General features: G+C 42.0%; 1 protein-coding gene and 2 long non-coding RNA genes across 4 annotated transcripts; 1 reads left to right on the top strand and 2 right to left on the bottom strand.

Moving 5' to 3' along the window:
- The first annotated feature begins 29,381 nt into the window (after nt 1-29,381).
- Nucleotides 29,382-31,198, top strand: LOC137065060 (submandibular gland secretory Glx-rich protein CB-like). Its single transcript, XM_067436623.1, has 2 exons — nt 29,382-29,814; nt 31,086-31,198. Exons 1-2 carry the CDS (start codon nt 29,382-29,384, stop codon nt 31,196-31,198), a joined length of 546 nt encoding a protein of 181 aa, XP_067292724.1.
- Nucleotides 31,199-51,463: 20,265 nt separating this feature from the next.
- LOC137065501 (uncharacterized) lies at nt 51,464-52,644 on the bottom strand. Of its 2 annotated transcripts, XR_010901656.1 has the most exons (4): nt 52,491-52,644; nt 52,289-52,376; nt 52,060-52,174; nt 51,464-51,773 (listed from the first exon to the last, which is right to left on the bottom strand). It is a non-coding gene; the product is annotated as an uncharacterized lncRNA (long non-coding RNA). The 2 variants fall into 2 exon arrangements; XR_010901655.1 differs by having other exon boundaries at nt 52,289-52,644.
- Nucleotides 52,645-55,047: 2,403 nt separating this feature from the next.
- Nucleotides 55,048-57,657, bottom strand: LOC137065383 (uncharacterized). The gene is made up of 4 exons (XR_010901636.1): nt 57,496-57,657; nt 56,073-56,126; nt 55,841-55,981; nt 55,048-55,509 (listed from the first exon to the last, which is right to left on the bottom strand). It is a non-coding gene; the product is annotated as an uncharacterized lncRNA (long non-coding RNA).
- Nucleotides 57,658-72,089: the final 14,432 nt, after the last annotated feature.

Raw genomic sequence — 72,089 nt, forward strand, 5'->3', positions numbered from 1 at the left:
AGAAAGGGCAGAGCCCATTTTAAACTCATACACCAGGTCCATCTGACAAATTTAAGTCAACCTGCCACCTCAGCGGACGCGGGACCGAACCACTGGGCACACACACCTGGCTCCCTTCCCTAAAGAAGAGAGCGAGACATGAGAGGAGCTTCCTCAAAGTTAATTTTCTCATGATGGGGGCAATTGCCTCCTTCGAGAGATGATCTAGCATGCTCAACTTGCAAACATATCACACACAGATCATGTTATTCATCCTTTGTAAGAAAGCGAGGGCATGGCGGAACACTGTTTATACTGCTTGTCTCATGCCCTATTTTCACTTCGTTGTCTGACAATGAACATAGAACAAACAGTATGCAAACCTAGATAGACCCCAATATACTTTCTACACACATGAAAAAAACAAAAACCTGCCTGAAGACAAGGATGCTGATGATGCATTCTTTGAATATCTATTCATGGTCTTTGTGACAACTTGCATTGCGTCACCTGACCACTCTCAGACAATGTGATTGTTCCACACATGCATCAGACAGCGGCTCAATCAGAAATGTTCCCATAGCATCAATGTCAAAGCACAGTGCTGAGTTCCACTCGAAAGGGAGCTACCGCTCTACACTATAGCATCTATTATAATTATTTAGATTTTGTAAATGAGAATAGCATGGAAAAATACCTACTAACTGCAACAGAAGCATCTGTTATCTATGGTAACCTCTTTAAGCTGGTGTTCTTTTGATATTTATTTTATTTAGTTCAAAAACAACAAGCAATTGAAGCAGATGCTCAGCGAAGAAAAACTAGACTAGACAAACCTAAAAGTCCTCAGAATAACAGGAGCAGATACTCACATCAGCACTCGGATCATGTCAGTATTAAAATGGAAAATTATCCCGACCCTACGGTTAGCAATGAGCAAGAACCGCCGGCTCCTGATTCTGACACCAAAAATGACGCAGAATCACAAACTGAAGCACAATATAAAGAAATGAAGCCAACTGATGCTGACCAGTCAGATGTTTCCTCTAGCACAGCAGAAGCCAAGAACCAGTCAGGAACATCTGATCTTAACTCAGAGAGTAAAACACCTGACACCAAAAACAAAGCAGATGAAGAAATGAAGCCAACTGATCAGTCAACCCCAGAGGTTTCCTCTAGCACAGCAGAAGCCAAGAACCAGTTAGGAACATCTGATCTTAACTCAGAGAGTAAAACACCTGACACCAAAAACAAAGAAGATATAGAAATGAAGCCAACTGATCAGTCAACCCCAGAGGTTTCCTCTAGCACAGCAGAAGCCAAGAACCAGTCAGGAACATCTGATCTTAACTCAGAGAGCAAAACACCTGACACCAAAAACAAAGCAGATGAAGAAATAAAGCCAACTGATCAGTCAATACCAGACGTTTCCTCTAGCACAGCAGAAGCAACCCAGCAGGCACACAACGTCATAAGACATTGATATTTAGCTATATTTTGGTAGTGACGTCAGTGACCAAAATTCTACGTCAGCTCAATGTCTAATGCCAACGTTAATTTGACGTCCAGTACCAACGTCAGCTGACGTTGATATTCAGTTGTTTTTAGGTTGTGTTGTGAGTAACCAAAATCCAACGTCAAGCCAACGTCATAATGGTAACGTCCACACAACTTCAAATTCTAACATCATTAGACGTTGATATTTTTTTAGTTTTAGATTGTGTTGTAAGTAACCAAAATCCAACGTCCACACAACGTCATAATGGTAACGTCCACACAATGTCAAATTCTAACATCATTAGACGTTGATATTTTGTTAGTTTTAGGTGGTGTTGTAAAGTAACCAAAACAAAACGTCCACACAACATCACAATGGTAACGTTCACACAACGTCAAATTCTAACATAATTAGACGTTGATATTTTGTGGGTTTTAGGTTGTGATATTTACTAACCAAAATCCAACGATGAGCCAACATCTCAAGCCAACATCATATTGATGTCAAATTCTGACATTTAGTCATGAGGTATGATGACCGAAACACAACATCCACACAACATCATGATGGTAACGTTTATACAACGTCAAATTCTAACATCATTAGACGTTGATCTTTTGTGAGTTTTAGGTTGTGTTGTAGCAACCAAAATACAACGTTGAGCCAATGTCACAAGCCAATGTCATAATGACGTCAAATACTGACATTTAGTGACTCATGAGGTATGATGACCAAAACACAACGTCCACACAACTTCACAATGGTAACGTTCACATTACGTTAAATTCTAATATTATTAGACATTGATATTTTGTTACTTTTAGGTTGTGGTATTTACTAACCAAAATCCAACGATGAGCCAACATCTCAAGCCAACATCATATTGATATCAAATACTGACATTTAGTCATGAGGTATGATGACCGAAACACAACGTCCACACAACATCATGATGGTAATGTCCACACAACATCAAATTCTAACATCATTAGACGTTGATATTTTGTTAGGTTTAGGTTGTGTTGTAAAGTAACCAAAACACAACGTCCACACAACGTCAAATTCTAACATTATTAGACGTTGATCTTTTGTGGGTTTTGGGTTGTGTTGTAAAGTAAGGAAGATTTAACATTTTTCACAAGTCAACATCTGCAACACATTCTAACAACCTACACATGGATTTTTTTGTTTTGTTTTGAGTTGTGTAAAGTAACCAATACACCACTGTGTAAACGTCTCAAGCTAATGTCACATTGATGTAAAATATTAAAATGTGTTGTTGGGTCAAAATCTCACTTCTAAATTAATTGGGGTTTGCCTTGATAACGAGCCTCCACTAGCTTCTGGTTGCCAGAAGCAAAGAGCCTAAATCCCCCAAAGAGAGCCTTTCTAGTTAAAAGGATATACTTTTTTTCCCGGTGATTACTTAATCTGTGCAATCTGGCAACCCTGCGCACGCGCGGCGCCCTCTAAACACGGAAGGAATGCCGAGCTGAAAACAAACACATGCGCTGGAGTTTAGCGATCTCTACTGGGAAATCATGCTTCAATGAAAGTGTCACAGCCAGTTTTTGTTTCTTCACAAGACACTTGAGCTATTTTTGTGACTAAATCTGCCATTATCAAACCTTCAGCGACAAATTTCAACAAATGCACGTACGGATCTCCTCCTTACTGTTTGGAGAATAAACGCACCTTTGCAGCCGATGTGGCAATTCAATCGGGAAAAGAACCCAATTTAGAATTATTGGAAATAATATTACGAGTTTCGCCGTTTATCTTTTAAATTTCCTAAAGGTTATAGCAGTTTTCATGTGAATCAGGTGAATATATTGCCACTGGTAAGTTCTAAAATGCTTAACATGAAAATGGGAAAAAGCTAAACGTGGTTTAATTAACTTAGTGTTATAAACTAACCACACATTAAAAACTAATAAAGCATAGGCTACTACTACTACACACACACACACACACACACACACACACACACACAAAAAACAATTGTGCAGAATTGGATCTTTTAATATCACTAGTAGGCTACATTGTGACGTTAAGCTTTTTCTTTATAACTCTTGGGAGGACAACACAACGTGTAATTAAATGCGTTGTGTTCATATTCTGGGCTCAACTGTTCTGCTGTACAGTAGCCCATGGTTTAAAGAAGTCCTCGCTGCTGCAGCCTGTAGCACGATGACCCACTGGATCAGATCCTACACGTATTGGACACGCATGCACGGTGGTTTCATTCACTATTCGATGACGTCATGTACGCATGCGCAGTAGAGTTTTGGGGACACCCTTGTGAAAAAGAAGTGTGCTTAATTGTATTGAAAGTGTATTTTTTGTGCACTTAATATATTTAAAGTATATTTTTTAAAAACTGCACTTGTAGATAATATGATATAATTAAAATTAAGTGCCACTTAAGTGTACTTAAAGAGAATACACTTTAATGACAATATTTCTAAACACACTTAAGTACACTTTTTTAAAATTCACTTTGTAATAATATCGAATTAATTTGTATTTTTAAAAAGTACACTTTCATGACAATATTTATAAACACACTTTAGTGTACTTATAATAAGTGTACTTTGTAATAATGTATCATTAATTTGCACTTTAACAAAGTACACTTTCATGACGATATTTATAAACACACTTTAGTACACTTATAATAAGTGTACTTTGTAATAATATCTAATTAATTTGTACTTTAACAAAGTACACTTTCATGACGATATTTATAAACACACTTTAGTACACTTTTAATAAGTGCACTTTGAAATAATATCTAATTAATTTGTACTTTAACAAAGTACAATTTCATGACAATATTTATAAACACACTTTAGTACACTTTTAATAAGTGCACTTTAAAATAATATCTAATTAATTTGTACTTTAAAAAGTACACTTTCATGACAATATTTACAAACACACTTTAGTGCACTTTTAATAAGTGCACTTTGTAATAATATCTAGTTAATTTTCACTTAAAGAAAGTACACTTGTATGACAATATTTATAAACACACTTAAGTGCACTTTTTAAAAATGCACCTTGTAATAATGTCTACACCTAAATTTACTTAAAACATTTTAATTATGAGTTTGTTTCATAAAGTGCACTTATTTTACTAATGACAAAGCACATGGAAAATAAATGATTTTTAAAAAAAAATGAGTTGTCCAAATTTACATTGGTTAATTTATTTTTCTTCAAAATTTCACTCGCTTACACTCCAGTACAACATACTGTTGAAATGTTATAACTAGCTCCTATGAACTCAACTACAAGTGTCAGTTTTCTACATAATTCGACATTGTCAATCTTTATGAGAGGAGTTGCCCAATGTACTGTAGGCTACTTTACATCTGTGTACAGAATAACCTACTTTCAATATTATGTTGTTGTATGGCGATTAAACACACATTTAATTGCATTAATTGCAAGAAAAAGTTGAACAAATCTAAACCAAATTAATTTGCATTAAAATTCAGTTAAAATAGGCTACATTTCATTTTAATCAGACTGTAAACATGATTGACTTTTAGTTAGGTGAATGAGTCAAGTTGTCTGAAATACAGTCCAACTACACAGTGTGTTAGAACAACCTGAACAGAAATGGATAATTAATACGTCATTTATAATCAACATTTAATGCACGAAATATCTTATTTTATATTTATACTTAATATTTCAATGCGCATGCGCCAAAAATACTACGTCATGATTTTGAAAAATGCGCGGTCTGTCATGTTTGCGTCATCGCGATGCGTAATGAAGATGAAGGACAACAGACAACAGAGGAGCAAACCGTTTGGATCATTACAGATGAGACGTTATATGCTACAAATAACGAGTCAAGTAAGTATATCTTGATATAGGCTTGCTTAATAAATTATAGTTCAAAGCTGGTTAATTAAATTTATAGTCATTGTTCATGCAAGTTAAAAATGCATTAAATAATTAACATATACACCTTTTGATTTTAAGATTGCATTAATAATAGAGGTGTAACAGTACACAAAGCTGACAGTTCGGGGAGAGAACACTAAATATAAAAATGCTTTTTTTTAATTTTTTTATTGGTTTACTGAACAAATTGTAATTGTCCTAAACTAAAGGTTTCTTAAAGAATTAAAAATATAATATAAAAAATATCTACTAATTATTATTATTATTACCTTTATTTAACCAGGAGAAAAACTCACTGAGATTAAAATGTCCTGTCCTGGCCAAGATAGGCAGCTGTGTTTGCATGTACAGTTATACATAAAAAGTCACATAAAAAACATAAAACATACAACCAGTCAAAAACAATTACACACCATTCATTTACTCTCAAAATGATGAAGTAAAATTTTAAAATGACTAAATGCCACCAGATCTTTTAGCTTCAACTCAGTCTGGAGCAAATTCCAATCTGAGGCTGCGACATATTTGAGGGACGTTTTACCAAGCTTAACTCTAACAAAGGGCACACAAAGATTATAATTTGATTCAGAATGTAATATATAATTGCCTTGTTGTTTCTTGTTTAATCAAACGACAAAGAATGCTGTAGGGAGGCCTTACTTGCACTTGCATTGTATGCAAACGTGTAAACTTCTCATGCATTAACTTATAAATCTAATTAGGGGCCAAGCACCGAAGGTGCGGAGGCACCTATTGAAATCGTTAGTGTTCCTATTATTATTATTCTGCTTCTTCTTCTTCTTCTTCTTCTTCTTCCGCCATAGGAGTCTCTGGCAGCCCATAGAACCGTATGGTAAAAAGTTGTGAAATTTGGCACACTCATAGAGGCCAGTCTGAGCTGTCACTATAGCAAATTTGGTGCCTCTAACTCAATCCCTCTAGCGCCACCACCTGTCCAAAGTTTCACTCATATTTATGCTTATAACTTTTGACCCCTAAGGGCTAGAAACAAAATTCTTTTTTCATCGGATTCCTTGGCTCAAGCCGATTCGATTTCACCCTATGATGTCATTTTCCGGTATGCAAATTTTCCCGCCATTTTGAATTTTCTGAAAAACCTACTTTTTCGAACTCCTCCTAGGCCGTTGCTCCGATTTTCACGAAAATTGAAACAGATCATCTTCAGAGCATGTTGACAAAAAGTTATGGAATTCAAGTTGATTCGTCCAATCGTTTTCAATAAACGCACAAACAAATTTTACGTGGAGGTTGCAAAAACACACTAAAGGCTATATCTCCGCAACGCTTTATCGTATTCAAACCAACCTTGGTACATGTCATCACAAGCATGACTTGAAGCAACATGCAGCGTTTCGGCGCAGCGCCACCTACCTGTCCGGAGATACGAAAAATGCCTATTTTGGCTTATAACTTCTGAACCGTTTATTCAAAAATCATAAAATTGGTCTCATTAGATTCAGGGCGTCATGCCGAGTCGACTGATATCCAATTTTACCATGTCGGCCATTTTGGATGTCGGCCATTTTGAATTATGTGCAAAAATGCTGTATTTTATGAACGCATGAACAGATTGTTATGAAACTTGGTATGGGTCATCACCACGATGCCCTGAAGTAGCCTGAGAAGTTTCGAAACAGCGCCACCTAGTGGAGAATTTTTTTTTTCAAACGCTTATAACTTTAGGTGTGGTTGACATATTTTGATGGGAGTGTGTTTTTTGGTCTCCTGAATCCTTGCCGACTCCAACGATACCAGACTTGCCAGGTTTCGGCATATGGTTTGCGCAGAGTTGTAATTTAGTGCTTAAAAAACATTTGCTGATATCTTCGAAACCGCTAGTCCGATCGAGACGAAACCAGCCTCAGAAGTTCGGAAACATAGGTCGATAGCTATACGCTAATGCCCAAATCTCAAAATATTGATAGTAAGGGGTAGTAAAATCCAATCAAAGTCAGGTGTCAGTCCTTTTTTACGTGTTTTTTCATATAAATGTCTATAACTCCAAAACAAAATGAGATATTTTCACCAAACTTGACACACATATGTATGGGCTCACTATGAGGACACATAAAAAAATTGGTGGGATTGTGCCTCTTGGTGGCGCTATAATAAAACAAAACATGAAATTCCCATTGACTTCAATGCAGTATTATGGTTTAAAATGCTAATGCTATAATTTAAGAATGCATTAGCGTATCGTTACAAAACTCGGTATGTGTCTTCCGCTCCATGTCCTGAAGATACTCAAAAAGTTTCGGGGTAGCGCCACCTTGTGGTCAAAAGTTGTAATAAAATGTACAGAAATGCGAATAACTTTTGATTAAATTAACCCATTGTAATGAAACTGGTCATAATACAGTCAATGGCTCATGCCGAGAACATGGATACCAATTGTGCCATATTTTGCAAACCTATCTGTCCTCCGTCTTGTTATTTGTTAAAAACCTACTTTTTCAAACTCATCCTAGACCGTTTGTCCGATTTTCACCAAAATTGATCCGTATCGTCTTCAGACCATGCTGACAAATAGTTATGGATTTCGGATTGATAGACAAAACAGTTTTCATATACCACTGCAACAGAGTTGAGCCATGATGCAAAAATGACTCTTGAGGCTGTATCTCTGCAATGCTTTGACATATTGACACCAAACTTTGCATGTGTCATTGTCATCTCAATCTGACTAAACCACATCAGTTTCGTAACAGTGACACCTATTGGTCGAAAGTGATAAACCATTAAACCATTATTATTGACTGTATTTAAAATTTGACTGCTATTTTGCCTAAAATCAACTTAATAGGTCCTTAATGGCTCATTGTTGCAGTTGGCTTGAGACTTCCAGCCATGCTGGCATGTCTTGTCTTCTTCTTTGCGCTTGGCCCCGATAATGGCTGCTTGCAGCTATATTTATAGGTTAGATTTTTTTTCAGGTTTTCAGGTTAAGTAGAATATGATGAATATATAGGCTAATATAATGCATACATTTAGTGAAAGAGTTCATCTCTCTCGTGTTTTATCGACATCTTTCTGCTGTTGAAACACTGAACGATTACACAATGTGATACATTTTAGTAAGTTGTAATGTATCCTTAACATACCTTCTGATGTTAATTCATGTTAATTCTTTGACTATGACAAGGTGATCACATTCACTCGTGCCGCAGTGCTGCTTGAACTGATGTCTTTACAGTGATCTGTCATGTCACATTAAAGAGCATCAATATGGCATCACTTGAATTTAATGATAAAATTGACAGAATACATATGTTCTTGTGTTTGTGTAAAAAGTTTTTTGGGTTTTTCTTGGGCATCAAAAAAAAGTTTTTTTTGTATATTTGTTTTACAGATTGTTTTGTCAATAAATGTAGAGGATTTAAATTTGGATGTGTTTATTATACGAAATTGCAGCTGTATTATTTGAAAAATGTAATTATGAATGTATTTCATTATATTAGAGTGTACATGTAAATTACGTTAAGGTATATTTTAGTTCATATTAATTGCTTGTTTTTAAGAAAGTAGAATGGATGTCAGTACATTGAGCAGTGCACTTTAATTACAATTTTAATACACTAGAAGCGATTATGAAAGTACATATAAAGTTGTATTTAAGTACCACTTAAGTTGTTCCAAAAAATCACTCTTAATTGCAACTTATTGTATTTTATTTCAACTTAATATGTGATAAATTTGAAATCAATTACATATAATGTTTGTTAAGTACACCGAAAACATTGCATTTAATTGCACACTTAAGTGTATTTAGTATAAGTATATTATCTGTGTAATAAGTACACTTTATAAAAGTACACTAAAGTGCACTTTTTTTTCACAAGGGCATGAATGCACAGGAGAGTTTTGCTGGATAGATAAATACTTAAACCGCTCGCGCAAAAATAATGATTAATAACATGCTCACGCCATCAGGACACACGTTTAGCATTTTCCCATGAATGTGTAGGCTACTGCTATTTTAAGTTCTTTACAGATCGTGTTGCATTGTACCTTGAGGATTACAGAGACAATTACTTGACTCATTTTTTCCTTCCACTCAACAGCAAGTATGATCAGAATATAAAATTTTAACTGTTTTCCATGCATGTACAGCGAAACTAGGTAATTTAGGCATCACATTTATGAAAAGATGATTTATTCATCAATAATTACTTAATACTATTTATCAGTACTACAACTACACAGTTTAGAACATCATCTATATTCAATATTGATCATACATGTCACATAAGACTAACGCATACGCATTATAAGTGAACCCAGAGATCGGTATGAATGACGGCGCCATAACAATCCACCATCCTGTACGTATTGGATCTGATCCAGCTACTCAATCGATTTGGCACATTTCTCCAAATTAATGTAGTTGCTCTCAAAACTATTAACACAGCAAACTAAGCACACTCTTATGTTGGCAAAACAGGTCCGTATTCACTGGCTGCATATGAAGCACTGCAGTTTATTCTATTAACTAACATTAAAACAACAAGTGTTCTCTGTTGATTTAATAAAAAATAATCAGCTGTAGATACACAAATACATGAATGAAAATACAAATTTTTCATTTTCTTTAATTGTGTTCTTCAAAGTTCTTTAATTACGAGTTTAGTTGTATACACTGTAAAAAAAAAAAAAAAAAAATCAGGTCTCCAATTTAAAATTTTCAAGTGATTGATCACATATAAATTTTTCCGTTGGCCAAATTGAATTTCTGTGGATTAAATTGCATCAATTCACAGTTTTGTTTGTTGTGTTTTGAAAATAGTACAAAAATGCTTGTGATCTTTGTGAAGACCAATGAAAAAGCTGCAAATATTTGTCCTGATATATTAAAGATTTGTTTGGCTGTATGAACTGCTGTGATTACATTAGGGAATTTTGTGCACAGTGTTTTGAGAAAATTATGCTTTTGATTTGTAATTTGTATGAAATTAAGGAGAATTTACTATCTGTTAAGGACAATTACAAAGTGGACAGATCACTGTGTTAAATGTTTTGAGAGCAGTTACCTGAGTTTGGAGAAATGTACCAAATCGATTGAGAAACTGTAATATCGCTGTCAGTGCATTTTTCACGTTAAGCATTTTAGAATGTCCCTGGCCAAAGAAATTTTCTTCATTGTTCTTTGCTTTAAGAACTTTGCTGGGCAATCTGAATCTGTGGTTTGTCTCATTTGTAAATGAATTATGTTGCTTTAAAAATCTAATGTTAATACAGATTATAAAGTGTTCACCAAAACCATGTGTTTTGTATTGATTTACCATCTAACGGAGTTATCATAGTTGGTTAAATGAAGTCGGTGTGCCACCTACAGGCCTTTTGGGTGAAGTGTAGATTGGTAAACAACATTACCCTTTTTGACAAAATAATCGTGATCAATAATCGTGATTATGATTTTTATCATTTTTACCATTATCGTGCAGCCCTAGTCTAGATTATCCATACAATGGTATTTACTGCTCCAGTGTAATTGATCAAGTTGACCAAGTGTGTTCCCTGTCACAAGAACAAGCACTTCACCAGGAGTGTGCTGATCTAAAATGAACGAAGTACTCCCTACAAGCACAAATCTGAAAGACTGTTGTAAAGGATGAGCAAAACAACACACATTGGTTTGGTATTTATTATCAACAATTTTATAATGAATCCTAAACCACCTTGGTTTTGCATATATAAAAAAAAAACATCAGCTGGGTTGCTGCTCAAAACGATGTTTGCAGGTGTATGCCCCAGTTCCCTTTCGGGGAACTCGAGCTGCGTCGAAACGCTGTGAGAACGCCTCTGCGTTAATGCGTCGTGAAGCGCCTGTAGAACCATTCCATCGGAAAAAAGATTGATCGTCGGCGTGATGACGTCATCGACCGGAAGCTATAAAACGTCCGTGAAAACAAACAGGAACTAGCTTCTGAGCCTTCAGCAAGCGATCTGTGTGAACCTTGTAACAAGTACAATTCGGTGCTGCTCCTTTAAGGCTGAAGGCACCTCTTTTTTTGACTCGCTCGCTGAGTGGGCAGTCCTTCTGATGGAGTGCGAGCTGTTAGCTGCATGTATGTTTTCTGATGCTCTTTATCGTTTATTTTCTTCTATTAAGTAACGCTGTCGTTTGTGCAAATTAACGTTACCCCATGTGTGCACGGGAACGGAGCTAATAATAAACTCCATGTGAAACGCCAGATGGCCGGCCTACGTGAGTTTGCTTGCTCTTAACTGCCTCCACTCGCTCCAGCTATCCGGTCTCTCTCTCTCTCTCCCGAAGCGTTACAAGTGGCGCCCGAACATTTTGCCTCTGGCCTCGGATCGGCCCGTTGGACGTGCAGCTCGAGGATATTGTCGTCCGATTTGGATGTATGGACTTTTTTTTTTTTTTTTTGTTCTATTTTTTTTTTTTTTTTTTTTGTGCACTCTCTGAAGCTGAGAAGCAAACGGACAATTTGTGCGCGGAACGTGAGATTCATTCTAGCACGTGTGACTCGTTTTGGAACGTGAGATTCATTCTGGTACGTGTGATTTGTTTCGGATCGTGAGAGGACTCATTGGTTCACCAACGATTAAACAAAGCCAGCCAATAGTTTCAACTGAAAGGATTCATTCACATTTGGACACAGACTGCAAAATACTGTGAATATCTTGGTTGGCGGTCCACGTAGTGACTGATTCATCTGAATCTGAGCAGGGATTCGAACTGGAATTACATACAGCGTCATCAGAACTATAACGCAGGTTTGCCATGAAAGTCCACATATTTACGTGTGGTTTTTGAGATCTGTTTGTAAAAAAAAAAAAAAAAAAAAAAAAAAAAAAAAATATTGTCATGGTGGAATTTTGTTTCTAAAAAAAAAAAAAAAAAAAAAAATTGAGGGATGCTCTGAGGTTAAAGAGTAATAGTTGTTGACTTTTGTTGAAAACTGAATTATTTACTGTTTTACCACATTTACTACATACCACACAGATTATATATTGCCTATATTGTATACAATGGATAAATACGTGCATGGTTTGACAGATATGACTGACCTGACTTCACCTTTTGAGTCTGAGCCTAGGGGGAGAGCACCAAGGCCGACTGTCTGCCTGGAGACACAGGTTGAGTCGCTAAGGACGGAAGTAGCAGTGCTGCGTAAATGCTTAAAGGAGTCCCTGGATCTGCAAAGAGGTATTATTGATGATTACGGTCAAAACATGTACATACCGGCTTCAAACTCCTTACCTGCATGTAATGTTCCAATGGCCTCCTCCACTCCATATGCCCAGGCCCAAACTGTTCATGTGCCAAAACTTCCAGCGACAGCCTTTGATTGCAGTGTTGCACCTGAAAATGTAGCAGACTTTTCTCAAACTTCTTTACTGCTAAATAGCACAACTAGAGCGCTAGCCTCAGTCTTAAATCAGTCTAAACTTGAGCCCCCTGTGTTCGGAGGAGATGGAAAGGTTCAGCCTGAGGAGTGGCTTCAGCTTGTGGATGTATATAGAACCTCGTTGGGTCTGAGCGATTCCCAGATTCTTCTCGAATTACCTCGCTTCCTAGCCAAAGAACCCAGGAAATGGTTTTCAGTATTGAGTGAACACATCACAGCCTGGGCACAATTCCGCACCCTTTTTAAAAGTGTGTTTCTTCCATCAGACAATCAAGAACGCATCTTGAGAGGCATCCTAGACCGTGTTCAGGCACCTGATGAGCCTTTTCCAACATTTGTGGCGCATCTATTGAGCGAATTCAAAAAGTTAAAGTCTCCACCAACAGAACAAGATCAAATTGAACTGATTTGTAAACATGCATTAGAGCGATACAGAGTCGCAATTTATGGTACACAGATCACGTCAGTCGTCGACCTCCTGATGCGGGCACACGAGCTCCATTCTGTTCTTGGCCCAAATAGCCGTAATGAGCCTCAGCTACCAATGAAAGATCAAGCACGTGAAATTTACTGCTTCAAATGTTCTGAACCTGGTTTCACCTCCCGAAATTGTCCAAACTGCTGCTTTGCAGCACAAGCTAATGTATTCCCGGGTGTTGAAAAGCAGAACTTTCAAACAGGATATGGAACACCAGGTCGTAGTCGGAGTAGCGAGAACCAAAGCAATAACAACAGGGGTGAGCAGGAAAACAAATTCGGCCAACAGAAGGGAAACTTCAGGGGAGGGAGGACATTTTACAGGGGCAATCCTCCCTCCAGAAGATAAATATGCCCCAAATCTCTCCAATGTCCACCCTTGAGCCACCCGTCCTGGGTCATGTGGAAGACCCGGCTTCTTCTTCATTCTGGAACACACTGTTTATTGTTAAAGTAAACCTCTACAGCAAAGCAGTTGATGCAGCTCTCGATACAGGTGCTTCCCTCTCCGCGATTCGGACTGATATTATTTCAGGTGTACTAGGAGGCTCTGAAAAAGTGCACCCTTGGTTATCACCCCCGATTCAGTTAGCTAACAGAGCAACTTGCAGCCCAACCGGGGTCATTTGGCTGAATATTGGATTCCAAGGAAAACGTTTTTACCATAGATTTGTTATTATCCCTGATCTCGCTTCACCACTTATCTTAGGGATGGATTTCATGTTAAGAGCTGCAGTCAACATTCATATTCCATCCAGAACTGTAACCTTATGTGACACTATTGCACCAGAACCATGTGAGCTAGCAAGTGAATGGATGGAGATGCCAGGGATAGGGTGCGTGATGTTCATGGACATCCAAAAATCTGACTTAAGAAGGAAAGTTGAAGAGGCGTGTTTAGGACAGGAACAAAAAGCTCAGTTCCTTGCCCTCGTGGAAGATTTTTGGTGCATGTTTGATGGTCACTTGGGCCATACGTCAATGGCGGAACACATGATCGACACCGGTGGTGCGAAACCTGTACATTTGCCACCTTACCGTACTTCCCCTGAGAAAAAGCAGGTAATTGAGAGCCAGATCAAGCAAATGCTGGAAGAGGGAATTATTGAACCCTCGTCAAGCCCGTGGGCTGCGCCAGTAGTGATCGTAAAGAAACCTTGTGGAGAACCCAGATTCTGTGTTGATTACAGGGGTTTGAATCAGCTCACACTGAAAGATTCATATCCTCTACCCCGGGTGGATGAATCATTAGACTTTCTGTCCCGTGGGAAATTTATTACCACTCTGGACCTATCTCGAGGGTATTGGCAAGTGTCCGTCGAGGGAAAGTCTAGACCAAAAACTGCGTTTATCTCTCACTGTGGCCTATTTCAGTTCAAAGTCCTTCCCTTCGGGCTCAGCAATGCCCCTGCTACCTTCCAGAGGGTCATGAACACTGTGCTAGCTGGCCTGATTTATAAATGCTGTGCAGTGTACTTGGACGACATTGTAGTAGCTTCTCCGACCTTTGAACAACATCTTGAAGACCTTCGTGAGGTTCTGTTGAGATTACAGACAGCGGGTCTTTCTCTGAAGCTGAGCAAATGTCAGTTTTGTCTAAGTGAGCTCATATTCCTTGGCTACCGTGTCACACCAGAGGGTATATCTCCAGACCCAGCTAAAGTAAAGGCGGTTACCGAGTTCAGAACGCCAAAAGACACAAAGGATGTCAGAGGATTCCTTGGCCTTACGGGCTATTATCGACGCTTTGTACCTGGCTATGCGAGTAAAGCAGAACCACTTTTCCGTCTCACCAGGAAAGAAACGCCGTTCTGCTGGGATGAAAGTTGCCAGGCCGCTATGGACTTCTTGACAAAGTGTCTCACATCAGCACCAATTTTGTGTTTTCCGAATTTCACACGGCCATTCTTCATACACACAGATGCTTGTGACCTGGGTCTTGGGGCGGCCCTAATGCAGAAAGACGACATGGGACGGGATGTTGTCGTGGCTTTTGCGAGCAGAACTCTACACAAGGCTGAGAAACCCTACTCAACACCTGAAAAAGAATGTTTAGGAGTGATTTGGGCCTTGGAGTACTTTAGGCCTTATGTAGAGGGCCTCCATGTGACGGTCTACACAGACCATAACAGCCTGAGATGGCTGATGAACCGCCCAAACCCTTCTGGACGTCTGGCGAGATGGTCTTTACGCCTGCAGGACTTTGATTTTACTATTGTTCATAAGCCAGGTGTTCAAAACAAGGTCCCAGACGCTTTGTCCCGCAACCCAATTCAATGCGAGGCTACCCCAATAGACATTCTGCCAGATTATGCAATTATTGGGGGGATGGATCTCCGTAGCCTGTCCTCAGTCGTGATGACAGATAAAGCGCAGCTGAGGCAATTACAGGAAAATGACCCAGTGGTCAGTGATCTTTTGTGTGCTCTTAGGAGTGCTGGGAAAGAGGATGTGGATGAAAGGTATGTAATTCAGGATGGTTTGCTGTATGTCAGAGACTCCAAAGTGGCTTGTGGACTACATCCAATGAAACAGCTCAAATTGTACGCGCCTACCTCCATCAGAGGCACGGTGTTAAAATACTACCATGACCACCCTACGGCTGGACACCTCGGAATTAATAAAACATTAACCAGACTAAAGTTTAGGTTCTTCTGGCCAAAAATGGCAGAGGATGTAAAGAGATACGTTATCTCATGTTCAGTGTGTCAGTTGACAAAGCCAAGTCAAAAGAAACCAGCGGGTCTGATGGTCCCAATCAAACCACAAAGGCCCTGGGAGTACACGGGAGTAGACTTTGTGGGCCCTCTCCCTAGGACACAGAATGGAAATGAATACATTCTTGTATTTGTCGACTACTTCTCAAAGTGGGTGGAAATAAATGCAGTCAGAACAGCGACAGCGCAAGTTGCTGCAAGTAAATTCCTAAGCGAAATCTTTGCCAGACACGGTGCACCATCTTACCTTATTTCAGACCGTGGAACGCCATTTGTGAGTAACCTCTTTGAGTCTGTGGTGGCCACCCTGGGTACAGAACACAGGTTGACTACGGCGTACCACCCACAGACAAACGCTACGGAAAGGGTGAACCGTACCTTGAAAACAGCCATTCGAGCATACGTGGGAGACAAACACACCTCATGGGACAGATACATACCTCAGATATGTTTCGCTCTTCGCACCGCACCACATGAGAGCACTGGCCTGTCGCCATCAATGATGTTATATGGACGTGAGCTGGAGACTCCACTTGATTTGGTCACACAACCGAATGTTGATGGAATGGATGACCCGGATGTGACCTACCCGGAGAACTTGAGAGCTTCCCTGCGAGACGCTCATGATCATGCCAGAATAGTTCTAGAGGAAGGACATAAACGTAGGAAACGATACTATGACCTAAAACGGCGTTCGGTTAATTATGTTGTGGATGATCTGGTTAGAGTGAAAACACACCCAAAGTCTGATGCAATAGCTAACTTTACAGCCAAGCTGGCTCCAGTATACTCTGGTCCATACAGGGTCTCAAAAGTTCTATCTGATGTTAACTACAGACTGGAAAAAGTAGATACTGGAGAGGATGTTGGTGTGTTTCACGTGGTAAACCTTCAGCCCTTTCACTCATGGAATACAGCTTTGTCTAGTATAAAACTATCTGATAATTGTGAGGATGTACAATCATTGGATGAAGGCGCCCCTATCCAAAACTGTGTTGGAGAGTCTGACGATACTGCCTTAAGTGTTGCTGAAGACTGGTTAACCGAACTCCCCGGAGATTCTTCCTCAGAAGGCTTACCTGAACAGACACTTGACAGTGCTGATTTCGCTGACACAGAGTACTCTGACATGAGAACTGACTTTGACACTCACAGATTTGACACAAGTGACCCGTTCCGGAGTACTGACCGTTATAACTTGAGGCCGAGACAGAAACCCAGAATTACCTCTGACTGGACAGTCAATAGGTGGACCAACCCATATCATACACATAAGTTTGAAGTGAAGTTAGGGAAGATAAAAAATATGGTGTTATTTGTCACATGTTGTTTATAGACAAATGTTCAAGGGTTGATTGTTTTGAAAAAGAAAAAAAAAAATGTATTTCATATGTGGGTGTTACACACAGCTTTTGTTTTATTGAACTTAAATGCAATGTACGGACTTGTAAGAATGTACTGTTGTCCATTGGGTTTTGTTTTTCTCACCCTGTAACAGCTTTTCAACTGTGGCATGTATGTATAGTTGTTAGGTGAAACAGTAATGCTCCTTGGTTGTGTACGGCTGGGGTCAGCCTTTATTTGACAGGGGGGAATCTGTAACAAGTACAATTCGGTGCTGCTCCTTTAAGGCTGAAGGCACCTCTTTTTTTGACTCGCTCGCTGAGTGGGCAGTCCTTCTGATGGAGTGCGAGCTGTTAGCTGCATGTATGTTTTCTGATGCTCTTTATCGTTTATTTTCTTCTATTAAGTAACGCTGTCGTTTGTGCAAATTAACGTTACCCCATGTGTGCACGGGAACGGAGCTAATAATAAACTCCATGTGAAACGCCAGATGGCCGGCCTACGTGAGTTTGCTTGCTCTTAACTGCCTCCACTCGCTCCAGCTATCCGGTCTCTCTCTCTCTCTCCCGAAGCGTTACAACCTGTCTGTCTATTTGGTGTTTTTGTCTGTCTATTTGAAGAGTTTTTCCACCCTTTGTTAAATATTCATATATATTTACAAAAAAGAGAAAATAAATAGATAGAAAAATGGCGAGTGAAAGCAGTCAGTTCAAGAGGTGTGTACATCCCTGCCCATGCTATATCACGAGTGGGGATACACACTCTCTTTTTGTGTTGCCTGCTTCGGAGCGCAGCATGCCCAGGCAGCCCTCGAGGGGGTTGCTTGCGAGCACTGTGAGCGTATGCCACTGAGAACGCTGCGCTCCCGCCGGGCACTCTTCGAGGAGGGTGCCTCGGCTCGTGTTCCCCGCGGCTCTGGTCCCGCTGCCGCCGAGGCGGAGCGAAGGCTGCAGTCGTGGGGATCACAATTGGATGTTGCAGAGGGGTTAGAGACGGGCGCTGCCTTATCTCTGCCCTCACCTGCTCCATCCAGCGGCTCTTCTCGGGGCATTGAAGCACGCATGGCGGTTTCTTCCCCCCCGAGAGAGTCGCCGGTACTTCATCTGTCCAGCTCTGAGGAGGTGGACGTTGAAAGTATCGATACTGAAGATTCGCCACTTCAGTCCCCTGCTAGTGAGGAGCTAGTTGAGGTTTTGACGCGAGCAGTGGCCAGGTTAAACATCGACTGGCCCACTGAAAGATCTGAGGCAGGAAGAAAACGTCATAGTAAGCTAGACGAACGCTTCCTGCCGTCTCGCGCTTCAGAACCTCAGCGACGGGGCCTGCCGTTCTTCCACGATTTGCACACCGAGGTGGCAAGATCGTGGAAGAGACCGGCATCATATCGTGTCTTCAGCCCGCAGACTTCGGTCTACAGCAACATTTGCGGGCTGAGACAGTATGGTTATGGGGCGATGCCAAAGGTTGAAGAGACGCTTGCGAGCCATCTCTCGCCTTCCTCGGCATCGTCCCTTAAGGCCCCGACTTTACCCACCAGACCTCTAAAAACAACGTCGGCGTTGGTGGGTAAAGCGTACTCGGCGGCGGGTCAAGCGGCTGCATGCCTGCACACGATGGCTATCGTGCAGGCATACCAGGCTGACCTGCTAAGGGATTTGGACGGTAGTGATGCTGTGGGGGGAGATATTATCACTGAGTTAAGATCTTCAGCTGATTTAGCTCTCCGGGCCACCAAGGAGACGGCCAGATGTGTGGGCCGCTCCATGGCAGCATTGGTGGCTACGGAGAGGCACTTATGGTTAAACCCCACAGACATCAAAAAGAGGGAGAAAGCCTTCCTGCTTGATGCGCCGCTTTCTCCTGGAGGCCTCTTCGGTGACGCAGTTCACACTGTCACCGAGAGGTTCCAGGAGTCGAAAAAGCAAGCTGCGGCGCTCAAGCAGTTCCTCCCTCTCCGGGTCCAGGTCCCTGGGGCTGCTGCTGATACCACCAAGCAGCCCAGGCCGAGTACGAGCTCCTCATACAGGGCTCAACAGAAACAGAGCGTCGCTGCCCGAGCTCCCCCTCAGCGTGGGGACGAGGGGCGGCGCTCTCAGACGAGGCCTTCGAGGGGCAGGGCTGATCTGCGGACAGTCCTGATCGCCAAGAAGGCCTCGTCGAAGCGTTCCTGACGCCAGAAGCGTCAGGACGCTGAGGGTGGTTCCCCCCGTAGGGAAACGGTGTTTACCCCTGCCAACGGTACCCGTTTCCCTACGGCACCCTCGGGGGGCCGCGCTGCCAACCCCGCCGCAATGCCGGGGCGCAGTCGGTCTCCGCGGGCCACCCGAGGGTGGTCCGCACCCCCTCCGGGGGGTCCCCGAGCAGTCAAGTCAGTTGTTCCCTGCCGGTCCGCCGCTTCAGGGCACTGCGCTTGTTGCTCAAAATACACCAGAGGCCAGCCTCGAGAGGCTGGTTCCCTTAGTAGATTTTCTAGACGAGTGGAAACGTCTATCAAATATATCTCGTTGGGTCCTGCAGATAGTAGAAAGGGGGTACGCCATTCAATTCAGAAGTCGGCCACCTCCTTTCTGCGGTGTCCTACCTACAGAGGTGGGCCCGGAGCAGGCTCTGGTAATGGCACAGGAAGTAGAGACACTCCTGCAAAAAGGGGCTATAGAGAGGGTTCCCCCTCCCAGCAGGGAGTCTGGCTTTTACAGCCGTTACTTCATCGTGCCGAAGAAGGATGGGGGCTTACGCCCGATATTAGATCTGCGGCTATTGAATCGCTCGGTGGCCAAGCTAAAATTCAAGATGCTTACACTCAGACAGATTGTAGCGCAGGTCAAATCGGAGGATTGGTTTGTCACCATAGACCTCAAAGATGCGTATTTTCATGTCTCCATCCTTCCACATCACAGGAAGTTCCTGAGGTTTGCCTTCGGGGGGAGGCATACCAATATCGTGTACTTCCCTTCGGTCTAGCACTGTCACCCCGCACGTTCACCAAGTGTGTGGATGCAGCTCTGGCGCCGCTGCGTCTACAGGGCATCCGCATACTGAACTATATCGACGACTGGCTGATTCTAGCGAATACAGAGCAGATGGCGGTTCAGCATCGAGATGCTGTTCTCGCCCACATGTCGAAGCTGGGGTTGAGGCTGAACGCCAAGAAGAGTGTGCTTTCTCCGGCTCAGAGAACCACTTTTCTAGGTGTGAACTGGGACTCGGTAACTATGCGGGCGCAATTATCGCCAACACGCATAGCATCGATCCTGGCAGCCGCCAAAGAACAGAAGCTAGGCCGAGCCGTCACTGTGAAACAGTTCCAGAAACTGTTAGGTCTCATGGCAGCAGCGTCCAACGTGATACCTTTTGGCCTACTGTACATGAGGCCACTGCAGTGGTGGCTCAAAACAAAAGGGTTCTCCCCGAGGGGAAATCCGCTCCGCACGATCAAAGTCACGCGGCGATGCCTACGTGCTCTGGTCATGTGGAAAAACCCGGGGTTTTTATCTCAGGGTCCCGTGTTGGGGGCTCATGTTCGTCGCGTAACGCTAACGACAGACGCCTCTCTCACGGGCTGGGGGGCGACCATGAGTGGTCGCTCGTCCCAGGGTCTATGGCAGGAGCATCAGCGGCACTGGCACATAAATCGGCTAGAGATGCTCGCAGTGTTTCTTGCATTGAAACAGTTCCTGCCCGACCTCAGGGGCCACCATGTACTAGTCAGAACAGACAACACGTCCGTGGTGGCCTATATAAACCACCAGGGGGGGTCTGAAGTCTCGTCCGTTGGACAAATTGGCACATCGGATCCTCCTGTGGGCCCAAGGGAAATTGCTGTCAATCAGGGCAGTGTATATCCCGGGGGCCCTGAATCAGGAAGCAGACAGCCTGTCGAGACAGGGGCCGAGGCCCGGGGAATGGAGACTCCACCCAGAGGTGGTGGAGCTCCTCTGGAAGGTTTATGGGAAAGCAGAGATAGACCTGTTCGCTTCGGCGGAGAATTCTCACTGCCCGCAGTGGTTTTCTCTGACCCATCCGGCCCCGCTGGGGCTGGATGCCATGGTACAGGAGTGGCCGAGGCTGCCTCTGTACGCCTTCCCCCCGATTGTCCTGCTTCCAGGAGTTCTGGAGAGGGTACGCCGGGACGGGGCCCAGGTACTTCTAGTGGCTCCGAACTGGCCGACCCGAGTATGGTTTTCGGACCTGATATCTCTCCTGGAAGGCTCTCCGATGGAGATTCCGACCAGGAGGGATCTACTCTCTCAGGCGGGCGGGAGATTCCTGCACCCACGCCCAGAGATGTGGAAACTGTGGGCCTGGCCTCTGAGGGGGCTAGGCTCATAGAGGAAGGTCTCTCGGCCGAGGTCGTAGAGACCATCCTACACTCCAGAGCTCCGTCCACAAGGAAGCTGTACGCTTTGAAATGGAGACTTTTCTCAGCATGGTGCAGAGAACGCCAGTGGGACCCAGTTAACTGCCCGGTTGGTACAGTGCTGGAGTTCCTGCAGGCGAGGTTCTCGGCAGGGTTGACCCCCTCCACACTTAAGGTGTACGTGGCGGCCTTGGGTGCCTTCCACGTCCCTTGCAGTGGAGTGTCTTTGGGAAGACACCCTCTAATTACACGCTTCCTTCGTGGCACCTTAAGGTTGAGGCCAGTTATGCACTCGAGGGTCCCAGCATGGGACTTGGCCATTGTTTTGAGGGGCTTGTCCGGACCTCCATTCGAACCTCTGGAGGAGGTTTCGGATAAGTTCCTCACCCTAAAAACCATTTTCCTTTTGGCCATTTCATCTCTTAAAAGGATAGGATATATTCAGTCCCTGTCAGTAGGGCCCTCATGTCTAGAGTTTGCACCAGGGATGGTGAAAGCATTTCTACATCCCAGGCCGGGTTATGTCCCCAAGGTTCCTACGAGCCCACGGGGCCCCATCACTCTACAAGCCTTCTGTCCTCCTCCATTTATGACGTCAGACCAGGAAAGGTTAAATCTGCTGTGTCCTGTGAGGGCACTGGATACTTATGTCCACAGAGCTGCCCTGTGGAGAAAAACTGAACAATTGTTTGTTTGCTTTGGACCCCCTAAGAAGGGGGCCCCAGTATCCAAGCAGAGGATGAGCAAGTGGGTGGTCGAGGCCATCTCACTTGCTTATGAAGCTACCGGGCAGCCATCTCCACTGGCTGTCCGGGCGCACTCAACCAGGGGTATGGCTGCTTCTAAAGCACTCTTGTCGGGGGCGTCCCTCCACGATATCTGCAACGCGGCCGGTTGGTCGTCTCCTTCTACCTTCGTCAGGTTCTACGAACTAGACCTGGCATCTACAGTAGGGGCACAGGTACTCTCGTAACCGTGTGCGCTTCGGCTTCACACATACGAGACACTTGGTCCTATGGCGATGTGGGTATAAGCGTTCTCACAGCGTTTCGACGCAGCTCGAGTTCCCCGAAAGGGAACGTCTCAGGTTACGTATGTAACCCTAGTTCCCTGAGGGAACGAGACGCTGCGTCGCTTTGCCATACTCCCGGCGTGTCCGTGATCACTTACTTCAGGCTTTATCAGAAGTTAGTTCCTGTTTGTTTTCACGGACGTTTTATAGCTTCCGGTCGATGACGTCATCACGCCGACGATCGATCTTTTTTCCGATGGAATGGTTCTACAGGCGCTTCACGACGCATTAACGCAGAGGCGTTCTCACAGCGTTTCGACGCAGCGTCTCGTTCCCTCAGGGAACTAGGGTTACATACGTAACCTGAGACGTTTTTCCCCCATGCCTCGCCCCCAGCTATGACACGACGCCGACCAAGTAGGATGACAGCAGGGGCACGTTCAAGCTCAAACCGGTGCACAACGTTTTGCTACGGTTTCTGGGTTGTACGACATGTTTTCCGGAAATGGTGTGCAATCATAGACATGTGAAATAGGGTTTTTCTCTCGTTTAGTGGGTGTGTCAAAAATGTCAGCCCAATCAGCAGCAAAACCCATGCGGTGATATAGAGTAATGTGGTTTGCACAGCAGGTCCAACTTGTAAAGTTGTTTACAAATGTGTACGCGACAGCACGGTATACGGAACAATTAAAGATATTAAAAGACATGTTTGTCTTTTCATCCAGAAATGTAAGGCAAATGTTTGATCACAATAATTTGGAACCACAGTTTCCAAAAAACCTTCACTCGATTGGGATGTTCTCTTTTATTCTGGAGCCTGATAAAATTGGTATAAATGTGTTTAATATTGCAAAATATGCTCTAAAAATACAGTCACTACAATTTCCGTCTAGAATAAAAGAGAACATCCCAATCGAGTGAAGGGATTTGTGGAAAGTGTGATCTCTACCCAGCAGGCACAGGACTTCAGAGTGACGTCTACATCCAGCGTCGGACGGACGTTGTATTTTGGTTGAAAATGAAAATCGGGTTGACGTCAGAACCCAACATCAGAGTGACGTCTACATCCAATTTCGGACAGACGTTGTATTTTGGTTGAAAATGAAAATCGGGTTGACGTCAGAACCCAACGTCAGGGTGACGTCTACATCCAACGTCGGACGGACGTTGTATTTTGGTTGAAAATGAAAATCGGGTTGACGTCAGAACCCAACATCAGAGTGACGTCTACATCCAATGTCGAACGGACGTTGTATTTTGGTTGAAAATGAAAATCGGGTTGACGTCAGAACCCAACATCAGAGTGACATCTACATCCAATGTCGGACGGACGTTGTATTTTGGTTGAAAATGAAAATCGGGTTGACGTCAGAACCCAACGTCAGAGTGACATCTACATCCAATGTCGGACGGACGTTGTATTTTGGTTGAAAATGAAAATCGGGTTGACGTCAGAACCCAACATCAGAGTGACATCTACATCCAATGTCGGACGGACGTTGTATTTTGGTTGAAAATGAAAATCGGGTTGACGTCAGAACCCAACATCAGAGTGACATCTACATCCAATGTCGAACGGACGTTGTATTTTGGTTGAAAATGAAAATCGGGTTGACGTCAGAACCCAACATCAGAGTGACATCTACATCCAATGTCGGACGGACGTTGTATTTTGGTTGAAAATGAAAATCGGGTTGACGTCAGAACCCAACATCAGAGTGACATCTACATCCAATGTCGGACGGACGTTGTATTTTGGTTGAAAATGAAAATCGGGTTGACGTCAGAACCCAACATCAGAGTGACATCTACATTCAACGTCGGACGGACGTTGTATTTTGGTTGAAAATGAAAATCGGGTTGACGTCAGAACCCAACATCAGAGTGACATCCCAGCAAACATTGGTCCGACGGCAACGTCGTGTCCCTGGCCAAAAATAGTCGCGGTAGGACGGCATGTATCAGTAAAAATGTGTAATACAGAAACATTTCTTAAAAATGTATTCAGATACGTTTGCTCATGTCTACAGTTCTCTGGAGTTGTGTGTATAATTATTACTTTGACTTTTAGCTCCGTGTAGTTCAATATACACCCTGTTGTGATTCGGTTGTGAGAGGACGTCACCTGGCGACGTCTTTTACACGTGCAATTATAGCCCATCCTGACCCTTATGTTATGAAATCCTTGTGAAATATGCAAAAGCTGTGCTTACCTTACACATTGGTTAATGCTGCAATAATTAATTTAAGTGCACCAAGTAGTTTTTAAGAGGTTGTGAATAAGACGTCCACTGACGTCAAGCGAGAAAAAAAACAGGAATTATCTTTATGAAATACACAATTTGCATGCAAAATAAATATATTTACTTTATCTCATTTAATTAATTATAATCACAAAGTGCCCATGTGGTTAAGTGATTGTAAAGCTGCATTTAGTAATTTTTTCCCAATCTGTTTTATGTATTCGTTATTATTTTTATGTAAAACAGATACATTTCCATTCACCCTTTAGGTCTGAGTTGGATGAAGATAGCCAAAACTGTGCTGCCAAGATGTAGTAACAATATATAGTAATAGTGCGTTATAAATAAAATCTATTATTATTAATACATCTTGCGATATTACAAAATCCCGCGATAGGATATTATCTCGCGAGATATGCTCTCCCGGAAACCGGACGGGACCGTTGAACAACCACGAGGAGAGGAATTGGGGAGTTGTATCGATATATTATTAAAAATCTACTGTTGGGTAAGTACATTTTGTATTATTTGATTAACATGCTTGAGTTTTACTTTTTTGACACGAATGAAATGGAAGAAATTATGCTACATTGTCAACTGAAATGTACTGAGTTTGGCCAAGTAGAAAAGTTATTTCGAACATATAAATAGAAAGTATGTTAAATGATACCGTCAAAATTATTACTGTAACTTATTAATGTATCCTTTATATGATGTAATTTGGGCCATATGCCATTAAAAAAAATATATTGTTCCTTATTATACTTTTTATTAGTACCATTAATCTATTTAGGGGACATCTCAGCCCACCTGTCTTTCACTTTCTCACAGACACAAACCTAGTTAAGGGTCTTTCTCACAGTCACACACCTAGTTAAGGGTCTTTCTCACAGATACACACCTAGTTAAGGGTCTTTCTCACAGACACACACCTATTTAAGGGTCTTTCTCACAGTCACACACCTAGTTAAGGGTCTTTCTCACAGACACACACCTATTTAAGGGTCTTTCTCACAGTCACACACCTAGTTAAGGGTCTTTCTCACAGTCACACACCTAGTTAAGGGTCCTTCTCACAGTCACACACCTATTTAAGGGTCTTTCGCACAGACACACACCTATTTAAGGGTCTTTCTCACAGTCACACACCTAGTTAAGGGTCTTTCTCACAGTCACACACCTATTTAAGGGTCTTTCTCACAGACACACACCTATTTAAGGGTCTTTCTCACAGTCACACACCTAGTTAAGGGTCTTTCTCACAGTCACACACCTATTTAAGGGTCTTTCTCACAGTCACACACCTATTTAAGGGTCTTTCTCACAGTCACACACCTAGTTAAGGGTCTTTCTCACAGTCACACACCTATTTAAGGGTCTTTCTCACAGACACACACCTATTTAAGGGTCTTTCTCACAGTCACACACCTAGTTAAGGGTCTTTCTCACAGTCACACACCTATTTAAGGGTCTTTCTCACAGACACACACCTATTTAAGGGTCTTTCTCACAGACACACACCTAGTTAAGGGTCTTTCTCACAGTCACACACCTAGTTAAAGGTCTTTCTCACAGTCACACACCTAGTTAAGGGTCCTTCTCACAGTCACACACCTATTTAAGGGTCTTTCGCACAGACACACACCTATTTAAGGGTCTTTCTCACAGTCACACACCTAGTTAAGGGTCTTTCTCACAGTCACACACCTATTTAAGGGTCTTTCTCACAGTCCCACACCTATTTAAGGGTCTTTCTCACAGTCACACACCTAGTTAAGGGTCCTTCTCACAGTCACACACCTAGTTAAGGGTCCTTCTCACAGACACACACCTAGTTAAGGGTCTTTCTCACAGACACACACCTAGTTAAGGGTCCTTCTCACAGTCACACACCTAGTTAAGGGTCCTTCTCACAGACACACACCTAGTTAAGGGTCCTTCTCACAGACACACACCTAGTTAAGGGTCCTTCTCACAGACAGTCACACACCTAGTTAAGGGTCCTTCTCACAGACACAAGTTTTTTTTAGGGCAGCACAGTGGTATTGAAGAGGGAGCGGACAGATGCTGATCCCCCAACTGATGGACCCATCTAACACCCATTTAAAGCAGAACATCTTTTATACAATAAAATAAAATGTAATGCTTTTATGTGTTGATTGTTTTTATTATTATATCATTTTACTTATTTTTATGGATTTTTGTCATTTTCCCATGTAGCACTTTTGAGATTCTTCGGAATGAAGTGCGTTATAAATAAAATGTATTATTATTATTATTATACATGTTGTTCCATTGTTTATTTATTTAGCTGTACTCCATTAAGCTATTTTGAGAATTTTCCCTTTTATTTATTAAAAATAAGATATATATTCTCTTCCCTCAGATGCTGTGAAGAGGTGGAACCCGAATGCTCCAGACTCTGAGATTGATGCAGCGATGGAGGAACACCTGAAGCCCTATACAGGAAGAGCTGCGGTGGTGCTTACAAAAATGAGCCAAACAACTTTAATGTGTTTAAGCCAGGGATAGTTCACCCAAAAATGAAAATTCATTGTTATCCCTTTCAATGTTCTGCTGAACACAAATATATTTGGAAGCCAGTTTGTAACCAAGCAGATATAACCTCCCATTAACTAACATTATATTATTTGCCTACTTTAGTAGTTAATGTGTTTTGAGATCTCGTTCGGTTACAAATGTTCTTCCAAATATCTTTGTGTTCAGCAGAACATAGAAAGGTATACAGGTTTGAAACATGACAGACTTTTCATTTTTGGGTGAACTATCCCTTTATATAGGCAGTATCACTTTACAATAAGGTTGTATCAGTTAACATTAGTTAATGCATTAGTTAACGTGAAACGAGCAATACATTTGTTACTGTGTATTTGTTAATCTTTGTTAACGTTAGTTAATAAAAATACAGCTGTTCATGTTAGTTCACAGTGCATTAACTAATGTTAACAAGATTTTAATAATTCATTAGTAAATGCTGAAATTAACATTAACAAAAATAAATAAATTCTTTATAAGTGCAGTTCATTATTAGTTAATTTTAACTTTGAACCTTATTGTAAAATGTTATCTTAAAGGCTAATAATTCAGTATTTTGAATTTGGTATTTTAGTTTGGTTAACAGATGTTTAAAAATGATGAAAAATAAATAAAGAGGAAAAGTTGTGGCTGTTCAAAACAATAAAATGTTGTGGTAAATCAGAACATGCTGGGTTTTTTTTTTGCTTATGTCCTCAATGTGTTCTTGTTTGTGATGCACGTGATTAAAACGTTGTATGGAGGTTCAGGTCTGACTGGACCTATTTTGGACCTTTTTTGAACCTTTGTCAAGATGTGTTAAACCTCACGCCATAACTGATTGCCTTTCACGATGTTACACAATGGGTGTGTAATTATTTTATATATGCAGGCTTATAAATACACGTAAATTATGTAGCAACACATTTAAACAGCCAGAAGACGTCGCATTTAGACGTCCAGGGACGCGCAGAAGAGACGTGCAGTTCACGGCCAGATGACGTCAAAGACGTCGGTTCAACTTTCATTTTGGAACTATTTTTCAACCGTGACTGGACGTGTCGGATTGACGTCTTTTCAACGGTCATTAAACGTCGAAATGTTTGCTGGGATCTACATCCAATGTCGGACGGACGTTGTATTTTGGTTGAAAATGAAAATCGGATTGACGTCAGAACCCAACGTCAGGGTGACGTCTACATCCAATGTCGGACGGACGTTGTATTTTGGTTGAAAATGAAAATCGGGTTGACGTCAGAACCCAACTTCAGAGTGACGTCTACATCCAATGTCGGACAGACGTTGTATTTTGGATGAAAATGAAAATCGGGTTGACGTCAGAACCCAACGTCAGAGTGACGTCTACATCCAACGTCGGACGGACGTTGTATTTTGGTTGAAAATGAAAATCGGATTGACGTCAGAACCCAACTTCAGAGTGACATCTACATCCAATGTCGGACAGACATTGTATTTTGGTTGAAAATGAAAATCGGATTGACGTCAGAACCCAACGTCAGGGTGACGTCTACATCCAATGTCGGACGGACGTTGTATTTTGGTTGAAAATGAAAATCGGGTTGACGTCAGAACCCAACATCAGAGTGACGTCTACATCCAATGTCGGACGGACGTTGTATTTTGGTTGAAAATGAAAATCGGGTTGACTTCAGAACCCAACGTCAATATCCAATATGACGTCAGAACCCAACGTCAATCGGGTTTATGACGTCAACCCGATTTTCATTTTCAACAAAAATCCAACGTCTTTCCGACGTTGGGGTCCAACGTCAATCTGACGTCATACTGACGTCCTGTGCCTGCTGGGCAAGAACCAGTCAGGAACATCTGATCTTAACTCAGAGAGCAAAACACCTGACACCAAAAACAAAGCAGATATAGAAATGAAGCCAACTGATCAGTCAACACCAGAGGTTTCCTCTAGCACAGCAGAAGCCAAGAACCAGTCAGGAACATCTGATCTTAACTCAGAGAGTAAAACACCTGACACCAAAAACAAAGCAGATGTAGAATTGAAGCCAACTGATCAGTCAACACCAGAGGTTTCCTCTAGCACAGCAGAAGCCAAGAACCAGTCAGGAACATCTGATCTTAACTCAGAGAGTAAAACACCTGACACCAAAAACAAAGAAGATATAGAAATTATGCCAACTAATGCTGATCAGTCAACACCAGAGGTTTCCTCTAGCACAGCAGAAGCCAAGAACCAGTCAGAAATGTATAATCTTATACCAGAGAGTAAAACACCTGACACAGAACCAATAATAGATGTGCAGTCTAAAGAGGATCATCATCCGTCTCCGGCAGAAGGACAAGGTTTGTTTTCATACACATCTTTACATGATGAAGAACGGCATCTCCCATAACAACTATGAGTAATATCGCTCATCTTTTCTTCTCATTTCTCCTTGTACTTTCTTCATCTGAACTCACAATAAAAAAATACTTAAACTTAAATAATATACAAATACTTAATATTAATACAAAATCTGTTCAATATTTAGTGTAATAATTCTTCAGAAGTCTACAAATAGGACATTTGCAACAGTATCGCTGAAGTGAATATTATCAGTATTGTGATTCAGCTGAATGGCTCAATGTATCGTGGTCTGATCTCATAAACTGTTTAGACATTTTCACATCACTCGTATCAGGGCTTGAACACAAACGTCATGCATAAATTATCAAGAGCATTGCATATGTCGTATGCTCTGTGGACAGCCAAAAAGTGTTTATTGTTATTCTTGTTTCTTTTCTTTTTTTTCAGATTTAGAAATTACAAGGAACACTTTCTTGGAGGTCAGTCACTCAGGAAGTCCAGAGCATTCAATAAAAAATCTTGGTGAAAAGCGGATTATGTAAAGTCCCTAAAATGTTTAAGATACACTGAATGCAAAAGTCCTCAGAATAACCGGACCAGCATTCAGATGTCACAAACATTACTTGCAAGAGGAGATCATGTGATCTCACCAGAAGGAACTAATCTTGAGCTCCATGAAACTACACACAATGATTCAGATTCAGATAATGATGAGGCAGGTCTACAAGAAACGAAACGACTGCAAATTCACGAGTTCCCACTTACATCAAATTAAATAGAGTAAAGATTATGCGTATTTGGCGTGCTGTCCAGGGGAGGGCTCCGGGCTCGGATTTTTGCCCGAACCCAGAGTACAACCCCCCCCCCCCCCCCCCCCCCCGTGATAAGGACACTCTATAACTAGACTGTAATGTTTTATGGATTGTGATGGCATCTAATGAGAGTTTATTAAATTGAAGTGAGGAGATGGGGTGGTGGAGGGATGCTAAAATAAAAATGGTCAACGAGAGGAGGTAAATCTGTATTATAAGTACACCTCCTATCGTTGATCAGATTGATTAGCTTACCATGCTCCACCTGTGTTCAATTAGGTTTAATTATCTGCCGTGCTCCCCTTGTTAATTAGGTTTGATTAGCTGACAGCTCCGTTGTTTAATTATCTGTTAGTGCTCCTCCCGAAATTAGTTAATAAAACTTCACTTCACGAGTTCCCACTTACATCAAATTAAATAGAGTAAAGATTATGCGTATTTGGCGTGCTGTCCAGGGGAGGGCTCCGGGCTCGGATTTTTGCCCGAACCCAGAGTATCCCCCAAAATGCAAGGAGTGGAGGACAGCCACCAGAAAACCCCCAAATACGCAGAAGAATTGGTGGGCTGATAATTTGAGAGGCCTGGCTGCTAGACCAGGAGAGCCCGTGTTGCCTCGCTGCTTCGGGCGGACGGGTTCTACTGGCTGAAGGAAACTGGGCGTTGGAAGACCGATCGGGAAGGCTCTTGCCACGTCTGAGGGGGGCCAGGCTCACTGCAACAGACGGGAAAGAACCCTACTGGACGCTGGATGGGGAGAATTTTTTGTAAAATTACCGATTGGGAGGGCCCTTTGCAACGTCTGAGGGGGGTCCGGCTCACTGCAACAGACGAGAAGCGAGCTCTTCCGGCTGATAAATGAGGAACATCCTCAAAATCAGAGAGGCCGATGGGAAGGCTCTTACAACATCTGAGGGGGGCCGGGCTCACTGCAACAGACGAGAAAAAACCCTACCGGACGATAAATGAGGAGCGGCCTAGAATTTGGCGTACCGATCGGGAAGGCTCTTTATCGAGTCTGAGGGGGGCCTGGCTCACTGCAACAGACGTAAGACGAGCTCTTCCGGCTGATAAGTGAGGAGCATCCTCAAAATCAGGGGGGCAGATTGGGAAGGCTTCTTACAGCATCTGAGGGGGGCCAGGCTCACTGCAACAGATGAAAAAGACCCTACCGAACGATAGAGGAGGAGTAGCCTAGAATTTGGCGGACCGGTCGGGAAGGCTCTCTACCAAGTCTGAGGGGGGCCTGGCTCACTGCAACAGATGTAAGATGAGCTCTTCCAGCTGATAAATGAGGAGCATCCTCAAAATCAGCGGGGTAGATTGGGAAGGCTTCTTACGGCGTCTGAGGGGGGCCAGGCTCACTGCAACAGATGGGAAAAAACCCTACCGGCCGATTAAATGAGGAGTGGTCTTAAATAAAATTACAGATCGGAAAGGCTTTTGCAACGTCTGAGGGGGGCCAGGCTCACTGCAACAGATGAGAAACAAGCTGTACCAGCTGATAATGAGGAGCATCCTCAAATCAGAAGGACCGATTAGGAAGGCTCTTACAACGTCTGAGGGGGGCCTGGCTCACTGCAACAGACGAGAAAAACCCTGCCGGCCAATAAATGAGGAGCAACCTTGAATTTGACAGACTGATCGGGGAGGTTCTTGCAACGTCTGAGGGGGGCCGGGCTCACTGCAACAGACGAGAAACAAACCCTAACGGCCGATAAATGAGGAGCATCCTCAAATTAGAGTGACTGATCGGGAAGGCTCTTGCAATGTCTGAGGGGGGCCCGGCTCACTGCAACAGACGAGAAACAAACCCCACCGACCAATAAATGAGGAGCATCCTCAAATTGGAAAGACCGATCGGGAAGGTTCTTGCAACGTCTGAGGGGGGCCGGGCTCACTGCAATGGACGAGAAACTAACCCTAATGGCCGATAAATGAGGAGCTTCCTCAAATTAAGATGACCAATCGGGAAAGCTCTTGCAATGTCTGAGGGGGGCCCGGCTCACTGCAACAAACGAGAAACAAACCCCACCGACCAATAAATGAGGAGCATCCTCAAATTGGAAAGACCGATCGGGAAGGTTCTTGCAACGTCTGAGGGGGGCCGGGCTCACTGCAACGGACGAGAAACTAACCCTAATGGCCGATAAATGAGGAGCTTCCTCAAATTAAGATGACCAATCAGGAAAGATCTTGCAATGTCTGAGGGGGGCCCGGCTCACTGCAACAAACGAAAAAACCTTACCGTCCGGAGACAGAGCGCGCAACGAGATTCAACATGCGCGAAGTTTGAAAACAGTCGATCGGGGGCTCAAGCCGCATCTGACGGGAGATTAGAATCACAGCATCAGATGAGTGAGCCCTACCAAATTGATAAATGGGGCGTCGAAATTAAAAAGAAAGACTGACCAAGGGGGCCCACCCAGCTTCCGCCAGGAGCAGATTCCTGGCATCAGATGAGTGGGTACTATCGGCCGACGGTACGGAGAAAGAGATGGGGAAACACCCGCCAGGAGAGCTTTCACAGCATTCGACGGGAGATCAAAGCTCACCGCAATCGGAAAGGGAAGCTTCACCGGACGGAAAAAGAAAAGATGGATAGTGACTGAGAGGCTCTGACGGCATCCGATGGGAGATTAAGACTCATTGCTTCCGATGGGGGAGCCTCGCCAGATGGATAAGGGAGAAAAAAGTACTGCTGTTGCAGTGAAGAAAATTAGTCGGAGAAACTGAGCTCCTGTGGGAGCAGAGGGAACAGCACTGCTGTGATAGTGGAGAAAATTAGCCAGAGAAACTGAGCTCCTGTGGGAGCAGAGGGAACAGCACTGCTTCGGCAGTGGAGAAAATTAGTCAGAGAAACTGAGCTCCTGCGGGAGCAGAGGAAACAGCACTGCTGTGGCAGTGGAGAAAATTAGCCAGAGAAACTGGGCTCTTGAGGGAGCAGAGGGAACAGCACTGCTGTGGCAGTGGAGAAAATTAGCCAGAGAAACTGAGCTCCTGTGGGAGCAGAGGAAACAGCACTGCTGCGGCAGTGGAGAAAATTAGCCAGAGAAACTGAGCTCCTGTGGGAGCAGAGGAAACAGCACTGCTGCGGCAGTGGAGAAAATTAGCCAGAGAAACTGAGCTCCTGCGGGAGCAGAGGAAACAGCACTGCTGCGGCAGTGGAGAAAATTAGCCAGAGAAACTGAGCTCCTGCGGGAGCAGAGGAAACAGCACTGCTGCGGCAGTGGAGAAAATTAGCCAGAGAAACTGAGCTCCTGCGGGAGCAGAGGAAACAGCACTGCTGCGGCAGTGGAGAAAATTAGCCAGAGAAACTGAGCTCCTGTGGGAGCAGAGGAAACAGCACTGCTGCGGCAGTGGAGAAAATTAGCCAAAGAAACTGAGCTCCTGTGGGAGCAGAGGGAACAGCACTGCTGCGGCAGTGGAGAAAATTAGCCAGAGAAACTGAGCTCCTGCGGGAGCAGAGGAAACAGCACTGCTGCGGCAGTGGTGAAATTAGCCAGAGAAACTGAGCTCCTGCGGGAGCAGAGAAAACAGCACTGCTGCGGCAGTGGTGAAATTAGCCAGAGAAACTGAGCTCCTGTGGGAGCAGAGGAAACAGCACTGCTGCGGCAGTGGTGAAATTAGCCAGAGAAACTGAGCTCCTGCGGGAGCAGAGGGAACAGCACTGCTGCGGCAGTGGTGAAAATTAGTCAGAGAAACTGAGTTCCTGCGGGAGCAGAGAAAACAGCACTGCTGCGGCAGTGGTGAAATTAGCCAGAGAAACTGAGCTCCTGAGGGAGCAGAGGAAACAGCACTGCTGCGGCAGTGGAGAAAATTTAGTCAGAGTAACTGAGCTCCGTGTGAGCAGAGGGAACAGCACTGCTGCTGCTGTGGAGAAAATTAGCCAGAGAAAATGAGCTCCTGTGGGAGCAGAGGGAACAGCACTGCTGTGATAGTGAAGAAAATTAGCCAGAGAAACTGAGCTCCTGTGGGAGCAGAGGAAACAGCACTGCTGCGGCAGTGGAGAAAGTTTAGCCAGAGTAACTGAGCTCCTGTGGGAGCAGAGGGAACAGCACTGCTGCTGCTGTGGAGAAAATTAGCCAGAGAAACTGAGCTCCTGCGGGAGCAGAGGAAACAGCACTGCTGCGGCAGAAGAAGAAATGGTTGAACAAACAAATGGAGAAACATGTTTGTATAACCAACTGAGACTTTTGAAATTACTGCTTGATTATTGCAGAATGCTCCTTTTAACTAGTATGAAGGAAATAACATATACTCCCTCACAATTGTGTGCAACAAATTACAATATAATCGTAGTACAGAAACCTTGTCATTGTACACATTTACTTGGCATAAATGAGAACTAATCATGATTGTGAACTGCTCTGAAAATAAAGCGTTGTTGTTGTGAAGGCTGTAGAACGCACAGATTCTGAATGTGAAGCTCACGTTTATTTAATGAAATCATGGCCTTTGAGGTTTGCGTAATCGTGATATATGTTTTCTTTCCCCAAAATATAAGATGCCTTAAAATAATAATTATTATGCTATACAATATAGCCTACTGTAAGAAATTTGTGTTATATTTAGGAAAACAGTTGCTCCGAATTGGATTGTATTTCATGAAATGCAGCTCGTCTTGCTTCGTCCGGATTCTGACTTTCAGTTTGCAAAGTCTCTGTCCGGATCAAACTGAACGAAGGTTAGGTTCGTTTCTTGTGTGAAAGCGTTCTGTATGGTTTGAATTATCTGACCATTTACAGGAAGTTCCTTTTTATGTTGATGTAATGTTAAAAGCCTTATAGAAAGCCTTCTTTAGGTGAATTTTGTTTGTATGAATGGCTACAACTTCTAAAGATATTTCAAAGGAATTTCCAGTTTTTTTTTTTTTTTTTTTTTTTTTTAAAACACGCAACCACCAATATTTCCACTTCTGGTGTCATTATAAATGTAGTACTAGTGAAGTAATTAGATGTGCTTAGTTTTCACGAAAGCTTTCTCTGTTTTGCTGCAGATCATTAAACTGTTACACTGCCTAAGAATTCTGTCCAAAATCATTGACAAAACGCTGCTTTACAAGCCATGTCTCGTAAGGCAGTGAGGTAAAGAGTCAGCTGGCTAAGTTTTTGGGAGTTACTCGCCCGAGTGACGATGCGCTGACGTCAGACGCACGTTCGTTTACGAGCCGATCAATGTCAAGAAGCAGCACACTACAATAGTAGTGGGAAGTTCGGATCCTTTTTACTGATACGGATCTTTGAATCTTGTTCGGCAAAATGGACGAATCTTTTCTAAAGTGATCCCGTTAATTTAAGCAGAATCGAATTAAAATGTTACATGCTACATTTTCCAGCACGTTTAGTACTTCCCTGTACAGAACATATGCGCGTGCTCGGTAAACAAATGAACGAATCGCTCTCTGAGAAAACTCGTTGTTCAAAAGATTCGGATTAAAGATTCATACAAAATGAACGAATTGTTCGTAAACGACATCACTACAACAGGACGCAGTATGTCATGTAAGTTCTTTAGTGCACTCGCACAATTTGCAATGTGAAAGCAAACAAAACTAACCCAACATGTAAAAATGAATCAAAACATGAGCTTCAGTTCAGACCCCGGTGCGGACTTTAAGGTGTGGAAATGCCCTGAGTCGCAAATGCTTGTAAGAAGGTTGTACTCACTGTGTCCCTGTGTGACCGAGCTCATATGGGCGTCAAGTTGAGACGTATTGAATCAAGGGAGAGCTGGTTCCGAATAGTGGCTTGTCTTTTTTGTGATGTACGCTGTAGCATTGTCATTATCTGAGTGATGTAGCCTCAAAATATCTGTACATTCACTTTCCCAGAAGTATAATTATTTGTTCATCGCCACGGTCACCGCGTGCGCGTCCATGATGAACGTATTCTCGTGGATTAAAAGTAACGTAGGCATAGTACACAGCGATCACAAGCTTAAGGTGTGCCAGTAATACATTCATTATTTAAGATCGTTTTCTATTTCTTAAGTCAGAAACTGTTGTAGTTTAATGTTGCGAGTCTCTGCAGTGTGCATTCTTTGATGACCGAGTGCTGCTTTCGCAGTTGACTCTGTTGTCTTGGTTCCAAAAACGCAACGTTATTAACATGCTTTTAGGACATTGATTATTGAAGTTGTTCATCGATTAGAATTGTTAGAAGACAAAATGCCAATTGTGTTTCGTAGGGAAAAGCAGAAATCTTTTACCATGAATGCTGATGAAGCGGTATGAGTTGAGTTTATAAATAGCTTAAACTTTTGTTAGGAAAATACTTGTTTCTTGAGCATTTGGAGTTAGCCTAGCAGCGTGAGTGTGCAGGTGGGGCGACCTGCCTGAAGCCATCCATGCTAAAATAAAAATGGTCAACGAGAGGAGGTAAATCTGTAGTATAAGTACACCTCCTATCGTTGATCAGATTGATTAGCTTACCATGCTCCACCTGTGTTCAATTAGGTTTAATTATCTGCCGTGCTCCCCTTGTTAATTAGGTTTGATTAGCTGACGGCTCCGTTGTTTAATTATCTGTTAGTGCTCCTCCCGAAATTAGTTAATAAAACTTCACTAAAAGAACTGTCAGAAGAAAAGAAAGAAGAAAATGTCGATCCTTGAAATGTCCTACTTTGAATTCCAACATTTTAATTGTCTCAATTTTATTTGTTATTCTTTTTTTTTGTTGCATTCATTTGTTTCTTGTTTTCTCAGTTATAGTCTCACTTTTATGGATATTCAGATAAATAAAAGGAAAATATACCATTGAAAATACAATTACATCAAAACCTGTTTGCTATCCTCAAAATCTATTTATTTCATTTAGAATAGGTAGACAAAAAATGAAGCAAACCTCCAATTACAATATTTGTTGGGCTTCTCTCTAGGTAATTTGGTTAAAAATATGTAAACTTGTTGGTTTCTGTAAAGTTTTCCCTTCCCTTCATTTCCCTTTGTCAGATGTAATGTGGATAATCTGCTAAATAATTACTATGTATTAACCATGAACCATGATTTTATTTCTGTTTTTTTTTTTTTTAAGTTTCCTCCACCATCTTCAACAGAAGGTTAGATAACAGACAATTTCAAATGTCTTAAAAATATAAAAAGGAGTTTGAGAAATAAAATCAATCATTTAATTTTTAAGACCTGCCCTCTCACAGAACTGACTCTTAAAAACACAAGGCATGAATTTATACACAGGTGACCAGCACCAATTAACGCAAAAAGGGGAAAACACGTACACAAATAATGGCCATTACACAAAATAAACATATATATATCAACATCATATACACACATAAACAAACACAGAAAAATAACACTTTGTCAAATGACTTCACTTTATAAATTATCTTCCGATGTATAAAAATAAGAGAAATAGTCTTTAGAGCCCCACCCCGGGCTGAACAAGGAATGGTTGCGACTAGATCCTAGGCCGGAACATTATATATAGGGCCAACGTTTCTGCCCGGACCCCTTTTGACGGTGCACCAGCACACGAGACTCCGCCATAACAAACAGAATGGTAAGAATAAACTCAAACTATTCGTTAAAGAGTGAGCGAAAGTTTAAATAAAGTATATTAAACCCAAAATAACGTTGTTGTGAATTGTTTTTACTTACTGCAAACTAAATTGACATTAAACACCTAAACAAACTAACCTGACTGAGGCTCTGTCAACAACTGTTACAGCGTACACATAACCAGTGGTGCCACCATAGACATCATCATATAGGTGTATATGTCTATGCCACGCTATCATTTTGAGTTATATTAATAGTTTTTAATGACTCTGTACGATTTCCTCTATGATGCCATATTTCAGGTCAAGCTAAATATTCATGACACTGTTATAAAATAATTTGACAGAGTATTGACACTTAATGACATGTTAATGACAAATTCAACTTGTACCACTGTAGTTTAGGTCAAGAAATATATTCATGACAATGTTATAAAATATTTTGACAGAGTATTGACACTTAATGACATGTAAATGACAAATTAAATTTATAAAAAAATCATGACATTATAATAGCCTAATGACAGCCAACGTCAAAACCAACCACATGACAGTTTAATAATAATAATAATAATAATAATAATAATAATAATAGTAATAGATTTTATTTATAACGCACTTTTCATTCGGAAGAATCTCAAAGTGCAACAAAGGGAAAAAATAACAATACATGAATAACAAGTAAAAATTACATCTCAACATCATGCCGGACGCTGATGACGCTAGCCTGGAGCAAACTTCAGCCACCATGCAGTTCAAGCCCGAGGGAGACCACCAGTGAGCAGCCGACACCCAGAAGAGAGAGCAGCCGCAGCGAGCAACATCAAATGTCCTTCAAACCAAAACCAACCACAAATTCAAACAAAAACAGAAGAGAAGCGGTGAAAAAACGGCAAACAACGTCCTCTCAGTGGCTGCCAGCAATCAGCAACAGTCCCAATAGTAGCTCTGTTAGACTAGTCACAAACATAAGAAAATATAATAAAATCTAAATTTAATAGTAAAGTTAACATGATTTGTGGGTGGAGAAGCGGCGAACAGACAACGCCAGCGTCCTCTCCCCCACGTTGCCTAGCAACTAATGTAATGTAAACCCAAAAAGCGAAGTAGTTTCTTAAATTTGATAATTAATCTGCTATGTCATTTCATGTCTGTTTATGACAGGTTATGTTGTCTTGGTAATGTCAAGTTGTCATGACAAAGACACTGACAGGTTATGATGTATTGGTTTATGTCAAGTTGTCATAACAAAGACAACTCCGAAATGTCATCATTGCATTAAAAATGACATAATTAAGCGAATGACACTTAATGACAGTTGGCATAAACATGCATAAAAACTCCTTCATATTCATGACAAATGTCATGTCATGATTATGAAGGTGTCATGTCAGTCTTATGCACACCCCTTCAAGTAAAGTGTTACCATATATATATATATATATATATATATATATATATATATATATATATATATATATATATATATATATATATATGCATTTACATTTATATATAAAATATGAGGCGGCACAACACAACTGTATAAATTAAAACATGGCTGAAAAAATATCTTGGTTGTATGTTTTCTATATTATTATCATTACTTAGTGATAGTGATATATTTCTGTCATACATTCTTCAAGTTAAACCAGAATTTGTTTCTGATGTTTTGTTATTTATTTTAGAGCTTTATTAATCCACATGGGGCAAACTTTTAGTTTTAGTTTTAGTTCTCAGAAACCGAAAATGTAATAACATTGGCTTGAGGATGTAACCAAACTTATGTGGTTTCATCTCTATTTAGATTTTAGTATGCAACCATATTTATAATTTTGTCTTTAAACCATATTTGCGGTAGCTGTGTATATTTCTATTGCATCGCTGTCTACAAGTAATTTTGCTGGTGAAGTGGGTTTACTTATTGTATAGTTATCATGAGCATTATAATACAAAATACTATGGAAATACAAACCGGAAGATCAAACACATGTGTAGCACTGAAAATGAGCAGGGCTGCATATGACTATATCAAACCTTTTTTTAATTGTATTATTATCGATAAAGGTATACCATCGATAAATACTCAGGTCTTAACTGTAGGATAATAGATGGCTCACAGGTCATTTACACCATGTTTATTTCCTGTTCTCTTTGTACTGCTGATTTGCATTTGGAATCCCATGATTTAAAAGTAGAGTTTAATTTAGTAGAAAATGAAAGTGTGTTTGTACAGGGTGTGTGCTAGGAATGCTGTACAGCCCATTTTACTCAACCCCGGTGTTATGTCTTAGCATTTTACAATGCAACAAAGATCATAATTCTGCCTGACAATCCTGATAATGACTAGAACTGACCTGGTTATGATGTAAAAGTGTACAGGGTGAGCAGAAATGGCTTGTAGAGTTGTTCTGAAATGAGGGGCAAAATTAATATAGTTTTGGATCATCAGTCATTAAAGCTCTGTAAACACTACAGGTGTCAAGATGGTCACAGACATGAGATGTACCTTTCATTTCAACAATCTGACCACATTCTCAAGTCATGTCAAGTTTAAATGTGATGTGACAAAGTGGTCATATCAAGGGGTTAATTTCTTTGTACTTTGTACTGTTATTGTCAGGAATTCTGGTTATTTTTGGGAGCCATTAGAGCTGACTTGTCTCTGCTCTCAAATGGCTTTTCATTTAGTACCATTTCTGGCTTATATAATTCGGTCAAATTTAGCAATGGTTTGACAACAAGATGTTGTGCAGGGTGTGACTGCCCCACAACAATGTACAGAATGTTGATTCATTGGTTTTTTCCAGGTAATAAGCCTTTTGTCTTGATCTCATGTTTGAGTTCAAGTATTGCTTGTACTTTGAGTTTCAAAGAAGAGCAGTGATTATCAATGCTTTCTCTTCTGAGCAACAGAAACTAAATCAAAAAATATTTTCCTCTAAATCCCCAGTGTAAGTTGTGTACTGTGAAATTACCAAACAGTCTGTGAACGTCACCCCGTGCAAACAGCTTTGTAACAGCATAGATGAGTTATAAGCCAGATAAAACTTTAAACCTTTTGTCCTCTGTATATAACAAGCTGTACTGTAAATATGTGACCCCGTCTGTGAAACCCCGGCTATGTCGCAAAATGAGATTTTGATCGTCAAAGTGCCATAGCCCTAAAAATGACGAAAAGTGAAGTTTTATTAACTAATTTCGGGAGGAGCACTAACAGATAATTAAACAACGGAGCCGTCAGCTAATCAAACCTAATTAACAAGGGGAGCACGGCAGATAATTAAACCTAATTGAACACAGGTGGAGCATGGTAAGCTAATCAATCTGATCAACGATAGGAGGTGTACTTATACTACAGATTTACCTCCTCTCGTTGACCATTTTTATTTTAGCATGGATGGCTTCAGGCAGGTCGCCCCACCTGCACACTCACGCTGCTAGGCTAACTCCAAATGCTCAAGAAACAAGTATTTTCCTAACAAAAGTTTAAGCTATTTATAAACTCAACTCATACCGCTTCATCAGCATTCATGGTAAAAGATTTCTGCTTTTCCCTACGAAACACAATTGGCATTTTGTCTTCTAACAATTCTAATCGATGAACAACTTCAATAATCAATGTCCTAAAAGCATGTTAATAACGTTGCGTTTTTGGAACCAAGACAACAGAGTCAACTGCGAAAGCAGCACTCGGTCATCAAAGAATGCACACTGCAGAGACTCGCAACATTAAACTACAACAGTTTCTGACTTAAGAAATAGAAAACGATCTTAAATAATGAATGTATTACTGGCACACCTCAAGCTTGCGATCGTTGTGTACTATGCCTACGTTACTTTTAATCCACGAGAATACGTTCATCATGGACGCGCACGCGGTGACCGTGGCGATGAACAAATAATTATACTTCTGGGAAAGTGAATGTACAGATATTTTGAGGCTACATCACTCAGATAATGACAATGCTACAGCGTACATCACAAAAAAGACAAGCCACTATTCGGAACCAGCTCTCCCTTGATTCAATACGTCTCAACTTGACGCCCATATGAGCTCGGTCACACAGGGACACAGTGAGTACAACCTTCTTACAAGCATTTGCGACTCAGGGCATTTCCACACCTTAAAGTCCGCACCGGGGTCTGAACTGAAGCTCATGTTTTGATTCATTTTTACATGTTGGGTTAGTTTTGTTTGCTTTCACATTGCAAATTGTGCGAGTGCACTAAAGAACTTACATGACATGCTGCGTCCTGTTGTAGTGATGTCGTTTACGAACAATTCGTTCATTTTGTATGAATCTTTAATCCGAATCTTTTGAACAACGAGTTTTCTCAGAGAGCGATTCGTTCATTTGTTTACCGAGCACGCGCATATGTTCTGTACAGGGAAGTACTAAACGTGCTGGAAAATGTAGCATGTAACATTTTAATTAGATTCTGCATAAATTAACGGGATCACCTTAGAAAAGATTCGTCCATTTTTCTAAACAAGATTCAAAGATCCGTATCAGTAAAAAGGATCCGAACTTCCCACTACTATTGTAGTGTGCTGCTTCTTGACATTGATCGGCTCGTAAACGAACGTGCGTCTGACGTCAGCGCATCGTCACTCGGGCGAGTAACTCCCAAAAACTTAGCCAGCTGACTCTTTACCTCACTGCCTTACGAGACATGGCTTGTAAAGCAGCGTTTTGTCAATGATTTTGGACAGAATTCTTAGGCAGTGTAACAGTTTAATGATCTGCAGCAAACAGAGAAAGCTTTCGTGAAAACTAAGCACATCTAATTACTTCACTAGTACTACATTTATAATGACACCAGAAGTGGAAATATTGGTGGTTGCGTGTTTAAAAATAAATAAATAAATAAATAAATTAAAAAAAATAATAATAATAAAAAAAAAAAATAATAATAATAATAAAAATAAATAAATAAAAAAAATAAATAAAAAAAAAAAAACTGGAAATTCCTTTGAAATATCTTTAGAAGTTGAAGCCATTCATACAAACAAAATTCACCTAAAGAAGGCTTTCTATAAGGCTTTTAACATTACATCAACATAAAAAGGAACTTCCTGTAAATGGTCAGATAATTCAAACCATACAGAACGCTTTCGCACAAGAAACGAACCTAACCTTCGTTCAGTTTGATCCGGACAGAGACTTTGCAAACTGAAAGTCAGAATCCGGACGAAGCAAGACGAGCTGCATTTCATGAAATACAATCCAATTCGGAGCAACTGTTTTCCTAAATATAACACAAATTTCTTACAGTAGGCTATATTGTATAGCCAGGGCCGGCGTTTGCTATAGGCGAGCTAGGCGGTTGCCTAGGGCGACATTTGTGTTAGGGGCGCGAGCGCGCTCTAGTGCCGCCCATTACTTCCCATTAAGAATCGGAACAAGCGAAATACAACATAATGTTCATTAAACATGATCATCACGGGGCGCCCCCTCAGCCACACCTTTAATTACTTATCAACCTGATTATTAGATTGAATTGATGGTGATTATTTATTATTAGTTCAGGATTTAGGTCAGGCAAGTGCTCATCTTGCGCGTTCATCAAAAATGAGGCGTCTAAACCACGCACAGGGACGGAAAAAGAGAAAGAAAGAAAAGAAGAAAATTGAAAGAAAGCCAAGTATAGAGGTTAGTCTTCTTATCTCAGCCAATAAGTTTTCAAACAAAATAAAATTAATTAGTATCAATCTTATCAACTAATATTTATTTTATAAATATTATTAATATTGTCACTAAGCTATTGTCACTTGCTAGTTTTCTACATAATTACTATACGTATTGCAAACATAACTTCACTGACAATAATCTACAATAACCTACATGGATGTCATTTAAATATCAAAAGTCCAGTTCGTTATAAATATGGATAACGTATGCATGTTATTTATGAAAAGTACAAACGCTCTCTACGTGGGCGTCAGAAGGAAATAAATACGGCCTCGTTTTTTTTTTTTTTTTTTTTTTTTTACTGGAGCAGCTTAACGAAAGATGCCATATTATTTACATCAAACACAAATATGCTGTGTTCACCTAATTCTTCACAGTGGCAGTAGTGTAGTGGTAAGTAGCATGGCATCAAGATTAGATGCAGATCGATCAGAGGTTCGATCCTGCCTTTTGCCACACTCGCTCTATTCCCTTTTCCCATCACATATCAGATCGGAAAGGCATTTATTTTCAATAAAAAGTGAGAAAATGTTTGAAAAGTGGAAATAAAGCGTCGAACATGTTTAATAATAAGTGCTTCTCGGTTAGGGGTAGACCTAGGAAAACAGACATGTGCTAAATTAGAGACGATAAAAGTGAGTGGGGTGGGGGGGGCGCAAAACTCCATCTCGCCTAGGGCAACCAAAGAGCTAGAGCCGGCCCTGTGTATAGCTAGGGCTGCAACGATTCATCGAGTAACTCGAGTTAATCGAATCAAAAAAATCCTCGAGGCAAAATCATCTGCCTCGACGCTTCGCTTAGTCCATTTAACTACACACAGATATTGCAGAAAGACATTTTTTGTGTAAGGACTCGGACTATGAGCGGATTGCGGTTATATCCGCGGTTCAGGTGCATAAACATCCCAAACATTGCAGGTGGATGAGAGAAATCGTTAATATGTTGATTTTAATAAAGACGCAGAACTCTCATATCACGCTAAAACGCAATGAATGCGTGTCGTTCTTTAACTTTCGTTTTCAGCTCATGTCGAGATCAAAGACCGCAATGCGAGAGAGAGAGAGAGCGGGCGGGCATCAGCACTGGTAATATCATTTAATATCGCTGTTTTTAAATGAAGAAAACTGTGTTGAGCTTCAGGATGCGACGCTGAACATTTAAGTTTCATTTGCGGCAGTTCACGCGTCAGCTGAGGAGATACGAGCAACTCCAAACACACGAACACGATGGAGTTTGCAGCTTTACACATGGATCCCCGTCATTGTGATGTGTGTGAAATCTTTAATGAGACTTTATGTATCCTACTTGATAATATCTTCGAAATGCACCATTAGATGATCTCAGTACTAGGCGCAACACATATCAGAACAAGCTGTAACGCGCGCGCGCATGTGTGTGTGTGTGTGTGATTAGCAGCGCTCGTGCTTTCAGAGCTCAGAGCTGCGTGCTTTCATTGATTTGTGTAATTTAAATATCACACTTTAATCATATTTATAGCTACTAACTTAAAGCAAGCTGTGTTACAATGATGAATGATTAGCTCAAAAGATCAGCATGTGTGATGTACTTTAACTGAATTAAACATATCTCGTGTTTGATCACGTTCTAGCGGTTATTCCTCCGTGTGATGTATAGGTTGTCGACCCTGGTTTATGTAAATGTAATTTTGCCCAAATATTTTGTTTTGTTTTGTTTAGCAACCTACTTCAGTGTAGCTAATATGTGACGATAGCATCGCGCTTAACACGGAGGATTTGAAGTTGTGACCACCTGGTGCTGATGGATGGTTTGCTTGGATGGATGGGCGGATGGGCGGGCGGCAGTGGCTCAGTGGTTCATGTAGGTTGTCTACAAACCAGAAGGTTGGTGGTTCAATCCCCGGTTCCACCTGACCAAGTGTCGAAGTGTCCATGAGCAAGACACCTAACCCCAGCTGCTCCCGACGAGCTGATGGCGCCTTACATGGCTGACATCGCCGTCGGTGTATGAATGGGTAAATGTGAGGCAAAAATGTAAAGCGCTTTGGATAAAAGCGCTATATAAATGCAGTCCATTTACCATTACCATTTGCTTCTAACAGCTGATTCGGTGACGATAGAGCTGATCCGCTCATCTCTTGCTCCAAGTGAACCTGTCCAATATGTTTTGCTTCAGTAAAGGAGTAAATAAGACAGTAAATGCTTATGTCATGCCTGAGCTGAAGCTGATACATGAAAGTTAAGTTGCACAACATAAATACAATGTTTAGTTATTTATATTATTTATAGAATATTTATAGAATATTAGAATATTTATATTATATAGAATTTATAGAATATTTATATTATTTATATTGGCATTATTGTTATTTATATTACTACTATTTAGATTTATTGGTTGTAGGTTTAGTTTTAGATTGAACTATGTTTACCTTTTTAAAGTAATTTGAAATAGATTTTTATTTAATATAATATGGCAATTGTATGCATTAAAATTGTTTAGTTTCACAGTTATTAATGTATGCAATTTCAGCAATAAAACTTAATTTTTCTAAAAAGAAGACAAATTAGATGTTCATTTTAAGATACGCGTCTTAGTGTCTCTTATTGCTCTTTAATAAAGAAAAAGTAATTATTATCCGATTAATCGATTAATCGATCGATTAAGTGGTAGATTAATCGATTACAAAAAGAATCGATAGCTGCAGCCCTATGTATAGCATAATAATTATTATTTTAAGCCATCTTATATTTTGGGGAAAGAAAACGTATATCACGATTACGCAAACCTCAAAGGCCATGATTTCATTAAATAAACGTGAGCTTCACATTCAGAATCTGTGCGTTCTACAGCCTTCACAACAACAACGCTTTATTTTCAGAGCAGTTCACAATCATGATTAGTTCTCGTTTATGCCAAGTAAATGTGTACAATGACAAGGTTTCTGTACTACGATTATATCGTAATTTGTTGCACACAATTGTGAGGGAGTATATGTTATTTCCTTCATACTAGTTAAAAGGAGCATTCTGCAATAATCAAGCAGTAATTTCAAAAGTCTCAGTTGGTTATACAAACATGTTTCTCCATTTGTCTGTTCAACCATTTTTTCTTCTGCCGCAGCAGTGCCGTTCCTTCAGTTCCCGCAGGAGCTCAGTTTCTCCGGCTAATTTTCTCCACAGCAGCAGCAGTGCTGTTCCCTCTGCTCACACGGAGCTCAGTTACTCTGGCTAAACTTTCTCCACTGCCGCAGCAGTGCTGTTTCCTCTGCTCCCACAGGAGCTCAGTTTCTCTGACTAATTTTCTCCACTGCCGCAGCAGTGCTGTTTCCTCTGCTCCCACAGGAGCTCAGTTTCTCTGACTAATTTTCTCCACTGCCGCAGCAGTGCTGTTTCCTCTGCTCCCGCAGGAGCTCAGTTTCTCTGGCTAATTTTCTCCACTGCCGCAGCAGTGCTGTTTCCTCTGCTCCCGCAGGAGCTCAGTTTCTCTGGCTAATTTTCACCACTGCCGCAGCAGTGCTGTTTCCTCTGCTCCCGCAGGAGCTCAGTTTCTCTGGTTAATTTCACCACTGCCGCAGCAGTGCTGTTTCCTCTGCTCCCGCAGGAGCTCAGTTTCTCTGGCTAATTTTCACCACTGCCGCAGCAGTGCTGTTTCCTCTGCTCCCGCAGGAGCTCAGTTTCTCTGGTTAATTTCACCACTGCCGCAGCAGTGCTGTTTCCTCTGCTCCCGCAGGAGCTCAGTTTCTCTGGCTAATTTTCACCACTGCCGCAGCAGTGCTGTTTCCTCTGCTCCCACAGGAGCTCAGTTTCTCTGACTAATTTTCTCCACTGCCGCAGCAGTGCTGTTTCCTCTGCTCCCGCAGGAGCTCAGTTTCTCTGACTAATTTTCTCCACTGCCGCAGCAGTGCTGTTTCCTCTGCTCCCGCAGGAGCTCAGTTTCTCTGGCTAATTTTCTCCACTGCCGCAGCAGTGCTGTTTCCTCTGCTCCCGCAGGAGCTCAGTTTCTCTGGCTAATTTTCTCCACTGCCGCAGCAGTGCTGTTTCCTCTGCTCCCGCAGGAGCTCAGTTTCTCTGACTAATTTTCTCCACTGCCGCAGCAGTGCTGTTTCCTCTGCTCCCGCAGGAGCTCAGTTTCTCTGGCTAATTTTCTCCACTGCCGCAGCAGTGCTGTTTCCTCTGCTCCCGCAGGAGCTCAGTTTCTCTGGTTAATTTCACCACTGCCGCAGCAGTGCTGTTTCCTCTGCTCCCGCAGGAGCTCAGTTTCTCTGGCTAATTTTCACCACTGCCGCAGCAGTGCTGTTTCCTCTGCTCCCGCAGGAGCTCAGTTTCTCTGGTTAATTTCACCACTGCCGCAGCAGTGCTGTTTCCTCTGCTCCCGCAGGAGCTCAGTTTCTCTGGCTAATTTTCACCACTGCCGCAGCAGTGCTGTTTCCTCTGCTCCCACAGGAGCTCAGTTTCTCTGACTAATTTTCACCACTGCCGCAGCAGTGCTGTTTCCTCTGCTCCCGCAGGAGCTCAGTTTCTCTGGCTAATTTTCACCACTGCCGCAGCAGTGCTGTTTCCTCTGCTCCCGCAGGAGCTCAGTTTCTCTGGCTAATTTTCACCACTGCCGCAGCAGTGCTGTTTCCTCTGCTCCCGCAGGAGCTCAGTTTCTCTGACTAATTTTCACCACTGCCGCAGCAGTGCTGTTTCCTCTGCTCCCGCAGGAGCTCAGTTTCTCTGGCTAATTTTCTCCACTGCCGCAGCAGTGCTGTTTCCTCTGCTCCCGCAGGAGCTCAGTTTCTCTGACTAATTTTCACCACTGCCGCAGCAGTGCTGTTCCCTCTGCTCCCACAGGAGCTCAGTTTCTCTGGCTAATTTTCACCACTGCCGCAGCAGTGCTGTTTCCTCTGCTCCCGCAGGAGCTCAGTTTCTCTGGTTAATTTCACCACTGCCGCAGCAGTGCTGTTCCCTCTGCTCCCGCAGGAGCTCAGTTTCTCTGGCTAATTTTCACCACTGCCGCAGCAGTGCTGTTTCCTCTGCTCCCGCAGGAGCTCAGTTTCTCTGGCTAATTTTCTCCCTTATCCATCTGGCGAGGCTCCCCCATTGGAAGCAATGAGTCTTAATCTCCCATCGGATGCCGTCAGAGCCTCTCAGTCACTATCTATCTTTTCTTTTTTCCGTCCGGTGAAGCTTCCCTTTCCGATTGCAGTGAGCATTGATCTCCCGTCGACTGCTGTGAAAGCTCTCCTGGCGTGTGTTTCCCCATCTCTTTCTCCGTACCGTCGGCCGATAGTACCCACTCATCTCACTGCATGAAAAAAGGTGTATCCGGACCCGTATACTCCTGTATACACTGCTGAAATTCGGAAGAATCCGGGAGTATACTGGCCGGATAGGTCAAATTCCATGGATCGGTATATATCCGTATACATCCGGAATGATACCAAATCGGATGTATGTTGTGGCCGTATACTTCCATGCTACAGCCATTTGTTGCCATGGCAAGTAATCCCATCAGGTTTTTCAGGAGACATTTTCACACCTCTGAGCAGCTTTGCCTCCCATCCCCTATTGGCCTTTCAACTCAAACTGGATTGGTTGTTCTTTTAAAACCACTCCCAAAACCCAAACTGCTATTGGAGGACAGGGCACATTGAAAACCCAGTAAAGTGATTTTATTGGTTACTTTTAAAACTTAGCCCACCCAAGGCCTTATAGTTTAGTGATTTGATTGGTTATAGGTCAGCTATGCAGATACTGCTCATACACCATAAACCCCACCCCCCTCTCCCCCCAAAGGAAAAATACACACAAAAAAACAATTTAGGAAAATATGGAATATTTATTAAGGTACATAAAACATTACCAAGAGCATTTTAAACAAGCAAAAGAATATAATGGAGAAACAAAAACAAGTGAACAAAATGTATTTAAAAGGGATGAAAATGTAAAGAACAAAAAATACTAAAATAAGGGCATTTAAAAGGAACAAATAAACAATATAAATATAACTATATTAAATAAACATAAGTTAAAATGAAAGGGTAAAAAAGGCATGAAAAATAAAATTAACACAATATATTTAAAGGGTCATGAAACCCCAAAACACTTTTTTTGAGATGTAAACAGATATGTATAGGCTGCACATCATTGAAAACACTAAGGGTACTCATTAATGGTATGCATATGTGAAAATAGTTATTTTTGCATTTTTCAGAGCGATTTCTGTCTTCCGGTTTGAAAAGTTTAGTCGGAGCAACGTCACAAATGCTGACGTCGGCACGGCCTTTTCGGCCCAAGTATGGGCTGCTGGGCACATGCTGACGTCGACCGCTCCGAGCGATTCTCGATATATATTCATGACATAAAGCTCATTCAGTCCAATCCCTGCGCTGTAGTATGCATACAAGATAATTTAGTTAATATGCATGAGACAGTCACTTCTGTCAGGCTCGTCTTCCATCATTATTGTAGAGATATGGTGGGGAAGTTTTGGAAGCAGCGTGCGGAAAAGTCACGGAGGAAAGCTAGGCGTTGTGCTGATACGAAATAACGTAAAGGGCGCCGAGCGAGCTGTAACCGGCGCCGTCTGTGGAAGCCTTTGCTACAAAGGCTCGGTAAAGTAAACTAACCTGAGGAATCGCACGCCGAACCTGCAAGCGTTGACTATCTATGTCAGGAGTGCAAAATAACCAATCTGTAATCTGTAGGCTAATGAACAAAAGCCACGTCCTCTCCGTTTTATTTGTCGTCACAGCCATGCACTAAACCGCATGTGTTCGGGCTCTTAGTGAAACAGTGTGATGCATATTTGGACAAATATAGATTTAGCTGCCGAGTGATAGACAGCGCGGATCGTCACGGCAATGCGCGGTCGAGACTAGCCTCAAACCTCTTCGCTTTTACCCCGATCTAGAATTACACATCTGTCACATCGCATGTTGGGTGGTTCACGTTCTCTTATCACGTTGGCGCGTTGTTCATCTTGCCAAACAGCGTGCATATTTGGACAAATATAGTTTTATCACGTTTGCAAAATATTTCGTCATGCAGAATAACAATTATTTTCATTTCTCACTGAATTATGCTGGTTTGAACTTTGAAGAGCTGAATGATTTGCGATCTCTGCTGCACGCCACTCATAGCTCTCTCATTCGCTGTACTCATCCCTCATTTAATCTCTCTGTGGTAAACAATGCCAACGTGAACCAAGAACATGTCTCAGAACCGCTCAGCACCTACTGACACTCCCCTATTTATGCAAACATTCCCTCTTTCCACATAATACCATCCCACCTTTTCACAGTCGACCACTCCCCTTTTAACAAGCTTTTTCAAATCGAAGGTGTGAAAAAACACCGCTGCAGCAGGGGGGTTTCAGGACCCTTTAAAAGTTGGCGATATAAAGAAATAAATACACAGTGTATCTAAAATGTAACATTATAAAATGAGACAATGCAAAAATGTAAACATTATAAAATTAGAACCAGAATGTTAAAAAAGGTTATATAATATACATAAATGTTCTAAGTAAACAATAAAAATAAGTGAAAAAAAAAAAAAAACTCCCAAAGAGCATTGTAAACATATATTATAAAATGAATGGGGGAAAAAAAGTTAGCAAATTCTATTTAAAGGACAGCGATGTAAAGGAATAAAAGAAAAAAAATGCATATAATATATGTTCTAAGTAAACAATATATATAAGTGGAAACATTTCCAAAGAGCATTGTAAAAATACATTATAATCATGCACTGATGATGTGACTTGTAGCATGGGTCAGCCTCTAGTCTGGTTCGTGGCACTTGGCAGAGCGCAGACAACCGTGGTTCTGTTTGGTGGAGACCTCACCATCCACACTGGCCTTCCATCAACATCATCATCTTTATCAGACATCTGCTCTATTGTTGCAGTCTCTCACAGGTCTCTTTCTGCGTTAGCTTGTACAACCCTGGACCTGGTCTCCAGCAACTGCAAAACATGACAGTAATTTAACCACTAAAACACAGACTGTGTTTACATGTGCAACAACTATGTATTCTAAGAGTAAGGTCTTAATCGCAGGAAGGTGCTCACATGACAAGCAGAACTCTTCACTCCAGTTTACATGCAATTTGCATTATTCACTAATGAGTATGGTTATGTCACACTCAGATTTGATCAAAGTATTGGGTTTAATGTATAAGTTTAATCACAATATTGACAAAATCATATCTCCTAAAGAGAAAATAAATGCTTAGCAAGTGTCTTAACTTACCCTTCACTTTCTTTGACGGTTCTTTGCCATGGTCTTCATAGTGTGTCTTTTTTTGGGCCTTTTCAGGCTGAGCCACAGAATACTTCCTCCGTGGTGTCTCAATATGTCTTGCAACCTGCAAAATATTTAATGAATAATTGTAATACCAATAAAAGTAAGCAAAACAAAGCACACATGGTAAATATTAATATAAAATTACTTTAAAAAATAATACAATCTTTAAGATTACCTTTTACACATTCAGGGTCAACATCTGTAAAAGTTGTACTTAATTCTTCAAAGGAAAATGGTCAAAGCGAGGTTGTGTGATGACTATTCTGGGGGGAAAAGTTGCAGTTATAATTAATGAAATTCAGTTTTGGCATTTCAAATCCATATGACGTTAGTAGTAGGTTAACCTAACATTTACAGTATACAATAAGCAGTCTTACCCAGTCTGTGGATCGTATTTGTGTGGGCTGTTCTCTGAATTGGGTTTCACACAAAGGCACCTTACAGATTCCTGTAAAGTTTGAAATTAAAATGCGTTTAAACGGATTCACAATCTGCAAGAACCACAATATTTTCAAGTTTGAATAAGATGGCCATCAAAGCAGGGGCGTGTCTAGAGCATTTTCAGTGGGGGGGCCATGCTGGGGCACTGCCTCCAAACGGGGTGGCCGCCAGTGACCAAAAAAAAAGGCTAAATTCTACAGTATATTATGTAAATCCTATTGATTTTAAATTTTTTTTTTAACTTGAATAAAGTTAAACAAATGTAGTAATAAAGCACATTTTTGATTAATTTAGTTTTTTGTCATCCCTGTATCCATTAAGTTAAATTTGAGAGCCAGTGTTTATTTATTTTTTTGTGTTTTCATAAAACTAACAAGTTTATAAAATAAAAGCAATTTTAATAATGAGCAATTTAAAAAACCCAGAGGCAGAAACGATGTTAACTTTTTCTTTTAATTAGTTTGGCCATTACAATATACAGTAGCAGTTTTATTCACAATCTCTCTCAAATAATAATAATGCATAAATAAACAATTCCCCCCACTGTAATAATTCAAATGGTTTGGCCAAAACATCATTTAACATTTCTTTCAGATTCATTTACAAAGCTGAATAAAACAGTTAAAGTTTTAGCACTGTAACAGTTCAAATGAAAACACCACAGTTTAAAAATAAAATATGGAACCATTACATTGTGCTCTGCTAATACGTTAAAGAGCAGTCTTTAGTTTAGAAACAATAAATACAGTAGCAGAAAGAGAGGAAAACAGTCGAAGAAGAAAGAAGGCAGACCTCAACTAGAAAAGCTGGATTCTTCTGTTTCGGTGGTGACTGGCAAACCGTCTAACAAAATCATCTAAGTCAAGACATTTGGCTCTCCTCACCTCAATGCTTAAGACTCCAAGATTACTGAGTCTGTCATCAGTCATGGTAGTGCGTAAGTGTGTTTTTATGAGCTTAAGTGCAGAGAAGCTGCGCTCACAACTTGCACTGCTGACTGGTAAGGCCACAGCTATGCAGCACAAACGAAAAAGCTGATAAAACACTTCTTTGAATGGCTCAAGGAAGATGGTAAACTCTAGGAGACTAGACAATTCAATTCCAGTCTGGAATTTCCTTTCTAACACCCTCCTCACTTGATGCAGTTCATGTTTTATGTCATTAGTATCACTTTCATAAATCCCAGCAAAGCTAAAAATGGTCTCTTCATCCAAAAAGTTTCTGCTTTTAGGGTTCAGTGCTTGTATACCTTGCATTATACTGCAGTTTGACTTACTGAAACGCCTCTGCATCTCCCCACTCAGACAGTCCAGAATGGGGAAGAATATACCACTTCTGAACAGTTCCATGTCTCCTTCCTTACACCTCCGCTGTCCAACAGTGGATTCAACAATTGACCCGCTCAATCTAGAACTCATTTTTTGTGGTCTTTTCACCACAGCTTCTACAGCAACATTGCACTGCTTTCCAGTGTCTACAGTGTCTTTCCAGATTTCATCAAAAGATGAATCACTTCTTAGGTCTTGGAGGGTCTCTTGAAATGCTTCAACTAAGTCCACGGCCTTCGCTAAATCAAGAGACGTTGACTGAAGCATGTCTGCAAGGAATTTTGCCTCTCCAAGGACTTTTGAAAAGATGACAAGTGTTCCGATAAAGGTAAGATCAAGTTGGGCAAGTAAACCCCGTGCCTCCACAGAGCGTTCTCCTCTGTTCTCCACATCAATATCATGTAGCACACGCAATACAGCAGGCAGTCTGTCCTTAATGTTTTTGCAAGCCTGGTACCGACATGCCCACCTGGTGTCACTGAGCCTTTGTAGCTCTCTTGGGGCACCTTGATACATTTCCTTTTGTACAGAGAGCCATTTCTGGTGCACATAGGAGCCTGACATGTACACATACAATTTCTGTAGCAAAGAAAAGAAGGTTTCAGACTCAGGTACTGATTTTGTTGAGTCAACGGGAACAAGGTTAAGACAATGTGCGTTGCAGTGCACATAAAAAGCGTGATTTGTTTTAGCTTTAATCCTTGCTGCAACTCCAGAGTGTCTCCCTGACATGACTGAGGCCCCATCGTAACCTTGCCCCACTAGATTTGACCTGTACTCAAGTCCATACGTCTCCAGGCATTGTGTTATTTTTTGAGTGAGTCCCTCTGCATCAAGTTCAGTAGCTTGCTTGAAATCAAGGAAGCTTTCATGGACTGCACCATTATAATAGTACCTAAGTACTAATGACAGTTGCTCTTTCTTTTTTAAATCCTTTGTTTCATCAGCAATGATGGAAAAATATTTGTTTTCCTTGACTTCACTGATGATGCTTTCCCTTACCATATCTGACAGACATTCAAGAATTTCATTTTGGATAGTGTTACTTGTGTATTTTGCATTCCCCACAGCTTTCAATTTCTTGTCAATTAGTGGACTATGTTCAGCAATCAAATCCATAATGCCTAAAAAGTTTCCTTTTTTGTAGATGCATCAGTCTCAAGGTGTCCCCTTTGTGAAATGTTTTGCGTTGCAGTAAACAAAAGTACCTCAGCAACTGTTTTAATGTAGGTACGATTTTGTTCGACTACTCCTTGGTGTTTCTTATCGAGGGCATTTAACATTGAAGTGTCTGTCAAGATTCTTTTTTTGTGTTCATTCCATGCTATCATGGCATTAACATGGTTTTCAGATTTTTCATGTCCCCTGAAACCTCCATCTTTATACATTGCCTTCTTCCAGTTAGAATAGCCCAGTGATGATGTGAATGAAGTCTCTTGAATACCAGGGAGAGAAAAGTGTCGACACGGAAAACAATATGCAGAGTCTCGGCTTACAGAATACTCCAGCCATTGGTGTTGTGTGTACCACATTTTGTTGAAAGCTCTTTTCCGGTCGCCCATCATGGTTCGAGGGAACACCTTCAAGTGCGGCTGTGTTGGTCCTGCTGCCCGAGACTGTGAAATGTCTGCAAATAAAGAGAATGGTCTTCTTATAGGGATGACTAGCCTACCAGGGGTCCTCAATCAATTTAAACAATGAGTAATAATAAAAATAATTATCAGTGCAGAAGGTGTAGTTTGTCAAATAAAATAAACCTATAATACATACAATTGATTCTGCAAATTAAGTTTAAATGAAAGTTAGTTACATAACCATAGACCCTCCAATAATATGAAGGAAATCAGTAATTTTTAAGGTTTTAGGAATTTAATTAAAATACACAAGCTCATCATTAACACCCATTTAGACAATACCTTCTAGAAATATGAATGTAAAAAAAAAAAACTGGAGCATACCATGTGGTCCTGGCAGAATGCGATCTGTGGAGATGTTGCCATGTAGTGCCTGAGGTCTGTCACCATCACCCCCTGACCTATGCTGACAAAAATTGTCTTCATGGTCTTCAAATTCAGACAGGTCACTTACAGCTAAATTATCTGCAGATACAGTAAAATAATAATCAACAGAGTAGACATCAAACATCACTTTCTGAACATGTGCAAACAAAAGAACTACAACTGTACATACCTTTGCATTCTATTGGGGATGAAGGTGCTTGTTTATCCCCACCAAACGTTGATCCTGAGAAATGATGAAATGTCACAAGTAAATATTGCATCAATGAGAAAAAAAAAAACAAGCTCTGTGAGTACTATAGCAGAATAAATACACTCATGGTATTTTTAGGGCAAATTCATGTACATTCAATGATTACTACCATTTTAGTTTGTTTCATACAAATGAAATGTAATATTTCTCAAATATCCCTACAATTCCCTCTACACTTCACATACTTGAAGTTGCAGGAAGCACAGAGGAAAATGAAGGCCACTGCTGTCGGCTGGGTCCACTGGCATCACTGCCTGTCTGGCCTGTTGATTCCTTGCTGGCTGATTCTGTTACAGTGACTGTTTCTTGCTGCCTGACATTTCCTTCTTGGTGATGAGTAACATTTTCTTCAGTTGCTTCTGCCTCTACTACACTTGTTTTGTTTTTTTTTTCTTTGAAAGAAACTCACTATATCTTTACTTCTTTTCATGGCTTGGCACTGCTCTCTTCCCTGCCTTCAAAAGAAACACTTATGTTTTATTCTCAATCTCAACAAAACAATTCTCAAATTGTGAATGAAATGCACAGAATGCATCCATGTCATTTCACGTGTAAATTACTAAGTTAGGCCTGACAATTTAACTGACTATCTATCTAACTGACTTACTGTCATGCATTAACAAGTAACGTGTCACCAGACAATTGTTATTATTATTATTATTATTTTTTTTTGGAACATTCTGTGCATATTGTCATTTGGTGCAATCTTGCTATGTGGTCACTGTCATAAAATAAACTGATACAAAATATGCAAATCACCATGACAGTGTTTATTGTTTGTTATTACATGGCTTGGTTGAATTCGAATGTAGAATGCGCTGCTTAGTATAACAGACCGTTGGCAAAAAACAAAAAAAAACAAAAAAAAAACCAGCGCGTTGCTATGGACGCAGGATTCTAACCGCAGAGACGAAACGGACTATTTTCTTTAGCGGAAGCAATACAAATCGTTTTTAAATGAATAAACTCCATTTTAAATCAATATTTTGTGTCAAATTATTGATTTATTTGGTAGGTTGCCATGTAATATGCGGTATAATGTATAGCGAGGCGGTTGTTATAGCGAATACAACCCCTTCAGGCTGATTAAGATCCCTCCGCTTCGCGTCGGGCTCCTAAACAGCCTGTCGGTGTTGTATTCGCTATAACAACCGCCTCGCTATACATTATACCTTACATAGCGCCCAGCGTATTTTACTTTTATTGTATTTTATTAAACGTTGACTGAACATTGACCACATCAACCACAACCAACGCGAGCAGAGCCTAACGGGGTAAAAACATTGATCTGAGTCTGAGAAAACCATACAAACATATTAAACCATACATAAAGGTTACCTACCAGCTCTTTGTTTGGTGTCTTGACTTCCTCACACTTAAATAAGCAAAAGTCCAAGTCCGCGACGTTGACGACCGTTGTTTCTCTGGCACTACACTTCTTTGAATCGCGAACTTCAGTAGAGTCTATAAACTGATTGGCTGTAAAATGAACCAATCGCAAGACATCTTGTAGGGGGGGCACCTGGGGTGGCCAATCGAATTTCGGGGGGGGCCGGTGCCCCCCCTGGCCACCACGTAGACACGCCCCTGCATCAAAGTAACCGCTGGAGACAAAACACATAACGTTATTAGGCTAACGTTAATTGTAAGCCAACTTTGGTTTACAGGCACATTATATAACAATAACTGAACTTACCTCACGTTACGTGCCCTTTTAAATCTTTTCACAATGTCGTTAGGCTCTTCCTGTAAGTTAGTCCGTGCTGCTCATACTTTTGCTCGAGAGAATAAAGACGCTGGAGAGCCTCTTGGAGAAGATCAGCCCGTTCATGCTGTGCAGATATTAAAGTAGCTGACGAGATATAGCATTCTGGCCGGAGATCCGCTGCTTCATCAAGGCATTCACAGTAACTGGGCTTGAGCTTGAGGCTGCTTGTCCTCCTTTGTTCAGTGGAGTAGAAAAACTAAGGTTCCTTTTACTCTCCATATTAAATCTGTCGAAAATGATCGATTCCAAATCTCAACCAAACACCACAAAAAAACAACTATCCGTTCTCTGTACTTCCGGAAACAATGCGGAGGTTTCAACTTTCGCGCGCATGAAACAATACACTACTATTGGGTGCGCCTCCGTCCCCACCTTTATTGTGAGTGGTTGATTTCAAACCTCAAAACGCCCCCTCTTTGGCGCGTGTTGTTTGCCTGCTTAACCCCCACTCAAACCACGCCCTCGGTATGACGCGTCGCAGGTGTATCTTTAATTTGGTGCAAAAATATAATGCTGGACATAATTATCTATCAACATGGAAGGACAACCACCTGTTGATAATAATACGAGAAAGAGAGCTCGGCGGTTTTGCGACCACTGCAACGAGAATGTTTCACATGCATATTTTTATCTTCACAAAAAAAAGTTGTTTTTTCACAATGAAGCGACTACAGCTGAGACAAATCACAACACAGAGCTGGAAGTGAGTGCATGTGATGAACTTCATCCAGACGAAATGAGACCTGTGGACTGGGATGATGCTGGTATTCATTTTGGTAAGTTACTGAACATTTTTTTTTTAATGTAAAACCAAATGAAAAGTAAAATAAGATGGTGATCATCAGCATTTGGTTTATATATTTACTGATGTCGTGCAACATACACTGATGTTCATGATCTGCTTTGGTTAGAGTTGACACACAATAGTGATTTGCTTGTTTTCAGAATGTAGTAAGTTTGTGTTTTTTTCCAGTATAGGCATAAGTCTTGTTAATAAATTGTAACTTTTATTTATTACAAATTTGGTCATAGCTGTATTTGCTGAACATTTAAATCATGATGGGCCATTCATAACAATAACTAAAGTTATTTGGATAAACTATTACGAATGGCCCATTAACATTTCTATGGCCCATCATAACCTGTACACATGCTGTACTGTAAAGTGCATGAGCATCATATGTGATTCTAAGGGATTTTAGTAAACAGCTGCTAACTTTAAGATAATGCTAGACAAATGCATAGCTCCAGCCATTAATCAATTGGTGTTGTGATGTTTCACTGTTTAAACTAAATCTTTGTATTTAGCTTGTGTATGTAAATTTGTGTGTAGCTAAAATCGTTGTATTCTTTAATTGTTACAGAGGACATTGGAGACCAAGAGCAAGTTGATTTCTGCATATTGAAGAAACCAAGCATTTACATGAGAACCAAGATTCGGCAGATCTTCTTGATTTATCCATCACTGAAGGCAAGGCTCCTTACATTTAAATTGATGCACACAGACAGATGTGTATTGTTACACTTCTATTAATTTTTTCTAAAAAAAAAAAACTCTAACAAATGTCTTTTTTTGAAGAAGAAGAAGAACGCAATGAGCTGCTCAGGCTTTCCTTGGAGCTCAGTGAAACGTCTTCAGATGATGACAGTGACCATGAAGAGCAACTTGTCTTTACAGATGGTCAGCACTGAACATTTGGATTTTAAAGATGACAAACCTGAAGAAGATAATAACAATAGAGACAGCTCTGCTTTATTACTTGTAAAGCTATTAGCAATAATGCTTTTAACCTGGCAAGCATTGTTCAACATTTCAGACAATGCCATCACTGCACTGCTGCTATGCCTCAGACAACTGATGGCTCATTGGAAATATTCTCAGTGTTGATTGGTGTCTCCTGGGTTTGCCACTGTGGCCTTTGGTTTACTCAGTTGGGGACACACAAACTATAACACTAAATTTATGATCTAAGTTATTCAACTAAATATACAAATAAAATGAATTAATTAGGTCTTATTTAATTCTATAAACTATAATATTGATCTGCCAACATTGTTGACCCTACAGCCAACTAAAATTTTGTTGCAATACTGTCTCGTTTGACACTGTGAGGCTACTTTGAAACAATCGTTATTGTAAAAGCGCTATATAAATAAAGTTGATTGATTAATGCAATTTGCTGGTATGATTCCCAAGACTTTATATTAACTAAGAAAATATACCAGTACGACAACTTCACTGAATATGCTATTTCATCTATTTGGTCTGTCCAAATAGATGATAAGCTTCAACGGCAAGGAATATCTGTACCCCAAACTAACCTATTGTTACAAGAAAGTAACTCCGTCATTAGAGACCTTGGCAAAAAAGACCTGGGTTTTTTAAAAAGAGAGGCGTGGAGAGAAATACAAATTCTTGGACGAACCAGTCCTCGACCCAAATGCAGAGCTGCGTGCTGGAGTCATTAAGAGATTTCTTATTATCAGTGTTAAAAACTAACACACGTCCTATACGCCATGTTGTTGCAAAGGTTTCGTGGTTGCACCCTCATCCAGACAGATGTTTCTTTGGGAACCCTGTGGAGGTATGGAACACAGACTGATTGTGCAGCAGCAGAACCTTTATTTGTTCCATTCAATTTCTAAATTTAAAGTTTTTGTGACTATATCTTAGGGGTGTTTATTTTGTAGTGTTTTTATAAAAACTTTGATTAAGAGTCATAATCCTCAATCCTGAAGTCCTCCCCTGCCACCCCTCCCTCTGAGAACAGCCAACACCTCAGTGTCATTAACATTTGAAAGGCCTTCTTCACACCTAACAGTCACCAGTCCTAGCACCCAGCAGTGTTTCAGCTGTATATTTCCGTGAAATTTCACGGATGCCTGTATATGTCCGCATATGTGAGGTTTCCGGGTGTATCTTGAAATATACTGTTCCGTGTTACTCTGATCCGCTTTTTCCCACATATGTCCGGTAAACCTCAAATTACACAGGAGTTTACCATGCCCGGATAATCCCGTATTCCAGGGTTTTCATGCAGTGTCTGATGCCAGGAATCTGCTCCTGGCCGAAGCTGGGTGGGCCCCCTTGGTCAGTCTTTCTTTTTAATTTCGACGCCCCATTTATCAATTTGGTAGGGCTCACTCATCTGACGCTGTGATTCTAATCTCCCGTCAGATGCGGCTTGAGCCCCCGATCGACGGTTTTCAAACTTCGCGCATGTTGAATCTCGTTGTGCGCTCTTTCTCCGGACGGTAAGGTTTTTTCGTTTGTTGCAGTGAGCCGGGCCCCCCTCAGACATTGCAAGAGCTTTCCCGATTGGTCATCTTAATTTGAGGAAGCTCCTCATTTATCGGCCATTAGGGTTAGTTTCTCGTCCGTTGCAGTGAGCCCGGCCCCCCTCAGACGTTGCAAGAACCTTCCCGATCGGTCTTTCCAATTTGAGGATGCTCCTCATTTATTGGTCGGTGGGGGTTTGTTTCTCGTCTGTTGCAGTGAGCCGGGCCCCCCTCAGACATTGCAAGAGCCTTCCCAATCAGTCACTCTAAGTTGAGGATGCTCCTCATTTATCGGCCGTTAGGGTTTGTTTCTCGTCTGTTGCAGTGAGCTCGGCCCCCCTCAGACGTTGCAAGAACCTCCCCGATCAATCTGTCAAATTCAAGGTTGCTCCTCATTTATTGGCCGGCAGGGTTTTTCTCGTCTGTTGCAGTGAGCCAGGCCCCCCTCAGACGTTGTAAGAGCCTTCCTAATCGGTCCTTCTGATTTGAGGATGCTCCTCATTATCAGCTGGTACAGCTTGTTTCTCGTCTGTTGCAGTGAGCCTGGCCCCCCTCAGACGTTGCAAGAGCCTTTCCGATCGGTAATTTTATTCAAGACCGCCCCTAATTTAATCGGCCGGTAGGGTTTTTTCCCATCTGTTGCAGTGAGCCTGGCCCCCCTCAGACGCCGTAAGAAGCCTTCCCAATCTACCCCGCTGATTTTGAGGATGCTCCTCATTTATCAGCTGGAAGAGCTCATCTTACATCTGTTGCAGTGAGCCAGGCCCCCCTCAGACTTGGTAGAGAGCCTTCCCGATCGGTCCGCCAAATTCTAGGCTGCTCCTCCTCTATCGTTCAGTAGGGTCTTCTTTTTCATCTGTTGCAGTGAGCCTGGCCCCCCTCAGATGCTGTAAGAAGCCTTCCCAATCTGCCCCCCTGATTTTGAGGATGCTCCTCATTTATCAGCCGGAAGAGCTCGTCTTACGTCTGTTGCAGTGAGCCAGGCCCCCCTCAGACTCGATAAAGAGCCTTCCTGATCGGTACGCCAAATTCTAGGCCGCTCCTCATTTATCGTCCGGTAGGGTTTTTCTCGTCTGTTGCAGTGAGCCCGGCCCCCCTCAGATGTTGTAAGAGCCTTCCCATCGGCCTCTCTGATTTTGAGGATGTTCCTCATTTATCAGCCGGAAGAGCTCGCTTCTCGTCTGTTGCAGTGAGCCAGACCCCCCTCAGACGTTGCAAAGGGCCCTCCCGATCGGTAATTTTACAAAAATTCTCCTCATCCATCGTCCGGTAGGGTTCTTTCCCTTCTGTTGCAGTGAGCCTGGCCCCCCTCAGACGCGGCAAGAGCTTTCCCGATCGGTCTTCCAACGCCCAGTTTCCTTCAGCCAGTAGAACCCGTCCGCCCGAAGCAGCGAGGCAACACTGGCTCTCCTGGTCTAGCAGCCAGGCCTCTCAAATTATCAGCCCACCAATTTTTCTGCGTATTTGGGGGTTTTCTGGTGGCTGTCCTCCACTCCTTGCATTTTGGGGGATACTCTGGGTTCGGGCAAAAATCCGAGCCCGGAGCCCTCCCCTGGACAGCACGCCAAATACGCATAATCTTTACTCTATTTAATTTGATGTAAGTGGGAACTCGTGAAGTGAAGTTTTATTAACTAATTTCGGGAGGAGCACTAACAGATAATTAAACAACGGAGCCGTCAGCTAATCAAACCTAATTAACAAGGGGAGCACGTCAGATAATTACACCTAATTGAACACAGGTGGAGCATGGTAAGCTGATCAATCTGATCAACGATAGGAGGTGTACTTATACTACAGATTTACCTCCTCTCATTGACCATTTTTATTTTAGCATCCCTCCACCACCCCATCTCCTCACTTCAATTTAATAAACTCTCATTAGATGCCATCACAATCCATAAAACAATACAGTCTAGTTATAGAGTATCTTTATCACGGGGGGGGGGGGGGGGGGGGATACTCTGGGTTCGGGCAAAAATCCGAGCCCGGAGCCCTCCCCTGGACAGCACGCCAAATACGCATAATCTTTACTCTATTTAATTTGATGTAAGTGGGAACTCGTGAATAGGTAATATGTGTTTATTGGTGTAAATGATCAATTATACCAAGGGGTTTGCGATACAATACTCAATTTTTAATTTATAACATTATAAATACTGATATTAGTGATTTTATTGACACTACACTTTATACTTTTGCACAAAAAAACTATCGGATGCGGGCTCCCTAAACGTCGATTTTAATCATCTCAGGGGGTTTTTATCACAACAACACCAGCTGATTCGTGTGATAGATCGGTTCAGGAACTTACTTTTAATTTCAAACGGCACGAGCTGCAATCAGGTCATTGCGACTTAAGCTGGGTTCAGATGTCTGGCGAGATATTTTCGTGCCAATATTTTAATATTTTCTTCTTTGTTTTGTAGCTCAACATTGTGCCAATAATAACTATCTTAATTTAAAGTCATATTAGGCCTGCTATGTGTCTATATAAAACATGTTGTGTATGGTGATGCGTCAGATTAATGCAGTGTTTCCCAACCGGGGACGCGGGGGTGCCGCGTAAAGGTTTCAGCACACACGTTGCATCGCGGTTCATCTCACATCTGATGACGGATCTTTAATATAGATTGTAAGTTGAAAATAATGCTTTATGTATGTTTCTGTCGATGGATACACGTGCTGGCTCCTCAGTTATACATTACAACAACAGCGATAATAAAAGAAAACGTGGGCAAACAGTCTCTCTTGGTAAACTTTGTTTAATTCATGTGAGTACTGCCATATCTTCGAATATGAATACGGGTGTAGAGCCAGAAGACGCGATTGAGAACTCACGTGTGATCGCGATGTGAGAGGAAGTGTCTCTGTGCGGTCATCCGAAAGCGCGCAAATGTCTCAGCACGCAACTATTGAGTTCTCTTTCAAGTCCTGCGCTTGAACGGACAAACTCACACAAGAAGTAGCCGATGTCAACATGTCCATCTTGATGAGTATCCAAGCAGACATAGTCTGAATATGCCTTAAGTAAACATACAGTCGAGAAAGCGATAAGGGTCTTAAGAGCAGTGGCCTATAGGCCTACTGCTGTCTGTTAATGTTAAAAAGATAAGGAATCACTAACTGCTTTTGATTGAATAGCTTTTGTACATTTAATAAGGATTAATATTTAATTTAAACAGTTAAATATGCAGTCATTTTTCATTTGATTACTTTATTCAATTTATTTACCTAAAACTAATGTTAGACCTACCTGAAAAGCCCAAAAAGCATTATTTTATTAGTAGCCTTTTTTTTGATCAATAGTAATTATTTGTGCTGCTGCTTGTATTTAAGTTATTTGTTCTTATTTTTATTTTTTTTATTTGACAGTAGTCCTTTTTTCCATGAACATAGCAAATACCGAACCAAATAGAAACCGTGAACCTGAAACTGTGAACCTAAAACCTAAAACCGAATCGTGAGCAGTCTGTAACGTTACACCCCTAGCGTAACCTATGCGAGGGGGTGCCACAAAATGTAGACCATTTCCAAAGTGCACCATGACTGAAAAAAGGCTGGGAAACACTGGATTGGTGAATTAAGTTATCTAGGCTATTTGACATGGCAGCACTTTTTCCATGGATATTTCATTTTATTAATAAAGTTATACAAATAATTTCAATTAATTAGGGGCCAAGCACCGAAGGTGCGGAGGCACCTATTGTAATCGTAGCCATTCCTATTATTATTATTATTATTATTATTATTATTATTATTATTATTATTATTCCGCTCTTGAGTCTATGGCAGCCCATAGTTCCCTTTCGTTCAGTCACTCCGACGTAACGTCAGTGACTGACGAATGGGGGTTTCGCTTAGAAGCCTATCATGTCCGAGACTAGAAAGCACCCAATGGCAGTGCCAATGCCATGGGCATGCGAGATTTGCATGCGTAACTCCGCCTACCCACGTGGGTATATAAGGAAGTAGCTGGCATAATCACATTATGTTTTAATGCTTCGGAGCCAAGGGTTACATACCTTTCACTCCTATAAGCCTTCTGAGTTAAGTCAGTTCTTCGAGACGATCAGGATCTTCCAGTCGGTGTTGGTGTTCGGCGCGTTCCAGCGGTCACATAGAAACACGATTGGTTTCCAGTTGGTGTGTGGTCCTCTGGGCGCTTCGGCATTGACTGCGAGGTAAATCCTCTCACAAAAGAGCTCACACGTGGCACGTCCTTTTCAGGATGTCTCGCCCGTGTGCTTCTAGGTGTGGCCGGTCTCTACACTCTTCTGATGGGCACTTGCACTGTCTGGTATGCTTGGGCTTCCAGCATGCTCAGGCAGCGCTTGTGGATGCGTCATGTTCCCACTGCAGGAATATGGCCATCTCCGTGTTGCGGTCGAGACTCAATGATCTCCGTGCGGCCGCCGGAGTGAGAGTCCCCTCCGTCACCCCCCGATCTGATGTGTCCGTGGCCTCGGTATCATCCGGTCCGCGCGGCGTCTCTTCGGTTGGTGGCCAGGGTGACCTGAGGGTGATGGTGTGGAACTCAGCTCCGACGCTCATGCCTTGGCCCACACCCCCTTCTGTTGCACTGGAACCCGCGAGCGTTGTGATGGAGCCCGCGGCCTCGGTTTCGACCGGTCCGCGTGTTTCGTTCGGCGCTCCAGAGGAGGACGAGATGTCGGTGACCGCATCACAAGGTGGGCTAGAGTCGGGTGAAGGCTGCTGTTGTGGCCGCGAGGGAGCGGGGGGGACCGCAGGAGGCCGCCCTCGGCGGCGAGGCAGCTGAGACGACTGTGCCGGCGGCGCTTTGGGTGCAGCAGCGGGCCGCCGGGGCAGTATGTGCTTAATAGCCTCAGTCTGCTTCTGGGCGGCCGAGAACAGTTGGGCGAAGCTCTCGACCGCACCGCCGAATAGCCCAGCCTGGGATATGGGGGCGTCGAGGAAACGAGTCCGCTCGGCGTCCCGCATATCAACCAGGTTGAGCCATAGATGTCTCTCCTGAGCCATAGATGGTCTCCATATGAGACCGCTTCATCACTGGCTTCGCAATCGAGTCCCAAGGTGGGCACGGCAACGTGGCGCGTTCCGGGTCCAAGTGACCCCATCCTGCCGCCAAACCTTCACCCCGTGGAGGAACCTCCAGTTTCTATGGGTGGGAATTCCCTTAGAACAAGTTTCCAGGCATGTTGTGGTATCCACGGATGCCTCTGCCACGGGCTGGGGTGCCATGTGCAATGGTCATGCCGCCGCCGGGGCCTGGAAAGAGCCCCAGCGTGTGTGGCATATCAATTGCTTCGAGTTGGCACGTACTGGTCCGGTCAGACAAGACGGCGACAGTAGTGTACAACAACCACCAAGGTGGTCTACGCTCCCGCCGCATGTCGCAACTTGCCCGGCACCTCTTGTTATGGAGTCAGAAGCATCTGAGGTCGCTTTGTGCCATTTATATCCCCAGGGAACTGAACCGAGCGCCCGACGAGCTGTCGCAGTTTCAGCCTCTACCAGAGGAATGGCGGCTCCATCCCCAAGCGGTTCAGCTGATATGGGACATGTTTTTCCCGACGCACAGATAGATCTGTTTGCCTCCTACGACTCCTCCCATTGCCGCTGGTACTATTCCCTGACCGAGGGGACCGATGCACTAGCACACAGCTGGCCGCAGGGCCTGCGTGCTTTTCCCCCAGTGAGCCTTCTCGCACAGCTCCTGTGCAAGATCAGGGAGGACAGGTCCTCATGGTCGCCCTGTATTGGCCCGGCCGGACCTGGTTCTCCGAACTCATACTCCTTGCGACAGCACCTCCTTGGCCTATTCCTCTGTGGAAAGACCTCCTTTCTCAGAGAGGGGGCACCGTATGGCACCCGCGTCCCGAGCTCTGGAACCTCCACATGTGGCTCCTGGGCGGGACGTGGCAGGTTTGAGTGGCCCACCACCACAGGCGGTCGCCCCTATCACTTCAGCTAGGGCCTCGTCCACAAGACGGGCCTACACTTCGAAGTGGAACCTCTTTGTCACCTGGTGTGCTTCTCGAAGAGAAGATCCCACCAAATGCCTGATCGGGTCCGTGCTCTACTTCTTCCAGGAAGGGTTGGAGAGAAGGATGTCTCTCTCCACTCTCAAGGTCTACGTGGCGGCAATAGCTGTGCACCATGACCTGCTAGAAGCAAGAACGGTGGGACAGCACGACCTGGTCCGCAGGTTCCTGAGGGGGTCAAGAAGGTTAAATGCACCTCGCCCCCTACAGATACCCTCTTGGGACCTCGCAGTGGTCCTAACTGCCCTGCGTATGGCTCCCTTCGAGCCTCTGCAGACAGTGGAGCTTATGTTCCTGTCAATGAAGACAGCGCACCTTGTTGCTCTAGCATCGATCAAGAGGGTAGGGAACCTGCAGGCATTCTCGGTCGACGAAGCGTGCCTGGAATTCGGGCCGGCTAGCTCTCACGTTATCCTGGGACCCCGGCCTGGATATGTGCCCAAGGTTCCTTACCACTCCCTTCAGGGACCAGTTGGTGAACCTGCAAGCGTTGCCCTTGGAGGAGGCAGACCCAGCCTCGGTACTGCTCTGTCCAGTATGCGCCCTTCGTGCTTATGTAGACAAAACGTGGTGCTTCAGGACCTCACACCAGCTCTTTGTCTGTTACGGAGGGAAGCAGAAAGGGAAGGCTCTCTCTAAGCAGAGGCTGTCCCACTGGATAGTGGACGCCATTGGCCTGGCTTACCAGGTTCAGAGCTTGCCATGCCCCCTTGGGGTCAAAGCACAGTTCAAGAGCGTAGCTGCCTCTTGGGCATTGGCACGTGGCGCCTCGCTGACAGACATTTGTTTCTCGCCCCACATGGCCAGTAACTGGACACACGCTGGTGTCTTTTCCATTCCCCTCCTAAATGGACTGGATACGTGTGCTTATATTTGCTCAGGTGAGCCTCTTCAAAGGCCCTGAGTTCTCCCAGCACTGTTGATGCCGGCATCAGAGTGCATGCCCGAATTGTCCCAGCCCTCGTGCCAGGCTAGGTGCCCGTGTGCACGGTTCCCCCGCAGGCCAACCGTCACATGTGTATTCTCCACGGTAAGTCTCCTTGAGCACGTGTCTTCCGTTGGCAAGACCCTTGCCATCCCTGGGGTTGAAAAACTTTTCCACCTGCGGCTGGATACTCCAGGTTCTTCCGTATGCATCCCATACATGATCCATATGCGTACATTTACATTTATGCATTTGGCGCTTTTATCCAAAGCGACTTACATTGCATTCAAGGTACACATTTTTACATTTTTGTCAGTTCTTGCTTTCCCTGGGAATCGAACCCATGACCTTGGCGTTGCTAGCGCCATGCTCTACTGTTTGAGCTATAGGAAAGCTAGTAGTCCTAAGTCCTCCCTGCGGGTAGGCGCTGTGATCGCGTTTCTCCAAGTTGGATATGCTTCCCAGTGTACCTTGGTAGCTGAGCCGGTCCCTCGTTGTCTTAACTCCAAGGCAGGTGGCTCAGGTCAGCCCAGGATGCTGGAAGACAGCGCTGTGGCTTGATTAGACTGGACCCCCATTTCGTCAGTACTGACGTAACTCGTAGTGTACTGACTGAAAGGGAACGTCTCGGTTACGTATGTAACCCTCGTTCCCTTAAGGAAGGGAACGGAGACGTTACGTCCCCATGCCACATCTGCTGTGGCAGCATATCGCTATGGAGCTAATGGAGCGGATTCAAAAGTATAATATCATGTAACTGTTAACTTGAGCAAAGTGGGTTGAGTGCTTTCCATATGCATGAGAAATTATGAAAGAATAAAGAGACTCAAAACAATTAGATAACTGAGTTGAATTGGCTAATTCTAAAGAATACATTTGAAACTCTTTGGGGAAAAATGGTATAAGACAAAAGTTATTATGAATAGGGGTTTAAGCCCTGCTAGTGATGTAAGTTGAGAGCCCTAAAAGGGGACAGGGCAGCGCTCAGCCTCACAAAAGCTTTTCACAGGAACAGTGGGACAGATGAGCATATGATTTTAATATATGTTGTTGTCACTAACAAGAAAAGGTTTGCATTGTGATCTCATAAGAAGATTGTGCATTGATCACCAGAGGACACTTGAGTCCATGCTTCTCATCAGCTTCTCATGAAAATAAATCAGCCAGCTTCAGCATTCCCACATACCATGAAGTAGGGGATACAGAGCGTACTAATGACGTCTCTCCCTTACCAATGATGGAAAGCCCATTGCAACTACTCGCAAAGACTTCAACCTGGTGAAGAGATGCTAACAGAATGATCAAAGCTTTTTAAAGCAGATGTGGGTCAACAAATGGAAAAAAAGTGGATAGGCTTGATCAGAGACGCACAAATGAAAGGTTGCAGAGTGTTGAACGCTCATAAAGAGCTATGCAAAACTGAAAGAATCTACCCAGAATTTATGCTTCTGACCGCAACAGACTTATTAACAACTTAATAACCCCAGAAAAATAAGAATTGATTAAAAAACAAGCGATAAAAATGTAAAACTGTAGAAGTGCAGATAATGAAAAATAAGACAAAAAAAGGTTAAGATAAAAAAAATATTTGTAAGAGCCCAGAACCTCAAGGAATAAGAAATAAGAAAAAAATAAAAGTAGATAAATAAATATTAATAATAATACAGAAGAAGAAGAATATAAAACACAAACTATATCACTACCGTTGATAAAAGATTGAAGGTTAGACAATAGTAGTTGCAGATATCTTTGGACTTGTGGTAAAGAATGACTTCTAGCCTCTTTGCCACTCAGAAATGAGCGCTAGAGTACCGCTAATTAAAGCATTATCAATGAGAATAAGAACAACTTATAAAGGCTTACAAAGGTGGAACTAAAAGAGCTTATGAACAAGATCGCAATATAAAATAGACCAATCCAAAAGTATACCTAATAAATTTCAGTCTTAAGTTAAAACGAAGTTTTAATTAGGACTATAGGTATTACCACAAATTTTAATTTCAATTCAAAATCTTGTAGCCTGATTTAGCATGACAATATGATACAACTAATTTTAATATTTATCAAGTCGTGCTTTCAGAACCACAACCATAATTGAAAGATATTATTCAAATTTAATAAGAAATAGGCCCTTAAAAGGCAACAAAAGAGGGCCAAAAAGATATTTGCCATTCAGATAAAGGAGAAATTGTTGCAACAACACTTTTGAACATTCTTAGATGTGCATGGTTTGTGACATCTAAGAATGTTGAGGGGGGAATGGAAAGATTAATGGATATTTATAAGTTAAGGAAAGATTAATGGATATTTATAAGTTAAGGAAAGATTAATGGATATTTATAAGCAATGGTAGAACATTTTCAGTCTATTAGGGAACATTTGAGCAAAAATATTGAACAAAAGTACTAAAAGAGAAAAGTAATTTATTAGTGAACAAACACTTAAATTACACACAAGAGAGTTTTATAATTATGTTATAATCATAACTTTATAATTATGTTTCTACTTCTAGTTAAGTTTTAGAGTTTTGTTAGTAGTAAAAAGGAAGAAATGATTGCTTCATGAGCAGCTTGAACTGAGCCGCTAAAGCAATCAGTCAGACTGCATTAAACTTAAATTAAAACTATATTTATTGTAAGATTTCGTAATAAACAGCCAAGAATTTAAACAATCTAAGAATTTGTAACAAAGAACGAAGTGTAACGAAGTCATTTTTGAAGATGGCTGCCTGACTGTGAGCGTGTGTTGCAGATCCAGGGTCTTTTGATATAATTTGGCTACTAACTATTAATATTCTGCATATTTGATCGGTCTGTGAAATAACTAAACAACAAAGCTCCTAAATGAAGTAATTTTGAGACAACTTCACTGAGAATACTCAAGATCACGCCAGTAAACAATGGAGCAAGTCGCGGATATCACACTCAAGCATATTTGGGATGCAATCCTTCAGACTAAAACTGACATCTATGCACATATTGATAAAAAATTTGCACCAATACAAGTAAGCATTGAGAGAATACAAGGTTCTATGTCAACAATAAGTGAACAGATAAATATGCTGGAAAAAAGAGTGAGCTCCAACGAGGACAATGCTGAGGATCTAACCAAACGCGTGAAGCTACTTGAAAAGGAAAATATTTACCTCAGAACTAAAGTTGACGATGCTGAAAACAGGAGCTGTGCTTGTAATCTCCGGTTCATAAATATTCCTGAAAAGGCTGAGGGCACGGACATCGTTGCATTTGTGAACCAGTTAATCCCACAGATCCTGGGCAAAGAAAATGTTCAGAGTTTGGCTCCTATTGAGAAGGCGCATCGCACTCCAACTCTCCTGTCAGGGAACAAAATTGACAGACCACGGCCGATTCTGGTAAAGTTTCTCAGCTTCCAGCATAAGGTGCACATCCTACGTCTGGCTAAAGGAAAAAAGGAACTGTTTTTCCAGGGATCGTGAGTCCATATTTTCCCGGATTTCAGCGTTGATCTGATGAGAAGACGACGTGAGTTTGATGCTGTTAAAAAGAAACTCCGGGAAATGGATATCAAGTATTCAATGATATATCCATGTACTTTGCGGATACTTGAGGATGGAAAATCAAGAAGTTCCCGCTGTCCAGTCGACGCGGAGAACTAATTTAGATTGTGACATTATAATTTGGAGACTTGGTAAAGTTTCTGATAAACTGCATATGTCTGCAGGAAACATTGCTTTGCTTTAAAGTGTGCAATAATGCGATGATGTAATAATTGTAGTAAAATTGTAATGCAGATTTTTCATAGGCCCTTGTTTTTGGTAATGTTTTTTTTTTTATTTATTTTTTATATATATATATATATATATATATATATATATATATATATATATATATATATATATATATATATATATATATCATAAAGGGCCAGTGTGTTTGTATAAGCCATTATTCATTTTT

This window comes from Pseudorasbora parva, chromosome 25 (genome assembly GCF_024679245.1).
Source record: "Pseudorasbora parva isolate DD20220531a chromosome 25, ASM2467924v1, whole genome shotgun sequence".
NCBI classification, from domain to species: domain Eukaryota; kingdom Metazoa; phylum Chordata; class Actinopteri; order Cypriniformes; family Gobionidae; genus Pseudorasbora; species Pseudorasbora parva.

Excerpts from the sequence above, each read along its gene's own strand:
- LOC137065060 (XM_067436623.1), top strand. The coding sequence starts at position 29,382 with ATGAAGCCAACTGATCAGTCAACACCAGAGGTTTCCTCTAGCACAGCA. Across the intron at positions 29,815-31,085 it reads GTCTCCGGCAGAAGGACAAG|GGGAGGGCTCCGGGCTCGGA; the intron begins GTTTGTTTTCAT and ends CGTGCTGTCCAG.